Source organism: Apium graveolens, chromosome 3, assembly GCF_009905375.1.
Source record: "Apium graveolens cultivar Ventura chromosome 3, ASM990537v1, whole genome shotgun sequence".
In the NCBI taxonomy this organism is placed as follows: domain Eukaryota; kingdom Viridiplantae; phylum Streptophyta; class Magnoliopsida; order Apiales; family Apiaceae; genus Apium; species Apium graveolens.
In genome coordinates, this window is record NC_133649.1 from 296586231 (window position 1) to 296658319 (window position 72089).

At 36.8% G+C, this 72089-nt stretch overlaps 2 non-coding genes and 1 pseudogene across 2 annotated transcripts; all 3 read left to right on the forward strand.

Annotated features, from left to right (window-relative positions):
- Window positions 1-7686: 7686 nt before the first annotated feature.
- Window positions 7687-56922, forward strand: LOC141715245 (ruBisCO large subunit-binding protein subunit beta, chloroplastic-like; annotated as a pseudogene).
- On the forward strand, window positions 22731-22837 carry LOC141715535 (small nucleolar RNA R71). Its single transcript, XR_012572294.1, has one exon. It is a non-coding gene; the product is annotated as a small nucleolar RNA R71 (small nucleolar RNA).
- On the forward strand, window positions 42425-42529 carry LOC141715766 (small nucleolar RNA R71). The gene has a single exon (XR_012572516.1). It is a non-coding gene; the product is annotated as a small nucleolar RNA R71 (small nucleolar RNA).
- Window positions 56923-72089: the final 15167 nt, after the last annotated feature.

Here is a 72089-nt window from a genome sequence, read left to right on the forward strand (position 1 = left end):
AAAATTAATATCTGATGTAGATTTATGTCATTGCATGGCATAGCTGTCAACTGGTTTTTACGATACTTGAGTTCAAGTCTGATCATGTTGATGCCTTTGCATGAATAATGGGGTTTATGTATTGCATATAATAGAATTAAAAGGATAGTGTATTTGTCTAGGAGAAAGTGTTAGTTTGAAAGGCAAATGTATGGTGCAAAGTGCTAACCATCTATTCCTCAAAATTGTTGTCTTTTTTGTAGTATTATGTTCCAAGGAATTGATCTGGTACTATGTTTGAAATAACAACATTCCATCTAGGCATCTCTAACTTTATTTTCAAGTGCCTCACTAGTTACATCTCCTATGGGATCAAAACAAAAGGTTGCACTTAAAGACATCAACTGTTATATATAAGTTAACAAATCATCCCTTTTTTTAAGAATTTTTTTTTGTTTTGGATTTATGGTTCCTTATGCGATGGGTGGGTATGACTATGCAACATTGGAGGTGTAATTTATATTTGAAAGTACACACTCTTAAAAATAAATATGTAAAACCAATAACAGTATCTTAGATAAACAACAAAATGCCCTGCACTTCATTGATATGTATCTGCAACAGTCTATTAAAGTATGTTCTTAAATGATCGTTTTGTTACTGCACTGAAACACTCTACTCCACTGATATCATTCCTTTGAGTGCAGAATGATATGCTTTTAGAGTTAAAGTATTCGTAAGTTTCTCAATCTTCAACCTTCATAGATGATGCTGGAACCCAATCAAGCTTCGTAAAATGTACCTAATCTGATTTCTTCAATTCTGAACTAAAATGCAGGTTTGTCTTCTTTTGAAGTTGCTACGTAATTCACGTAGTAATATTCATATTTTTATTTATTACAAACTTGCAAACTATGAAATTAAAACTTAAAAAATGTCTTTTTTAGATTATTTAAAAACTTTGTTCAGAAGTAAATTTACAGAAGTACTCTCTAATTCTATGAAAATTAAAATTGAAGAGATTTTATCATCTACCTACTGAAATTTTACGTGTTCCTTTGTTTGTAAGTATTAAAAATCCATCTTTTTCTTTGTTTATACCTTAAAAATCACAGGTAACTAGAGATTTGGCGAGCTCTTTGGAGCAGCTACAAATATGGAGCCATCAATCCATGACTGTTTCTTAGTAAAAGCAACATTATTGTGTCGAAATCATGCTGTACCACATGCATCTTTTGGCTTGAGCAGTGCACAGCTGAAGTTGCGATGGTATGGCCTTCTCTCAATTTCCACATCAGACATTGATAAACCACTATCAAAGGCATACTGAAGTGACACGTGACCTGATACTGTATGCATTGTCTTGCTGGTTTCTTTTTCCTGAATCTGTATCTACTTGTTTCTGTAATGTGGTTGATTATAAGGTTGAAATGTTGATGCCTTCACATGGATTTGGGAGGGTTATATACTGCAAGTAATAGGGTACAGGTCTTTAAAGTTGCCTTGGAGAATGTATAAGTTGGTACAATCATTCCATGACAGTTTTTTAGGAAATGTAATATATCTATGATGAAAACATTCAGTGGGCCGTGCACCTTGTTGCTTGTGCAGAATGCACCTTTATTTAATAATGGTATGGTTCTCCCAAAGAGGCAAAGATGCATTGGTGAAAAATGTAAAGCTGCGGCATAGATTATATAGTGCATGTAATTGGACAAAGGACTGTGAAATAGTCCACGAAAAAGTGTTAGTTGGCAAGAGAGATTTTTGGTAATGTTTTAAAAATTGTTTCAAGTGGTACTAGGTTACAAAATAGTAACTTTTTTTAATGCATCTCTAACTATATTATCACGCTTGGAGTAGTGATTGTCCCCAGGAGATAAAGTTCTTAAATCTCATTTTTGGTAGACTCTAAATGTTGTTTTGGACTCATATTTATTTATGAGATGTGTTGGTTAGCATACACGACATTCAGTCATTGTTACTAAAATGAATTAAAATGATGCTCTTTTCGTTTACTTGTTATGATGTGAAAACCAATAACGTTATGCCCTAGAAGTGATGTTTTATACGTTGGCCTCATGTGGTAGTAGTCATGATATTTTTCCGACTTCTTTTAGAGTGCCTTTAGAATTGAATACTCCAACCCAACCAATTTTTGCTTAATTGTTGTTTGGAGTACTTAATTTAAAGTGATGTTGGGGATAAAATTGGAGCTTTGTTTCCGAAGTTGGGATGCCAAAAAGTTTAAGGATCTTAGCTTACTGAATTAATGTAATATCTCTAAATGTGTGGTATGTGACATCTACTTTATCATGTCCTTATACTTTGTTAATACTTTACTTACTAGCAGCATCATTGATTTGAAATGTAAAATGTTTCGTTGGTCAATATTAATAAAATTATGTTGAAACCACCAACCCCTGTTACGTTATATGTTCAGCACACGAAATTTCATGGAGTACGGTAACAAATATTACTATTATCTAGTTGGGTTTTTACAGAGTTAAAATAAATACTTTAAATTAGTGGCTATGTACATGATAAAGAATGAGGAAACTAGAAGAAAGTTGATGGTGGTATTATTAACAAACTTTCCTATGAAACAAAGAATAATGTAACGGAAAGGCTGGTGATATCTTACTTAAGAAAGAAATAGTAGTTGTAAACATGGTTAGATATTCTCTTTATTTTGATTAATGAATGACTTGACATTTAACTTGGGAAAAGAGGGTGGACTCGAATCTAGTTTACCAGAGAGTTTTAATTGCCTTGCCACATTCTGGGATCTGCATCCATAGTCTATCTTATGTGTTTTATCAAAGTTTCTAAATATCATTTTGAGTAGATAGCATATGTAAATGAAATAGCTATACCTATAATAGCTTTAAAATAAATTCATCAGAGAATGTTAGAAATATAGCATCCGAGTGCAGGAGATCAGACAACTCATTAGGAAAAGAGTGTAATTGTGAATAATATTCATACACAATGTGCAGTAGAACTCTATACATTAAGCTAAACAGCGGATATGGAAGTAGAAGAAAGTACTGTACATACTCCTTACATGATTGTTCCAAACAAAAGCATTAGCATTATTTGCTTTGAGAACAACTAAAAGCTGCTCTATATTTTCTCAAATTTCTAATTTGTGTTATCTATTTGATTGTTTCATATCTGTCCACTATACTCCTACCTGACTTGCTCTCGCAAGGGAATCATTTGTAAGGATTTTGGAAGAAGATATGGATACTGAGCAATTACTGTACAACTGTTTCTTTCGGACGACATTCCCATGTTGAAATCAAGCTGTATGTGAAGCTTTTGATTTGTGTAGTGCGCATCCACAATGGCGATGGTATGACCTTCTCTCAATATCTGTTTCAGACATTGATAAGCTACTATCATTGACATATTGATTTATCATCTGACCTGATGCGGCATCCTTTGTTTTTTTAATATTTAATTTCCTTCTGAAAACGTATTTCTGGGGTTGTGGAGTTTATTTGAGTGTTAGATTGGAAGTATATAGCTTGCAAAAATGTGCAGGCATTGAAGGGTTTTTATATTGTAAGAGAAATGGCTGAGTTGGACTGAAAGAATGAAATGTGAATTAATCTAGGAGGAGAATGCTCTGTGGCAGTTCGTTATCTATGTTTGCACCAAGGTACTTTATGTTGTTTGTGTTGTTGTTTTTAGCAGTTAATGTACCCAGGTTTTTAGCAGTTAATGTACCTCGGTTTTTAGCTGTCCTTGATTCTTCTGCCTAATTTGTTTTTTTTACCTTTTTTATTGTATGCTTACTTGCTTAGGGTGACTAGTATTCCAATGATTTTGATTTCCATAGTAGATTCCACTGCTCACATGTAGACATAAACCGTTGTCCTTCAGTAGAAACGTGTTTGTTTGGGATGCTGGAAGCGGGATGTTTCGTCTAATCTCTAATGTAGTAAAATTCCAATGTCTAACGAATTTCATTATATAGTTTCAGACATGATTGACTAAGTGTGATTTAATCTATGAGGAAAATTCTTGCTTTACTTAGTTATCGTGTGTTTGGATCAATGTATCTTGTGCCGTTGTACTTGTAGTTTATATTCCTAAGTTAATAACAAGCTTAGTTCTTCATTTCTGTGCATGTGGTCTGTTTTATTACCTTGGTTTTGATGCTTGTAGCTACTAATAATCCAATAATATAAAGAGTCGGTCTAGCACTCTTAGTGTTCAGAGAAGAAGACTCACTAGTCACATGTGGGCATAAACTGTTGTTCTACAAAATTAACTTGTTTGTTTGTAATGTTGATTGTGAAATATTTTGTCTACTGTTTTATATGTTCAATTTTAAACAGATTTTCCTCCTTTAGTGCAAGAAAAATGACATAAATTGATTTGTCTACTTCTTGTTTTTCTTTGTAGATATTATTTTTCAGCTTCTCTATATGAAAAGTATTCTTTAAAAGATTCATTTTTATGGTAAGTGTCTTAAAATTTTAAGACTTTTACAAGTTCTTTGAGTGTTTTTAATGAAAACAATTTCTCTACTTACAGGATTATATATACAATTTATGCACAAATCACATACTATTTACGAGATAGTGCACTTAATTGGACAAGGGACAGGGAGGTAATCCATGTTGAAGTGCTACTTGGCAAGAGAAATGTCTTTGAGCTGTATCCTTGTTTCAAAATTTAACTGCAGTTTTAAGGCATCTCTAATGGTATTATCATGCCTAAAGTAGTGAGCAGTGACTATTCCTATGGAATATAGTTCTTTGGTAGTGACAAATTATGTTCATTGAAGTTAACAAGAGTCTCTTTTGTGGTAGTAACTGTTTTAGATTTATATTTATTTATAAGATAGGTTTCTGTTTGATTTAAAAAAGTTTAAACAGTAGCACGCACATGCCTCCTCTTAGGCGTGAACCCTTGACTTCTTGTTACCAAGAGAGATGGAGTATCCTGTAGCTGTAGGCCATAGAGCTTGAGTTATGTTGGCTTGAGTATAGAACCTTGAATCTTTACTGTGATAATTATTAAATAGAAGTGAAAAAATGTTCTTACTTTAGTTTTTATTTAAGTCAAAAACATTAATGGTATGCACTAAAAATGATGTTATAATTAGTCCTCATGTTGTAGTAGCCATGAAGTACTGCATTTCCTTCTACTAAAGCACTTGTAGATATTGTATTCTTCTTGGCAACCACATTTTGCCTACTTATTGTTGGATAAATGATGAAAAACAAAGACACTAAAAGATTATACTAAGACGGTTGTATCTGTATCATGTTTAGATGTTGGATGCTCTATAATCTTATATATAGTAATAGTAAAACATAACGTAGGCAGTTGAAGACATAAACTGTTACATTTAAGTTAATAGAGATCTCAATTTTTAGAATTTTTATTGTTTTGGTATCATGGCTATATAAGATGGGTTGGTATGACTATACAACATTAAATCTTTAATTTATGTTTTTAAGTACACACTCTTAGTTACTAAATTTGTAAACCAATAACGGTCTGCTATACCACTACATTATTTTGTCCTGATAGTCTAGAAGTCACAAAATCATTTTGAATCTTCATACGTGACCTCCAGTATTTTGATTTCCTTCTTAAGTACAGCAGTAATCCTTTGTTGACTACTTATGTTTAGACGTACTGTCAACTGATAGGGTAGGATTTTGGATATCGATAAACATCATAATGACACGCACTTATTTCATTCTGTTACTTCTGTATCTGTAACAGTATGTTCAGAAATGACCATTTTACTACTGTAAATTTGGGAAAATGGAGTATATGAGTTCAGGAGATTAGACGAAATGATAAAATGAGGTATCATTGGGATTATAAATATAAATACAATTTTGCCCGAATTTGTAAATTAAGCCAACGGAGGAGACGGAAGTGAAAGAGATACTTTACTCACTCCCTACAGTCCTGCTCTATTAAGGAGCATCAGCAATATATGCTTTAAAAAACAGCTGCTAGCTACTTTTGACTTCCTAAACTGTATTGTTTCTGCTATTTATTTAACTGGTTTATTTCTTTTTACTATACACCTCCCTGACAAAGCGCAGATTTGGACTTTGTGCAGCACACAGCTGCAGTTGTGATGGTATGGCCTTCTCTCGATATCTGTATCAGACCCTGATTAGCTACCTTCTTTTAACATGACACTGTGTATTTTTAACATGTTATTATGTTATCCATGTAAATATGATTGAGCAGAATTCCTAAAATTATTATCTGATGTTTATCTATGTCATTGTGTGGCATAGCCGTCAGTTGGTTTTACAATACTTGAGTTTAAGTCTGAATATCTTGATGTCTTTGCATGAACAACGGGATTTATCTACTTCATGTAATAGAATTAAAGGATAGTGTAGTTGTTTAGGAGAAAGTGTTAGTTGGCAAAGGAAATGGATGGTGCAAAGTGATAAGTGATAACCGTTTCTTCCTAAACAGATATTTCCTTGTAACTCTAAAGACATTAGTTTGCTCTTAGTCTTTTGATTCTTATTTGATGCTCAAAGAAGAAAAATAAAGTTTAACCAAGTCAATTCAGCCAAGAGCAAAGAAAAATAAGTTTATTGTGCATGTTGTAGACTGACACACAACCACCTTGTTACCAAGTTATATAGGCACATTAACCTAAATACGTAAATGTAAGATCTGAACCTGGACTTGCAATGCTGAAGAAAAGGCATGTACTGTGTGTTGACATGAACTTACTATTGTCTTTTAGTTAAATGGTGTTTTTCAATTATCATTAAATGAACTCACTATAGTTTAGGATTTTGAAGCTAAGCATCAGTGCATCTTGAGGTTGACAAAAAACAGTGAATTTTTCATGCCGAGCTGTGTCCATAACAATGTGGCTAAGACCCAACATTAATTGCATTTGCATCAAATTGTACGTCAATGGATGATAATAAAAGTAGTTCTTTTATGCCATGATTAGTCCATACAGGAGTCCGAGTACTTTGTTAAGAAGTAAATTTACAGAAGTACTCTCTAATTCTATGGAAATTAAAATTGAAGAGATTTTATCATCTACCTAATGAAATTCTACATGTTCTTCTATCTGTAAGTAATAAAAATCCATAATCTCCTTTGTTTGTACCCGAAAAATCACAGGTAATTAGAGATTGTGGAGAGCTCTTTGGTGCAGCTACAGATATGGAGCAATCAATCCATGACTGTTTCTTAGAAAAGGCAACATTCCTGTGCTGAAAGCATGCTGTACCACGTGCATCTTTGGCTTGTGCAGCGCGCAGCTGCAGTTGCGATGGCATGGCCTTCTCTCAATTTTCATATGGGACATTGAAAATGTACTATCAAAGGCAAGCTGAAGTAACACGTGACCTGCTACTATATCCGTTGTCTTGCTGGTTTCTTTTTCCTGAATCTGTGTGTACTTGTTTCTGTGATCTGTTTAATTATAAGGTTGAATATGTTGATGCCTTCACATGGATTTGGGAGGGTTTATATACTGCATGTAATAGGATACAGGTCTTTAAAGTTGTCTAGGAGAATGTATTAGTTGGTGAGAGGAATGTTTGGTGCAAATTTGTAACTGTTTTTTCCTAGGATGTGTTGTCTTTTAGTAGTAGTACTATGTACCAAGAATTCCATTTAGTAATACTTTTAAGAAAGGCTTAGTGAGATTTTGAACCTCAAGGTTTGCACCAATATACCCATATGTCCAAGGTTAAAAAGGTACGTTTTCAGTACTTCAGGGGAAAAAAAGAACAACTTTGAAACACATGGCCAGATGGGTATATTGGTGCAAACCTTGAGGTGCAAAGGAGAAGATTAAAGGAAAAGGAAAAAAACTCCGAAGAGAGGAGAGAATAAGGGAGAAGGAAAAGGAAAAAGGGAAAAATAATTCTAAAACTGACCAGCATGTAGCCCCTAATGTTGCAATTGAAGAATTAACATCAAGTGTTGAGGAGGATCCTAATGTTACCGGAAATGTGGATCCAAGAAATAGTGAAACTGGTGATATAGTGTCATCCAGGCTTGCATCACCAGATATTGAAGACAAGCATGTGTTAGATGGATATCTTCTTTCAAGCATGCAGAATACCACTGATGACTGTCCTGATGATGGTTTGTTACTTTCAAAGAAGAGAGTGCTTGTTATAATGAAATTTCTTGTTGAAGATAGTGAATTGACAGATGTAGCTGCAGTTAATTGTGGAAACAAATAGGAAATAGGAAATATGATATTAGAAGCAATGAGTAAAGTGGGTCGAAAAGGTGTGGTGACCCTGGAAGAGGGGATAAGTGCTGATAACAGTTTATATAGTTGAAGGAATCCAGTTTGATCGAGGTTATATTTCACCGTACTTTGTGACTAATATTGAAAAGATGACTGTTGAATATGAGAACTGCAAGGTGAGTCATTCCTTGTTTGTGCTCTAATAAATTTTAAGTGATTGAATATATGTAAACGATTAGAGTGTTTAGGAAAAGTTATTTTGCAGCTACTAGTAGTTGACAAGAAAGTGGCAAATGCAAGGGATCTTGTAAATGTCTTAGAAGATGCCATTAGAGGTAGCTACCCCATTTTAAATTTTGTGGAAAGATATTGAGAAAGAAGCTCCAGCGAATCTTGTTGTGAACAAACTTAGAGGGGCCTTGAGATTGCTGCACTCAAAACTCCTGTATTTGGGGAAAGAAAGAGTCAGTATCTTGTTGACATTTCCAATCTTACCGGAGGTCTCTCTCTCTCTCTCTCTCTCTCTCTCTCCCTCTCCCCCCCACACACACATACACTTGTCCCATATCTTATGGATCCATCCTACCATTCGCATTCAGTATCTACCAAGCTTGGGTATCGCACACTTCTCATATGCTCATGTTTCTTTTTGTAACCTTTGTCATTTGTAGGGACTGTGATTAGAGAAGAAGTCGGACTTACTTTAGACAAAACTAACAAAGATGTACTGGTTCAAGCGGCCAAGGTTGTTCTGACAAAGGATGCAACCACAATTGTCGGGGATGGAAGTATGCAAGAAGCAGTTAGTAAGTGTGTATCTCAAATTAGAAACTACATTGAGGTTAGTAACCCCTCCTTTTGAATGTTTTAAGTTCACAGCTTCACTATAATCCTGATTACTTGTTCTCGATAATGCAGGCTGCAGAGCAATATTAATGAAAAGGAAAAGATTAATAAAAGAATTGCAAGGCTCTCCGGAGCTGTTCTGTCATTCAGGCATGTTTAATATAAATTTACTTCACTTAAGCTTATTAATGAGTGACACAGGAAATTTATTTATAGTTGTTTCAAATCACTTTATGTGTGGTTGGAGCACAAACTGAAACGGAGTTGAAGGATAGAAAGCTTAGAGTAGAAGATGCTCTTATCGCAACAAAGGTTTTCATATATCTCTGGATAAAAAAGGATATACTGTCAACATGGTTGCTTCAAAATAGGGAGGCTAACAGGGCATCTATCCCAACATTTCTCATGCAGGTGTTGAGGAAGGTATTGTTGTTGGTGGCAGTTGTACTCTTTTAAGGCTAACTGCAAAAGTTTATGCCATTAAGGACAGTCTTGAGAATGATGAGGAAAAGGTAGTTTTTTTCGTTTCGTCATCTGACAATACTCGGATGTAATAAATAATTTTTTCAGGATCACGTTATAATCGATGCCCTTTGCAGCTGTGTTAACTTCATGTAAAGAATTTGATAAAGTTTATGTTAGAGGAAGGCCCTTTCCAAGGATCTTATATTATTCAATATAAGATCCTGGAAAGGGCTTCCTCTAACAGTTTATTTCATTTTCCCCACCTTCAAAAGTGATGAGAACTTTATTGGGTACTTTACGGGCAACCGCTCGCGAAGAATTTGAGAAGTAACACTTAGATGTGACTTGCAGGTTGGGGCAGATATAGTGAAAAGAGCTTTAAGCTATCCTCTCAAGTTAATTGCCAAAAATGCCGGTGTTAATGGAAGTGTTGTCGGTGAAAAGGTAATTGAAACCATTTGGTTTTACTTTTGTTTTTTATTTAGTTGTTTTGTGATGTAGTACTTTTCATTTTAAACAAAGTTGTGCAATCTAGATACTTCCCTGGGAAAACCAGAAGTATGGATATAATGCAGCCACCGGAAAATATGAAGATTTGATGGGTGCTGGGATTACCGACCCAACCAAGGTAACCGAAGTGTTAAAATACTGAAAGCAAATCCAATATAAACTCATGCCAGCGAAGCATTTTGTAGATGGTATATTATTTTCTGAATATTTAACAGTTAAGTAATAAAAAATCAGGATATAAATAAAATAATGATGTGAAGAAGATTAAACTAATTTAAATAATTAAAAGAAAATTAAAAAAAATTGTACAGAATATAAAGAAAGACAATCAAACACATTATAAACTGATATCCACCTAGTGACATGCAGATGAAATAATACCTTTAAACATCTTTCATTCCAAGACTTTTTATGTATGTTAGTTCTGGTAATTTACATAGTTGCTTTTATCGTCAATTTTAATATTTTTTTTTGTGTACTTCCTCTTCAGTATTATAGTTCTGTTTTCTAATGCCTCTAATCCTGATTTCATGTTAGTTTTAAGTAAGTATTTCCTTTTCTATGTTGAAGTCGAATTTCTGAAATCCTTACGATTATTCCATTTGAAATTAACCTACTCAACGGGTTTTCTTAATATGGTATTCCACTCCAAGAATCCTTTCAAAAATCTTATTACCGAATAAAATAAGGTACATATAAGTAATTAGTAGGAAATTATAAGTAGCCTAGCACAAAAGAGTTTCTAAGCTTTGTTTTTAATAATATAAATAATAAACCCGCATAACTTTGAGCTTCCCTGTTCTAGAAAATTATAATTGGTTATTGGATCCATAAAATCCTAATTTTCAGATTGGTTTGAAGCAGTCAAATTAAATGTAATTAGGAAGTGAAGTTTCATGTGCGACTAATACATCATCTTTATAGAAGTCTTATTTTTAATAATCCATACTTTTTTAATGACATTAAACTAATTTATTACATTTCTATGAAAGCTGTTAGGGTAATAACATTAAAATACTAATTTAATGACATTAAACTAATTTATTACATTTCTGCGCGTTTGCAATATTCACCTTTGTAATAGACTTTTGGATCAGTAAATTGTATTGTATTTTAGTTTCGGGCCCGCACTTCCGGACTATTTATTCTAAACCGAAACTAAAATACAATACAATTTACTGATCCAAAAGTCTATTACAAAGGTGACTATTGCAAACGTGCAGCTAACGGAAGCGGTCCAAAAGTCAATCTAAGGTCCTCGAACTCCAATGCTATCCAACTCGAACTCTTAGACGAAACTTGAAATTGTAAGTAATGAGTGGCAAAGTCCAGCAAGAAAACAATCAATCAATTTAACTAGTAGGCCAAGTAACATGAACACATATAACAAAATACGATAACATATACGATATGATATACGAAATAAACACTTTCAAGCCCATGTTTTGATAATCAAATATAAACGCATAACATACAATTTTGAAAACACTAGAAAGATCGATCGAAAACTTACCTCAAATATTGGTCAGATCTGAAATTAGCCTTTTGACCCTCTAAATGACGTTTTCTTGGAAAACACAAAGCACGAAAGTTGCAGAGAACGAAAAGAGCTTTCCGAAAAGTTTAGGATCACTGAATTTTGACTTACGATGAATTTTTTATGAATTTTACAAGATTGCTGATTTATGCTGAGAAGAGCCCACCGAAATTTGACATTAAAAACGAGGAATACGAATATGGTGTATTTATAACGATACAAAACCCCATATCTTAACTTACAAGTTATCCATATTAGAATATGATCCAAATTTTAGGCCAATTGGTCTAATTCAATTTTAAATCCTAGTCCTTATCTAATTTTAATTCTTTTTTCTCAATATCCTATTATTATTATTTTAAAATTTATGGGATATTACATCTTCCAATAAGTTTCTGGGGTTACGCTCTAGAAACAACGGCTTTCACACTTAACCGTGCTCCTACTAAGAAGGTTCAAAAGACTCCATATGAGATATGGAAGGAGAAACGGTCAGGCATGAACTTTATGAAAGTTTGGGGATGTAAGGCGTTTGTGAAATATCAAGAATCTGACAAGCTTGGACCTAAATCCGAAGAGTGCATTTTTGTGGGATACCCTAATGAAACAAAGGCATATTATTTTTATTGTCCTTCTGAGCAGAAAGTGTTTATTGCTCGAGATGCTGTCTTCATGGAAAGAGATTTTGTTTCCAAAAGAAATAGTGGGAGAACTATAGATCTCGATGAAGATCGAGAACCACAAAATAGCATTGAACCTGAAGTGGAACAAACCTGAAGTGGAACAAGAGCATAATAATGATAATGCTCAACAAACACAGGTTGTTCGTAGATCTGGTAGAATTCACCATCAGCCAGAGAGATATGGATTTCTCTTGACTCAGTGTGGTGATTTGATGCTCATAGATGAAGATGAGCCTCTCACATACCAAGATGTTATGAACAGTTTAGACTCTAAGAGATGGCTTGAAGCCATGAAATCCGAGATAGATTCCATGTACGAAAACCAAGTATGGACTTTGGTTGATCTACCTGAAGGGGTAAAATCCATAGGGTGCAAATGGGTTTTTAAGAAGAAAAAAGGCATGGATGGAAATGTTCAAACCTATAAAGCTAGGCTGGTTGCAAAAGGTTTCAAACAAATTTATGGTATTGACTATGATGAAACTTTCTCAGTCAAGTCTATAAGGATTTTACTTGCCATTGCAGCATTCCATGATTATGAAATCTGGCAAATGGATGTCAAAACAGCCTTCCTTAATGGAAGCCTTGAAGAGGATGTGTACATGACACAACCTGAGGGTTTTGTCGATCCAAGGAATGCTGGCAAGGTATGTAAATTGCGTCGATCCATTTATGGATTGAGGCAATCCTCTAGGAGATGGAATATCCGTTTTGATGAAATAGTCACAGAGTATGGTTTTGTTCAAAACGAAGATGAACCGTGTGTTTACAAGAAGGTTAGTGGGAGACATGTGGCATTCATAGTACTATATGTTGATGATATACTACTATTGGGGAATGACATACCTTTTCTAAAGGCTGTTAAGACTTGGTTAGGGAGCAATTTCTCCATTAAAAGACTTATGAGAGGCATCCTACATTCTAGGAATGAGGATCTATAGAGAAAGATCTAGAAGGATGATCGGTCTAAGTCAGAGCACATACATTGATAAGGTTTTGCATCGTTTTGGAATGCAAAATGCAAAAAGGGGATATGTCCCCGTGTCTCAAGGGATAACGATCTCTAAGGACCAGTGTCCGAAATCATTGGATGAGAAGGACCACATGAATAAAGTTCCATATGCTTCAGCAATTGGATCTATCATGCATGCAATGGTATGTACTCGCCCAGATGTCTCGTATGCTTTGAGCATGACGAGCAGATACCGGTCTAATCCGGGTGAAGGTCACTGGACGACAGTCAAGAATATTCTTAAGTACCTGAAAAGAACTAAAGATTCATTCTTGGTGTATGAAGGAGAAGAGAAACTCGTTGTAAAAGGTTACACCGATGCAAGTTTCCAAACATACAGAGATGATACTGTATCGCAGTCTGGTTTTGTGTTTTGTCTAAACGGAGGTGCTGTAAGCTGGAAGAGTTCAAAGCAAGAAACAGTAGCTGATTCTACAATGGAGGCTGAGTACATTGCAGCTTGTGAAGCAGCTAAGGAGGCCGTTTGGATTCGAAAGTTCATTTCTAATTTGGGAGTGGTTCCATCTATCGCAGATTCCATTGATCTATACTGCGATAATAATGGAGCCATTGCACAGGCTAAAGAACCTAGATCACACTCCCGGGCCAAACATATACTCAGGAGATTTCACCTTATTCGAGAGATTAATGAAAGGGGTGATATACACATATGTAAAGTGCACACAAATGATAACATTGCAGACCCACTGACCAAAGGCTTGTCGCAGCAGAAGCACGATGGTCACACTAGTTCCATGGGTATTAGATATATGAGTGATTGACTCTAGTGCAAGTGGGAGATTGTTAGTGTAGGTGCCCTAGAGGCAATACATTATTCTTTTAAATCTTTATGTCAGTTGATCATTCCATAAATGTATTTATTATGACCTTAATTACTGCGATATTTTGTTTGCATAATAAATGTCCTTAGAATCATGATACACATTGTATAGTTTAAGTACATGACTTGAACTTGAGATTATATAATATATCATATTCTTAAAGGTCCCCAGTCGAGTATTATTATATAGGACAATAATTATACATAGATAGACTAGTATGTTGTTTGACGAGATAACCACATCTCATTGGTTATAAGTATGGGGATACTAAAGTCAATACATAGGTACATGTGAGAGAACATGGTACTGGACAGACCCACAATAAGATTCTTCATGTTTAATAAAGTCATAAGAAAGACTCACAGTGATAATGGTGTAACGATCCTTTGACTTGAAATCATTATATTTCTATACGAGGATTAATATACTTTGACTACATTAAAAGTTACTTTTGATCGGGTGATGATAAAAGTGGACATCGGGTATATCATAAGTCATATGAGAAATATGAATGATAGATAAAGGATTTAACCCTCCTATAATTAGGAGAAATATTATTGACCTCTTGATTGAGTGAGATTATAAAAAGCATGGCCATGCTCAAATAATGATTTGTCTTGATAGTCTACTCATGGATCAAGTAAACCCAGATTAAATTTTGAAGAGGATGACTAAATACATGCCTCGATTTTAATATATAATATGTATGGTTAAAGGGATTATATTACACGAAAAAAACATTAATCACGAAAGGTTTTATCTAATCACGATTTAATTATTATTTAATTGGGTAACAATGATGTAAAACTAGATACCGCTCCTTGTTTATAATTTTATTAGAGAATAAAATTATTTCCAATTAAATAATAGCCTATAGGTTCACACAAATAGAGCACTTAATGAAATAGTTAATTTAAATTGTGGATTTAAATTAATTGATGATTATTTGAATTTTATTATAATTAAGTAAGACTTAATTGAGATAATATAAATTCGAATTAAAGGGAATGTTTTTGCCCATAATAATTAAGTATGACTTAGTTATTAATTAAATAATAGAAATTCGTCTTTATTATTTAATCCTATACCTACTAGGGTTGGGCTTTGCTGTTATGGGCCTTTTAATCAGTCATTATATATAGATAATGATAGGTTAAGAGAGAGGTAATGTTTTGGAAAAAAAAACCTAACAACAAAGAGAGTCAGAGGCAATTCAGATCGTCAATAAGGAGGCTAGTACATCCATTCCGTAGTCAAGTTCGTGAGACGTTCTTGGAGGTGCTCTTGTGGATACCATAGAGGTGTTTCTCCGAGAGGTAGACACAAAGCGTGATAGCTAGGATCTCCGTTGAGTTCGTGAAAGTCAAGCTCTTGAAAGTTATGATTCGTTATCTTCATAATCTGCCCACAATTATACATGGATCCTGTTTTTGGGTTTCGAAATTTTTATTTTATTTACGTTTATCCGCTGCGTTTTATGCATTGGAACCCATCAATGGCATCAGAGCTACGTGTATAAGGGGCTGATTTGGTTACGTGTTTACTGTATTTTTACAAGTATGCATGTGTGATGAGTCTGCCATGATAACAGTTATGTTATATGAGTCTGCCATGATAACAGTTATGTTATATGAGTGATATGATGATTCCGTTAATAATCTATATGATGATACTATTATGGCAATATTGGACAAACTCCATGTTCTTATAAAAAATTGGGATATTTCGAGCGACGAAAAGGATTGCATGGAAAGGAAAAGGATTGGCCCCGAAAATGTTTATGAAAACTGAGAAGGGAGATATCACAAAATAAATGAACTCTATGCTTTGTAGCTCTGATTATACACTGACCTCGTCAACTTTTTTGGCTCAACTTGCTAAGCAAGCGAGCTAGGGCCATTGAATTGGTTAAGTTAAAAATGTCCAGGGTTGAGCTGTTGGGAAACTTGTACATTTCATGCTCTCAACAATCTTGTTTGACACTACAATAAAATCACATCTAACAACAGAAATTTTGTTAGCACGTTAAAGAAATTCGCTGGTTTTAAACCGTTTATTAACGAAATGATAACCGAACTGATTGGAGTTAATGTCGTTAGAAAATTAGTGCCAATCGAAATTAGTAATTTGATAGTAAAATAACAACCGCTTGATAACAGAATTCTTGACTTTTAACCAACTAACTTGCTAACAGAATATAGAATATTTCGTTGCTATCTTTAGTAACGGTATACAAGTGATGTTGATAAATTTAGTAACTTAAAGAAATATTTGTAATTAAATTTAGCGACTCTTTGCTAACATATTATTTATTGTTAAATTGATAACAATTTGCTATAAATTATTTGTTAAAATTAGTATCACTGGCTAACCCTTTTAACAACCAATTATCCGTTGATAATTATTAATCTTTGTAATAACACTTTATTGTTACCAACTGAATCCAAATAAATTTATTATTCTATTTTTACTTTTGTAAACCTCTAAATATTTAACAAAAGATAGCTCCATTATTTTTATCGATAATAAATTATCATCTTATAACACAAGATGAGCAAAACGATAGCACAAAAGCATAATTTCCTACAAAATTTTAACACCTGGCTTAATTTCACAACTAAGCCAACTAACAAATACACCATAACAAGATGTCAAATATCAAATCCAAATCCAGAATCAGCAAACCTAGCCAGTAGCATACAAAATCATACGTAACATAAATAGTCTAGAATATATAAGCGGCGGGATCTGAATTATGTTGTATCTTCTTTTAAAAAAATTAGTAACAAAGTTCAGAGCGCAAATAAAAAATTCAAACAGACCTCAATATTTTTATCTGAGATTCCAAGGGAAGAAAATGCTAAGGCAGATGCGCTATCAAAGTTTGCTTCATCTGAGATTGAAGAAAGTTCAAGAAGTGTGTACTTCCGTGTTTTGAAGACACGAAGCATAGATGTTAAGCTTGTGGCTCCCATAGGTCTGGGGACGTCATGGATTGATCCTATCAAGGCTCAAATTCAAACCGGTTGGTTACCAAGTGATGCAACTGAGGCACGGAAGCTAACTGTTCGAGCACTAAAGTACTATTTGATAGATGGGATTCTTTACAAAAGATCTTTCATGGTTCCCTACTTGAGGTGTCTCAGGCCCGATGAGGCACGCTTGGCTCTTGAAGAAGTGCATGAAGGCATTTGTGGACAACACTTGGGGGGCAGGGCTTTGGTTCATAAGATAACTCGTTTAGGTTTTTTTTGGCCATAAATGATGGCTGATGCCAAAGAATATGTGAAGAAATGTGACCGCTGTCAGAAGCATGCACCTGTTGTTAGACAACCCCCCGAGATGCTAACCTCTATCAACTCGCCCATTCCTTTTGCTATGTGGGGAATGGATATTTTGGGGCCTTTTTCCATGGCCACAGCACAAAGGAAGTTTCTGACTTAAAATATTCACTGTCCTCAGTGAAGGTAATAGTAAGGAATCGGGCATACCTAATCAGAATCAGAATCCTCACCCTAAGCGGGTGGAGTGTCGGGTGTGTCCGGAGGTGGATACACGGAATCCTCACCAAAAAATGGCCACTGGATATCAACTCCGGTGGCTCTAAAAGCTGTCCCAAGTGCCTGGGTGAGATCACGTGCGCCTGCTGTGGATGTCATCCATCACATCCATCCTCCGTGCCAGATGCCTGTACTGCGTCGAACTCATGCCAGCTCACATATCAGCTCCTTCCTCAACCTCATGCGCCTGCTTGTTAGGGCGAAAACACGCGCTAAAATTCACGCAAGTATACGCGTTCGCAAGTAGTATAAGATATAAATCAGATTCGTTCCCACAGAGACTGGTTTAGGTTAAGTTCAATTTATGCACATATGCAACAATGTATGGCTATCGTTTAATGCTAAAACAAATAACAATTTGGGTTTTGATTAAACTAAGAGATTATACTAAATAGCATTAACTAAGAGAATTAAGGTTAAATTACTTATATGAGACAAACATGGGATTCTAACTTCATTACTACTTTATTCAAAGTCTTTATTCTTAACATTAGCATGTGATGGTGATGACAACTAATCAGATAACATGAAACTAGTAAACGCCAACTTTCGTTGTACGAATACCCTACTACCAGACATCCACAAAAGAGATAGAAGCTGGATATACACCAATTATGCGCTATATGTCTATAGAATTTGACAACATAAAGGTTTAATGCGCAAGTTATCTATCTTGATTACATAGGGAAAGTAAGATGGGTAAAATTACCTACGAATCATGCATAACAATAACACATGAACCTATGCTAGCATGACAAGTTATAAATCTCTATATTCACTTTCGCTTCAATAGAAATTAACACGCTATCTTATATGTTAGCTACGCACATAAGACAAATAAGCACAACCAATACTAGGATATCAATCAATCACCACACACCAAGATATTGAAACAAATTAACTATAGAAATCCATAAGTAAATCCATTAGAACCCCACGATAACGATTAGTTCATAACCGAACTCATTGTCACCATGGGTTCCAATGAAAGCATGATAATAAACAATATAAGAGTACTAGGGTTTAAGAACAAATCGAAAGTGAGCATCCAAGTATCAACTATATTGAAGAAAACAAAAGTCTTCTTCTCTGTAGCCTTCTCGTGCTCTCTAGGTCTTCTTATTGCTCTCCCAGGCCTCCTTATTGTTAAAAACGTCTTTTTATGGGTATATATAGGGTCCGGGATGACCAGGATTCTCAAAATCTTCAATTTCGACTAAAATCAGGATTCTGAGGCAGAAATCGGGCGCGGCCGTGCGGCCTTCGGGCGCGGCCAAGCTGACATTCTGGAATTTTTCTGACAAATCTTCTTTTGGCCATATCTTGAGTTCTGCTCGTCAGAATTAGGAGATTCAACTGCCCACGCGAAGTTAACAAGATTACCTACAACTTGAGAATGGCATAGGCTTCCAATTATGATTTTTTTTGCAGGATAATTCTTCGAAAAGCTTCTTTCTTCCTTAAACTGATGCCTGAAATGCAATAACACAAAAACACATCAAAAATACGAACAACTTGAGTCCAAAACACCAATTTAAGCTTGTAATGAGGCGTTCCAAGTAGATATAAAATCCACTTATCACACCCCCAAACTTGAATCGATGCTTGTCCTCAAGCATAAACAGACTCAAAACTACAAAACAAACCTAATGCATGAATGCAACTACGTGAATGCAACTAAATAATAATGCAATCGATCTCCTCAGAATAACCATAACCAAATAAATAAACCGATGCCTCTAAGAATGCAATGACTTTTAAAAGAGTTCGAATAAACCCCACAAACCAACTCACAAACCAGAAACGTGCGTGTGTGGATGCTTAACAGATATACTCTCGAAACTAGATCAATAACCATAACTTATCTTTCATCAAAATAATCACAAGTTTATAAATAGAAAAGATGTTAAACGCCTCACAACTCCTCCTTTCTACTACAGTTATACAAGGATTCATGCTATTATTGAACACATAACAAAGATGCTTACTTGACCGTGCAATGAATGAGGTCCCAAAAGACTTATATAATAATACCCATGTAGCGAGTGTTAGGTTATCAGATCCTAGACTATAAAAAGCCTTAGGTCACTAGGCACAAAGTCCCCTAAGAACTTAATAACTCGAGTATTAAAGAGCTCACTCTTGATCAATTATGCATAAACTCATACTTTTTTTCTTATCTTTTTCTTATCTTTTTCTTTTTTCTCTTTTTTTTCATTTTTTTCAACAATTTCTGAATGAGTGCGTTTCGCTCCATCTCATTCAACCCTAGACTACTCATAAAAATATGAGCCGACTACTAGCCATTTGACGCCTAGCCTTACAACATCTAGCAATGAAATCCAAGTTTTTCTCCAGATAAAAATCAGTATTTTTACGTCATTATGAGAATACCACAAATTCTAGATATAAACAGGTGATTAATTCTTAACAATTAAGCAAATATGATCATGATCTAACTCAAAAGCAAACTGATAAGACTTGTGATTTTTTTTCCTGGGCATGCAAATCAATTCATTAGGACTTAAACATCCCTCTATTCGTCATCACTACACTCAAATCAACATCAACTAATCAATCAGAAATAGCTCAACTTAAGGGATCATGTTATATGCATGCAAATGCAACTACATGGGCTCACATAATAACACAAACAAATATGTCCTATATAAACAATCATGCCAAAAATATGAATGAACTACAACTAAACATGCAACATGAATCTATATGGACACACACAAACTATTCCTTATATTATCACCCCTAAACTTAAAATTTTCAATGTCCTCGTTGAAGGTAATAATAAGGATATCAGGCATACCTAGTTAGCAGAAGGATCACCCTCTTCGGGTGGAGGATCAGGTGGCCAATCAACCTCGACACCAGTGTCTCGAGAAACAGTACCGAGAGCATGTGTCAAATCTGCAGCAAAATGACGGTGAATGTCGTGCATGGCCTTCATACGCCTAGTCACTCGCCTGTACTGCTCATCACCAACACCAGTCCTATCAACTACCTGCTGCACATGAGAAGAACCCTTTGTAGGCACTGAAGGATTCGTTCGGCTACCCTCTACATCATCAAAAATATATCCCAAGCCCTTATCATGTGGTGCACCTAAGAATGCATAACTCAAGTGATCTGGTAGTGGGTGAAGCTCAAGAGTGGAAGCTTCTTCAGTAGATGGCTCGAGACATTCCTGAGAAATTTTTAGCTCTGCTAACCCAAGAGAATCGAATGGCATATCCAACTTTCTTTTCCACGGAGGTGCATTCAAAACCTCTAGCTGCTCTGCTCCTTCTTCATCTTCAATAACTGATTCCCCTATTAAGGATCTCTCTAAGGTATCTGACTTTGGAAATTGCTCAAGCTCCGTAATCACGACAGAGTCGACCCACTCTACTTTAAAGCACTCCTCTTTAGATGTGGGTAACTTTATTGCCTTGAACACATTAAAAGTGACCTTTTGATCGTGAACTTTCATCGTAAGCTCTCCTTTTTAAACATCGATCATAGTTCGGCCGGTAGCTAAGAATGGTCTTCCCAAGATGATGGGAATCTTCTTATCCTCCTCAAAGTCTAGAATGATAAAATCAGCAGGGAAGATGAGTTTGTCCACCTTGACTAAGACATCCTCCACTACACCTCGTGGATATGTAATAAAACGATCGACCAACTGTAAGGACATATATGTCGGCTTCGGATCAGGTAGACCAAGATTCTTGAAGATAGACAAGGGCATCAGATTGATGCTAGCTCCCAAATCACATAAACACTTGTCAAACGACAAGTTTCCGATGGTTCAAGAAATAGTGAAGCTTCCAGGATCTTTAAGCTTCGGAGGTAGCTTATATTGCAGCACAACACTGCATTCCTCCGTTAGAGCAACGGTCTCTAAGTCATCGAGCTTCACTTTCAGAGAGAGAATACCTTTCATAAACCTCGCATATCTAGGCATCTGTTCAAGAGTTTCAGCAAAAGGTATGTTAATATGAAGTTTCTTGAACACCTCCGAAAACTTAGCAAATTGCTTATCCAACTTCTTTTTCTGCAGCCTCTTAGGAAAAGGAGGTGGAGGATAGACTTATTTCTCCCCTATATTACCCTCAGGAGGAGTGTGTTCCACAGTTTTCTTCCTTGATTCCACTTCTGCTTCCTTCTACACTTCTTCTTCAGCCACAACTGCATTTTCTGAAACTTGAGATTTTTCAGGCTCTTCATTTTGCTGAATTTGGGGGCTTGCGACCTTTCCAGACCTCAGGGTGATGGCGTTCACCTGTTCTTCAACTTCCCTCTTGCCTGGATTGCTCTTGCCTGGATTGGCTTCTGTATCACTAGGAAGCGTTCCTGGCGGTCGATTTAATAAGGCGTTAGCAATTTGCCCTATTTAGTTCATCAGAGTCTTGATAGAAATAGCATGGCTTTGGCATATAAGATCCTAGTTTTTACACATAAGCCTCAACTCCTCCAATTCAGATTTTTTGTTCGAAAATTGACCTGCATCATGAGTTTGTTGTTGAAGTTGGAGTTGTCTTGGTACAAATTATTGCTGAAACCCAGGAGGATTGAATTGATTGGATCCAAACTGCTGATAAGGCTGCTGTACCATATTTTGATTGTTGCTCCAGCTGAAGTTAGCATGATTCCGGTTGTCAGGATGATAAGTGTCTGGAACTGGTTGCTGCGATCTCTGAAAGTTGCTCACAAACTGAGCTGATTCACTAGATATAGCGCATTGCTCCATCTCATGCGAACCTGCACACAACTCACAAACTCTGGTTATCCGATTAACACCATAGTTAGCCAGAGAATCGATCTTCATAGACAACGCCTTTAGTTGAGCAGTGATAGCCATAGCTGTATCCACTTCAAGAACTCCTGCTACCTTGCCCTGTGGCAATCTCTGGATTGGATACTGATATTCATTGGCAGCCATTAGTTCAATTAGCTCATAAGCTTCCTCATAGCTCTTTGCCCATAATGCTCCACCCGATGCTGCATCGAGCATGGGACTTGACTGTGCTCCCAAACCATTATAAAGGCAATTGATCAGCATCCAGTCAGGCATTCCATGATGATGACACTTTTTAAGCATCTCCTTGTAGTGCTCCCAAGCTTCACATAGAGATTCTCCCGATTTCTGCATAAATTGAGTAAGAGCATTCCTCATTGCAGCTGCCTTCGCCATAGGGAAGAATTTAGTAAGAAATTTCTGAGCAAGATCCTCCCAAGTAGTAATTGAACCAGCTGGTAGAGAGTGTAACCAACTCTTAGCCTTGTCCCTCAGAGAGAATGGGAAGAGTCTCAGCTTCACAGCATCCTCAGAAATACCATTGAACTTAAAGGTGTTGCAAATCTCAATGAAATCCCTAATGTGCATATTGGGATCTTCTGTTGGAGAACCCCCAAACTGGATTAAATTCTGCACCATTGAATTATGCCAGGCTTAATCTCAAAGGTATTAGCTGTTATAGCTGGCCTGACAATGCTAGATTGAATGTCACTGATCTTGGGTTGAGAAAAATCCATCAAGGCTTTCGTTCGTGCTGCTGAATCTCCCATTGTAATGAGTACCTGAGACATAACAAGTAAACCGTGAAAGTAAAAGAGTCTGAGTCAGTGAACTTTAACGACCACTGATGACAAGTACATAAACTAAACAATTAACAATACCGAGTCCCCGGCAGCGGCGCCAAAAACTTGTTAGGGCGAAAACACGCGCTAAAATTCACGCAAGTATACGCGTTCTCAAGTAGTATAAGATATAAATCAGATTCGTTCCCACAGAGACTGGTTTAGGTTAAGTTCAATTTATGCACCTATGCAACAATGTATAACTATCGTTCAATACTAAGACAAATAACAATTTGGGTTTTGATTAAACTAAGAGATTATACTAAATAGCATTAACTAAGAGAATTAAGGTTAAATTACTTATATGAGATAAATATGTGATTCTAACTTCATTACTACTTCATTCAAAGTCTTTGTTCTTAACCTTAACATGTGATGGTGATAACAACTAATCAGATGACACGAAACTAGTAAATGCCAATTTTCGTTGTACGAATACCCTACTACCAGACATCCACAAAAGAGATAGAAGCTGAATAGACACCAATTATGTTGAGACCCTATATGTCTATATAATTTGACAACATAAATGTTTAATGCGCAAGTTATCTATCTTGATTATATAGGGAAAGTAAGATGGGTAAAATTACCTACGAATCATGTATAACAATAACACATAAACCTATGCTAGCATGGCAAGTTCTAAATCTCTATATTCACTTTCGCTTCAATAGAGATTAACATGCTATCTTATATGTTAGCTACGCACATAAGACGAATAAGCACAACCAATACTAGGATATCAATCAATCACCACACACCAAGATATTGAAACAAATTAACTATAGAAATCCATAAGTAAATCCGTTAGAACCCCACGATAATGATTAGTTCATAACCGAACTCATCGTCACCATGGGTTCCAATGAAAGCATGATAATAAACAATATAAGAGTACTAGGGTTCAAGAACAAATCAAAAACGAGCATCCAAGTATCAACTATATTGAAGAAAACAAAAGTCTTCTTCTTTGTAGCCTTCTCGTGCTCTCTAGGTCTTCTTATTGCTCTCCCAGGCCTCCTTGTTGTTAAAAATGTCTTTTTATGGGTATATATAGGCTCCGGGATGACCAGGATTCTCAAAATCTTCAATTTCGACTAAAATCAGGATTCTGAGGCAGAAACCGGGCGCGACCGTGCGGCCTTCGGGCGCGGCCGCGCTGACATTCTGGAATTTTTCTGACAAATCTTCTTTTGGCCATATCTTGAGTTATGCTCGTCAGAATTAGGCGATTGAACTGCCCACGCGAAGCTAACGAGATTCTATAAAACTTGAGAATAGCCTAGGCTTCCAATTATGATCTTTTTTTAGGATAATTCTTTAAAAAACTTCTTTTTTCCTTTAGCTGATGCCTGAAATGCAATAACACAAAAACACATAAAAAATACCAACAACTTGAGTCCAAAACACCAACTTAAGCTTGTAATGAAGCGTTCCAAGTGGATATAAAATTCACTTATCACTGCTGCGATGACCCTGCCTCATCTCCTAGCTGAGATCTCTATGCAGTCCTGCTCGCCTGAGTGGCTCCAACAGTTGGCCTCCCACCAGGTAGGTAGTCAAAAGTATAACCAAGCCCCTTCAGATCGGGCTTGCCTCCATCCCTTTCTTGCATTGTAGCCAAAGTAGTGCTGTCAATATGAGCACTCGGGATCTGCAACTGCTCGTGTGCGGGCCAATGAACACCAACTGCCACGCACAGCTTCGTCACCATGGACGCATATGGAATATACCCCGTAGTACTCCCCCTCAAGAACTTCAGAATCCCCTGATAAATCACCATCCCCAAATCTTTATAATCGCCCTGAAGAATGCCCCATAACAACCGTGCATGCTCCACAGTAATCTCATGCACATGCGAAGATGGCATGATGTTAGCACATATAAAAGTGTTCCATGCATGGGCAAACCTGTTCATTCTGGAAGTCGAGATCGTAAAATACTCGGTCATGTCCATCTTGATCTTCCATTGAGTATCGGGCTGGCATAGAGTAGCAAAAATAAGATCCAGATCAAAGTCCTCTGGAGTCTTATCGTTCCAGGTGTCCTGCCCCACCTTCCTTGCGGGCTGCTCAATCACAGTCCTGATAGCCTCTGCACTATACTCCACCGTCCTCCCTCGAACCACCGTGAAGCCATTCTTCTCGGCCTTGGCGTTCGCATAGAACTCGTGAACAACACTCATGGGCACAACATCGGGTGCCTCGCAAATAGGAACCCAGCTCATCTCAAGAATCATCTCCAACAGCTGACTATCCTTCCCTGATGGCAGAAAATCTCGCTCCTTGATGATTGGCTTCGAAAGAAACCTAGTATATTCCGCTTCAGGCTCGGGAGTAAAGAACCTTGGCCTTACACCACCCACACTTGATGAATCGGTGGTGCTGCTATCGACTTGTGTTCTTTGTCTCTTGGGTGCCATTGGAAGTGAGAAGAGAGAATAAGATTTGTGTTTGAGAGAGGATTTATGTTTGATAATTTGTGAATTGATGAAGGAGTTGTGTACGAGGTGTATGTATATATAGGTGGTGAAAAGAGAATTATATATGGAATAGAAGTGAGATTTGATTATGGGAATAATGGGAGTAATGGGTTTGATTTGGAGAGGGAATTATGGGATGTGGTGGAGTAAAATTCGGCTGGGAATTGATTTTGGAACAAAATTCCAATTTTTTCCCCTTTAACTGCCTTTTATTTTTTTCTGAGTCGGGACCCAGCGCGGGCGCGCGCTACTTCTGCCAAATCGGCGCGGCCGCGCGCTGTAACAGCGCGGGCGCGCCATGTTTCTGTAAAATCAGCACGGCCGCGCGCTAGGACAGCGCGGGCGTGCCAAGCTTCTGAAGTGGGCCCTGAATTTTTTTTCCTTTTCTGATTTTTTTTGTGATTTTCTCCTTTCTTCTTGCTTCCTCTACTTTCTAATGTACAACAAACTTGGGTTGCCTCCCAAGAAGCGTTTCTTTTACGTCGTTAGCTCTACGTAGAATCTCGAGATCAAACGGACAATAGAACGGCACTAACCACCTCGCGGTTTGCCGTTTCACCATAGTAATGCTTCAACCTCTGCCCATTTACTTTGAATGCCTAGCCCGGATCATTCTCAAAAATTTCCACCGCTCCATGTGGAAATACAGTTTTGACAATAAACAACCCTGACCATCTTGATTTCAACTTTCTAGGAAAAAGACGGAGACGAGAGTTGAACAGTAGAACTTGTTGCCCCGACACAAATGATTTGAGCACTAAACCCCGATCGTGCCACCTCTTGACTTTCTCCTTATACATTTTGTTGTTCTCATAAGCTTGAAGTCAAAACTCGTTGAGTTCATTCAATTGAAGCATCCTCTTCTTTCCAGCCGCATCCAAGTCCAGATTCAACTTCTTAAAAGCCCAATATGCCTTATGCCCGAGCTCCACATGCAAATGACACCCCTTACCATAAACCAACTGAAACGACGACATTCCCAATGGAGTCTTATATGCTGTTCAATAAGCCCAAATAACTTCATCAAGCTTCAAAGACCAATCTTTCCGTGATGGACACACAACCTTCTCTAAAATGTGTTTGATCTCTCTGTTAGACATCTCAGCTTGACCATTTGTATGAGAATGATAAGCCGTAGTAATGCGATGATTCACATTATACCTTTTTATCATAGCAGGGAACTTGCGATTGCAAAAATGCGACCCCTCATCACTGATTATGACTCTTGGAGTTCCAAACCTTGTGAATATCTGCTTGTGAAGAAAATTAAGCACCACTTTCGTATCGTTCGTTGGAAACGCCTTAACTTCAACCCATTTCGACACGTAATCAACTGCCAACAAAATATACTGATTGTTACAAGATGAGACAAATGTCCCCATGAAGTCAATTCCCCAAACATCGAAGACCTCAACCTCGAGAAGCACATTAAGAGGCATCTCATCCCTCTTAAACATCAATGTGTGGGTTGACATCGATCACATTTCAAAATGAACTGGTGAGCATCTTTAAACAATGTCGGCCAAAAGAAACCTGTTTGAAGAACACAAGCGGCTATCTTTTCTCCACCATAATGTCCTCCATAAGCCGTTGAGTGGCAATATCATAAGATCCCCCCGTTTCGCTGTAAGGAATATATTTTCTGATGATTTGGTCAGCTCCTTGATGAAAAAGAAACGGCTCATCCCACATATACCACTTCACTTCATGTAGAAACTTCTTCCTTTGAGCATAAGATAAGTCGGGAGGCATGATATTACTCACAAGATAGTTCACAATGTCTCCGAACCACGGTTCTTCTTCTTGCACTCCAAACAGCTGCTCGTCGGGAAAAGATTCATTTATCAATGTCTTATCTAATGAAGTAGCATTAGGATTCTCTAAACGCGAGAGATGATCAACGACTTGATTTTCAGTCCCCTTCCTGTCCTTGATCTCTAGTTCAAATTCTTAAAGCAAAACAACCCATCTAATCAATCTAGGCTTCGAGTCCTTCTTTGCGACTAGATATCGAATTACAGTGTGATCAGTGAAAACTGTCACCTTAGTCCCAAGTAGATAAGATCGAAATTTCTCAAAACCATAGACAATAGCCAAAAGTTCTTTCTCTGTAGTAGTATAATTCAGTTGAGCACCATTTAGGGTCTTACTAGCGTAGTAGACCACATAAAATATGTTGTTCTTCCTCTGCCCAAGAACTGCTCCAACTGCATAGTCACTTGCATCGCACATCATCTCAAAAGGTTCTTTCCAATCAGGTGCAGTTATGACCGGTGCCGTGATTAAACTCTTCTTCAATGTCTCAAAAGCTGTGAAAGGCATATGTCATAGCCTATTTGTTTATTCGAGGATTTAACTCAACTCAAATAAGAATGTAACAAGTAAATAGTGGTTCTATCGTCAAAGAGATCTCTCAAAGTAACATCTGTCAAAGAATTAAGAAACATTGTTCATCTACAGACTTGAGGAATTACTTCAGTGGAAGAAGTTCAAGAAATTGATCAAGCCTCAGTTATATAAATCAAGCTTGTGGTTTTAATCAAGTGTCAGAGATCTTGTCAGGGTATCAGATAATTATAGGTTTTTAATTTGAAGAAAATAATGTTATCAAAGTCAAGACATGAAGAAACGTCACGGAAGTTAGTCATTCATGAACCAGACAGTACATCGAGTGTCAACATTGAAGTGGTGGAATTGATTCATAATTTTCAGTGATTTTCAGAAGATTGTCAGAAGAGTGGTTGTTGTTCAAGAATAGTATTAATTCTCTATTAATTAATTAAGTCATATAATTTAATTAAGAAAATAAATTATATCTGCAAAGATTAATTTATTGATTAATTGAATTAATTGGTTAATTAATTCTGAATTAATATTATGTATTTTCAGAATTGATTTTGAATTAATATTCAATATTAATTCAGCAAGACAAACATTTGAACTGGTATGACAATTCAATTATCTTGCCGAAAGTCTCTCCAGCTCAAAGGATTGTCTTGTCGAAAGTCTCTCCACCTCAAATGATTGTCTTGCCGAAAGTCTCTCCAGCTCAAAGGATTGTCTTGCCGATAGTCTTGCCAGTACAGTTCAATTGGATTGATTGATTACTTAAGTAAACAGAAGCAGATCATTCAAGACATCATATTGAATATTCAACCAACTCAAGAACACAGAAAGAAAAGAAGCAGAGAACTTATTATCTTCAACGGCAATATTTCAGGACATTAATTTCTAGTATTTATTGTTAAATCTAAACCACTAGAAATCTCTCTTGTTCTTGTGTAACTATCTAGCGGATCTAAATCCCTAGAACTTAATCTCAAATTGCTTTTAGCATTTGATCTTATTATTTCAAAAAATAGAAAAAGTTCATGTCGAATTTATTCTAGATTTGGAATAATTTATTTGAGATTAATCCCTTGTAAACGATATCGTTGTTGTAACACCTTTCAAGTTTAATAATAGTTTTATTTAACTTGAATTTTATTTCACTTTTTTATTCCGCATTATATTCGATTAAACGATATAGTTTGTATTCAACCCCCCTTCTACAAACATATTGGGACCTAACAATTGGTATCAGAGCCTTCTGATTAACGAACAAATCAAGATCCTAGACTTTTGTGATTCTTCCACTCCTTGAATTTTTATTTATTCAAAATTTCATAATGACTTCACAAAAAGTTGGAACCGTTAAAATCCCACTGTTTGATAAAGAAAATTATATTATGTGGAAGAAGAAGATGCTCTTGTTCTTACAAGTTGCAAATCCCAAATATCTGGATGTGTTAAAGAAGGGTCCAAAAAATCCGATGGTTATTGAACCAGAGGTTATAGAAAATGATGTTGTAATTACCAAAGCTAGAACCTATGTAAAAGATCCTGAGGATTTTTCTCCTGCTGAAAAAGAAGAAGCCTCCTTGGATGCCAGCCTTCAATTAATTTTGTTGATTCCCTTGATTCCTTGATGAACAGACATGTGATGAACTGTAAAAATTCCAAACACATCTGGGAAACTATTGAGGTGATTAATGAAGGCACAAAGGAAGTTCGGGAGAACAAGTTAGAGATCCTAACCTCTGAGTATGAACATTTTAAATCCAATCCAGGAGAAGAAATTACTGAAGTATTTGAGAGGTACTATGCATTGATCAACAACCTGAACATAAATGGAAAATATTATTCAATCAGGGAGGTCAACAAAAAGTTCCTTTTAACACTGCCAACTCATCTTGAACATAGAATCACTGCCATAAGAGAAGCGAGAGATCTGAATGAGATTTCTTTAGAACGGCTCTATGGTGTGTTAAAAACCTATGAGTTGGAGCAGATTCAGCAGAAGGAAGTCTACGGGAAAGGTAGAGTGGTCAGCACGTCTACAGCTCTAGTAGCTGAAGAAGAAGAACAACAACAACAATCTTAACAGTCAGAGAGAATGGTACAGTCTTCCAAGGCTGAGGAAAATGTGATAGTAGCAGAATTTGATCCTCCTACTACAAATCAATCAGGAGATGAGTTTTACTCCTTGGAAGAACTGGAGCAATTGGAAGATGAGTCAATGGCACTGATTGTCAAGAGATTCTCCAATGTCAGATTCAAGAGGAATCCCAAGTTCAAGTACAAGTCCAACTACAACAAATTCCAGAAAGGTGGATCTTCATCCCCTAACACCAGCAGTGGTGGATACAAAATAGGGATGGTTGATCGGAGCACCATTCGATGCTTTAACTGTAATGAGTTGGGATACTTTGCCACAGAATGCCGGAAGCCAAAGCAAGTAAGGAAGAACTCTTATGATTCTAATAAGAAGAATAAATCTGAAAGGGCTTACCTGGCAAAGGGAAGAAGTTGGGATGATACTGACAGTGAAGATGAAGAAGTTGGAAATCTTGCTCTTATGGCTATTGATGAAAACACTTCATCGTCAAGAAAAGAGGTAAAATTTACTGATGCTGAATTAGTTTATCATCTAGGAGGCTCCTTAGATTGTGCTCGTCGTGATAATGAAATGTTAACTCAACAAATCAAAGACCTTGACAAAAAGGTCAATGAATTAAGACTTGTGCACATTAATCAAGACAAATTAAAAGAACAAGTATCTTTTCTAGAGAAAAGAGTTGACTGTTATAGACAACTCAAAACTATTCCCAAAGACAAGATCACCGGTCTTGAGACTAAGGTAGCTGCTTACTTTAATTCTTGCTATAAGGCTAAAGAGTTCTACAATAAGCAAGCTATTAATCAAACATCTGGAGTAGGTTATGATTACAATGTTGCTATTGGAGAATTAGGCATAAACTCTCCTCCTCATGTTTGTGCTAAAGGTAGGAAAGTACCACATGTGCTTAAGGGTGTTGATAAACCCCTCTATAAAGAATCATTTGTTGAACCATTTGATGAGACCTCCTTTATTATTCAAGAAGAAATACGTGCTGAAGATCTTGCTAATGAGAAGGTTGTTTCCAAGCCAAGTGTGTCGAAAGTTCTAGTCAAAATTGTGAAAGCAACTAAGACTAACTCAGACACACCTGAGTTGGATAACAAAAATGCCATGCCTACCATGCATAATTTGCCTGTTGTTAATTCCTCTCATAAAGTATGTGGTGTTCCTAATTGCATGTCTTGTGCCTTTAATTTGATGTATGCTTATTTTAATGGTAAGCATGTTTCTAGTGATAAGACTACTCCTCGTCAGCATGTGAATAATAGGAAGCATAATAGGTCTAAGACTACTAGTCCTCCTAAATCTAGAAAGGAGACATTTGTGCCTAAGCCTAAACAGAAATTTGTCAAGGCTGTTTACAAGGTCAAATGTTCAGTCGTTGAGAAAGTTGAGAACATAAAAGTTAAGAATGTTGTTTTGCCTGATAAAGGCCAATTCTACAAGTATGCCGGACCCAACCAAGTTTGGGTTCCGAAGAAGGTCTAATCCATTTGTATTGCAGGGCATTAAACAGGTGGAACCTGTAGTGTGGATTCTTGACAGCGGATCGTCAAGACATATGACCGGAGATAGAGCCCTGCTATCAAATGTGGTTGAGAAAGCTGGCCCAGTGGTTACCTTTGGAGATAACAACAAAGGTTTAACTGAGGGATATGGCTGTTTGCAAGCTGAAAATGTTATCATTGAAAATGTGTAGATTGTGCAAGGACTTGAACACAATCTATTTAGTATCAGTCAGTTCTGTGACAAGGGCTACTATGTTTTATTCGACAAGCTAAAGTGTCAGATCCTGCACAAGAAAAGTGAAAAACCCTCCCTGATGGGAATCCGGAAAGGAAATCTGTTCGTAGCTGACATGAACTCTGGAAGCAGTCCTGAAGTCAATTATTTCTATGCAAAGGCATCGTCAAATGAGAGTTGGCTATGGCACAAGAGACTTTCCCATCTCAATTTCAAAGCAATGAATTCTCTGTTAAGAGAGAATTGGTCAAAGGTCTGCCTCAACTGGAATTCTCCCCAGAAGGACTGTGTGAGGCATGCCAGAAAGGAAAATCAAAGAAAGCAAGTCACAAAGGCACTAACACATCCACCATAACTGGTATTCTTCAATTATTACACATGGATTTGTTTGGACCAGTGAATGTTCTTTCGATGTCAAATAAGTGTTACTGTCTTGTGATAGTTGATGACCATTCCAAGTATACGTGGGTTTTATTCCTTCACTCTAAGGATGAAACACCACAAGTTGTGATTGATCATATCAAGTTGATCGAGTGAGATTCTACTGTCCCTGTTAGAGCAATAAGGTCAGATAATGGAACAGAATTCAAGAATTCACTTCTCAATGGATCCTGTACAGACAAAGGGATAACCAGACAATTTTCAGCTCCTAGAACCCCTCAGCAAAATGGAGTGGTAGAAAGGAAGAATCGTACATTGATTGAAGCTGCAAGAACTATGTTAAGTGAATCAGGTCTTCCAATGTACTTTTGGGCTGAAGCTGTCAATACTGCATGTTATACTCAGAATCGAACTCTAATCAACAAGGACCTCATAAAGACTCCTTATGAGATTATGAATGAACAGAAACCCTCTATCAAATACTTTCATGTATTTGGTGCTAGATGCTTCGTGCTCAAGGATGGAGATGATCGTCGTGGCAAGTTCGAGGCAAAGGCATATGAGGGTATTTTTGTTGGTTATGGAAGACGATCATACAGGGTGTATATCATTGATTAACACAAAGTAACTGAAAGTATCAATGTCACATTTGATGACACTAAACACCCTAGTATCCAAACTGAAGATCCTTATGAGAAACTGAAGTTTGATGATATATCAGATTCAGAATCAGAATATGATCAAGAACCTGAGGTTGCTGCTGGTGAAGAACCTGTTAATCATGATGATACTCAAGGTAATGGTGATGGAAACATTGGCAACAATGGAGATACCACTGCTACTGACGAAGAATCATCAAGTCAACCTGGCAACAACTCAGGGGGAGATGCTGAAGGATCAACTAGTAGGACACAACATCCCAATATATTTCAAGGCGAATCATCAAGATCAAATCTTCCAAGACAAACTGTCTGGAATAAAGCTCATCCTTTTGAGTTGATTATTGGTGATCCAGATGTTGGAGTCAGAACTAGACGTGCTACTTAAAATGAATGTCTGTTCTCGGGATTTCTTTCTGAGATGGAACCTAAGAAGATTGAAGAAGCACTGACTGATCCAGATTGGGTGTTTGCTATGCAAGATGAACTCAATCAATTTGAACATCAACAAGTCTGGAAACTGGTACCTAGACCTACACACAAGAAAGCTGTTGGTACTCGGTGGGTATTCAGGAATAAACTAGATGAAGATGGTGTGGTTACAAGAAACAAAGAAAGAATGCTAGATAAAGGATATTCTCAAGCTGAAGGCATTGATTATGATGAAACCTATGCTCCAGTGGCTAGACTTGAGGCCATCAGGATATTTCTGGCATTCGCAACATTCTCGAACTTTAAAGTTTATCAAATGGATGTCAAGAGTGCCTTTCTGAATGGAAGGTTGGATGAAGAGGTATATGTAGAGCACCCTCCTGGTTTTGAAGATCCAGATCATTTGGATTGTCTACTTTCTTTTCAAAGCTATCTATGGTCTCAAACAGTCTCCGAGAAAATGGTATGACACTCTTTCTGAATTTGACATTGAAAATGGCTTTACTAGAGGTATCATAGACAAAACTCGCTTTTCTAAAAAACATAAGAATGATACTTTATTAGTCCAAGTCTATGTGGATGATATAATATTTGGGTCTACTAATGATAGTCTCTGTAAGAGATTTGTTAAGTTAATGCACATCAAATTTGAAATGAGCATGATGGGAGAGCTGAAGTTCTTTCTCGGATTACAAGTAAATCAAAGTTTAGATGGAATATTTATTTGTCAATCCATGTATCTCACGGAACTCCTCAAAAAGTACAATCTAGAGGATTCTGCATCAGTAAGGACTCCGTCATCTACAACTGTCAATCTTGGACCATATGAAAACTCCATTAAGGTAGATGTCACAAGCTACAGAGGTATGATTGGCTCATTATCTATCTTACTGCAAGTAGACCAGATATTATGTATGTTAGATGCTTATGTGCAAGGTTCCAAGCGGATCCTAAAGATATTCATCTCGTTGCTCTTAAACGAATCTTGAGATATCTTAAGGGAACACCAAATCTAGGTATTTGGTACCTTAAAGAATTTGGTTTTAACCTTGTTGGATATACAGATTCAGATTACGCAGGAAGTGTTGTTGATAGGAAAAGCACCTCAGGGAGTTGTCAATTCCTAGGTAGCCGGCTAGTCTCATGGTACAACAAGAAACAACAAACAGTTTCCAACTCAACGGCCGAGGCTGAATATATTGCTGCTGGAAGCTGCTGTGCTCAGATCTTGTGGATTAGGAACCAGCTACGGGACTATGGCTCTGTATTGAACAAAATCCCTATTCTATGTGACAATACAAGTTCAATAGCCATCACCAACAAACATGTACTGCACACAAGGACCAAGCACATTGACATCATGTATCATTTTATTAGAGAGCACGTCATGAATAGTACTGTTGAACTATTTTTTGTTCCAACAGAAGAACAAATAGCAGATATTTTCACTAAACCACTTGATGAATCCATATTTACCAGATTAATTGGTAAATTGGGTATGTTAAATAGTTTTAGTGATTAAACTAGTTAATATCTGAGATCTGTTCTTGAATGAATTTACAAATGAATTTTTTATGAATGAAAAATTCATTTGCAAATTTATTTTATCATGTTTACCATATTTCCTACTTATTTCTATGTAATTTTTTTTATCTTATCTTCTTTATTTATTTACCTTTTTATTTTAATATCTCAGAATATTTTATTTCCTCTAAAAATATTTTTCTATGAATTTTATTTGCTAAAATTAAAAAAAATCTATTTTTGGACTGAAAATATAATTATCTTTGAAATATTTTAATTATGTAAATATTTTCTGCATTTTTGCCATATTTTTATTACTCTTTATTTGTCTATTCTGTAATTATTAATATTATTTAGGTTTTCTGTATTTGCTAATATTTTCTGTATTCTCTTTTCTATTTTTTAAATTTTTATATATATAACTGCAATGACAATTGGCAAGACTATTGCAATTGTCTTGCTGAAAGTCATTCCAGTATGAGTTGTGTTTATTTTATTTTTCAGAATAGTTTTATAACTGCTTTTATTTTGTATTGGTATGACAATCGGTATGACTATCAGATTGTCATACCAGTTCTTTTTATTTACTTTTATTTTGTATTGGTATGACAATCGGTATGACTATCAGATTGTCATACCAGTTCCTTTATTTTCTATTAGAATTCCAGTGTTTTGCCTAATATAACTATCAGTATGACAATCGGTATGACAATCCTGGATTTTCATACCAGTTATACTACTTGGTCAATTTTTTTTGTTTTGTCTTGTTAGTTTACATATCACTCTTCTGCTTATTCAAATCAAGTCAATCGCCTGTTTTCTCTCTCTCTCTCTCTCTCTCTCTCTCTCTCTCTCTCTCTCTCTCTCTCTCTCTCTCTCTCTCTCTCTCTCTCTCTCTCTCTCTCTCTCTCTTCGATTATCCAACAGTCACCATTGTTCTTGCTCGAGTTTTTACTCAGCCTAACTTAACCTCACCACTGTTATATATACATATACGTGTGTATACATACAGGAAGGAGTGCTGCCAATTTTTTTTGTGTTTATTTCAGTTCGTTTTTTTGAAATCAGTTCTTGTTTTTTTTTCTTTCTTTTTTTCTCTCTCTTCAAAAACGAATCTGTTTGTTTTCGTGTCTTGTGTTTTTGTATTTCAATTTGGTTTTGTGTCTTGTGAGTTTGCAAATCTGATTGCCTATCTGATTTTGTGAGTTAAAAACATTAACAAGATACATTACTTTCTAAAATTTTCGGATATAATTGAATTAATTTGAATTATTAATTTTTTTTTAATTTTAATTCGAATTTTCTTAATTTAATTCTGTGTTTTATTATATATTTTTATGGCTCTCAATTTCCAAATTGTCTCGCATAATCATGTTGGTTATTTTAATCTAGAAAAGTGTGATGTGGAAAAATTTAAGCCGTGGATTAGATTTTTAAATGACCATTCGATTGTTAGCTCTGCTATTAAATCAAATATTCTATTAAATGTCGATCTGCTTAGACTGATTTGCACAACCTCTACTGTGGCCGCTGATTCTAAATCTTTTTCATTCAGCGTGGCAAACACACAGTATGTAGTTGATGAACCAGTCATCAATCGAGCGTTAAATTTTCCAATGGACAATTTCTGTAGTTTACCCTCTGACAATGAGATTTCAAACTTTTTCCATGCCATTCACTATCAGGGGGTGATTAATTTAACCAAGCTGTCTAAATCCAATTTGGTTTCTGAATGGGATATTTTCTTCGATACACTTTCCAAAGTGTTTGCCAACTGCACTAAATCCAAATTTTACAACATCACTTCCACTCTGCAGTATATTGGTCTTGCGGATGTTTTCAATCAAAGGATCAATTTTGGCAAACTACTTTTACCCATTCTTCTGAGACGTCTCACTGCAGCTTTGCGTGATCATTCTACGAATCGTAGGGTTTCGTGCTACTACGCTCATTTTCTTATGCTTATAGCAGAACATCTTCTCACACCTGTGCATAAGGCTCTTTTTGCTAACTCATCAGTAGCTGAACCCCCTCCGGTAAGCAAAAAGATCTACACACGCCAAGACACTACCTTCAAATTAATGCAAGTTCCAGTACTTGTATCTGCTTTCATGGCCACTTTCATTCCTTTACCAATTTTCAATCTTCCCGGTCATGAACATCAAGCTCAACCTCCAGTGGTTCAAGCCACCCAGGCACAAACATCTGATGCTCTTCCACTGCAGGTAATAATTCCTCACTCTCAAACTATTCCTACTTCTGTTGAAAGACCCCCAGTGGTTGATAGGGCTGACCATGAAGTTGTAGAATCGCAGCTTCAATCCCAGGTCATAGAGCCAAACACAGAGTCATAACCTGTCTCAAACTCTCCCCCAATGTCGAAAATATTACCGAGAAGGTTAGTAGAAAGTAGTGTGTTTTTGGATGTGAATGAACCCTCAGCTCTGCCTCCTCCCAAGAAAAGAAGAACATTTACTGAGGCATCTGAAAGTCCATCCTTGTCCTCCAAACAGGACATGGACTTTGAAATGGCCAATGAACAGTTACTAGAGACATTCTCTCAACAGGATGAATCTATTGAAATTCGCCATAGGGCCATGACATCTTGTACTGAGTCAAGCACACTTCCATTACTCACAATGGAAGCATACATACCAATAGATGATACTCAGGACACAGAGAGAGGAGTGCACATTGAGTCGGTTACAGTGCCTGCCATAATTACGGCAGAAGAGCAGTCACATGCTTCAGAGGGAAAATCTGACTCTCAGCAACCTCTAATAGAGTCATTTTCTCCCCTCCCAGATCCAACACCTCTAGCTCCCTCACGGGATTCTCCACTCGCCGATTTATCTGGAGAAAGTGAAGGGCAACTCGGTCAGTCTATCCCTGAAGCAATTCAGACATCTATTTCACATGAAAAGATAGATTTGACTGAGGATCGGGACTCGCGAATTCCCATTGCACCACCACTGGCCTCTCTTGAAGAGGCTAGGGTGATTTCAATTACAGGTACAGAAGACCAGCAACAGGATGGCTTCTTACGAGCAATTATATTGAGAGAAACACAAGCACGTGAGATGAGTGAACCAAACACGAGAGATATTCAGGTGAGCGCACACACAGACACAAACATTGAAAATCCGTTAGCTCAAATTGCTACTCTGAAAGAACAACTTGCTAAAAGTCTGGCTAAGGCTCAAACATTCAAAGCACAAGTGGTTGAACGACCTTCTTCTTCCACCTCTGTCAACAATCAGCTGGCATTCATCAGGAATGATATCTCAGATTTGAAGACCACTGTGATACCAAAGCTTAACTCCATTCAGGAATCTCCAACTTTATCAGCCGAAGACATTTCAAACCTCTACTCTATCCATACAAGAATGAACTCTCTTGAAGATCTGATTGAAATGAACCACTCACTGGACTCCTCCAGATTTTTAAAGATAAAAAAGGGCATGGAACATCTCAATGAAGGGATGAAGCACTTGTATTTTATGATTAAAAATTCTCACTGCCCTAATGAAGAGCAAAGGACTTTCTTTGAAGGGCCGTCTGGTGGAGGCTCGGGCTCTGGAGGTAATGGAGGTCATGGGGGGTCTAAAGGAAAATCTGTAGAGGATTCCTCAACTAAGGGGGAGAAACAGGGGAGAAGTGCAACAGGAAAAGAAAAAGATTCTTCTGCTGGAGAGACAATGAAGGCTGATGATGTCTACTATAGTGGAGAACAAGATGACTTCGATATTCTTGATGTTCCCACTAAACGTCTTGGAAGATAAAGCTGGTTTCTTTGAAGCTGAGGAGGAAAGTAATTTTGAAGAATGGGAAGAGGAAGCTCAAGTGGATCCTATTTTTGAGAAAAAGTTCCAGCAGCAGCAGTCAGAGTTGAAAAGAAAAGAAGGTGAACTTAAAAAGATATCTCAGATCATTGATATGAGGAAAGAAATCCAAAGAACAGAAACTCTTGAAAAGCAACGTCTTCATGACATTAAAGCTGAAGCAAGAAGAAGAGATGTCACTCTGAAGATTGGTGAAAAATGGGATGAAGCAAGAAGAGTTATTGATATACCTCAACTGAATAAAAACAATGATAGGGAGTTTCTACATCTTCTTGACAGGATGGAAATTTCTAATCCAAACAATGACGTGTACATGAATGCTATCAAGACTGAAATCTCAAGGATCTCAGCTGCTTTTGACAGATCACTAAATGAAATGAGCATATTTATATATTGTCAGAGTGAAGGATCTTTCAAGGTATCACTTCATCTGTTTGAGAATCGTTCTTTATCAGAGATTTGGGTTCTTCTCAACAAAGTCAAAAGAAGCTCAGAATTGAATGAAGTCCTTCGTGAAAGGCTAAAAGAGTTTGCTAATAGGGCTAGTCCTCAAGTGGTCAACTTACCCTTTCAAGTAAGATTCTTTAAGTCTGATTGTCTTCAAATCTGCCATTTCGATTCACAATCTTTTAAAGACTACTCTGCTAAGCATCTTGTCTGGATGGAACATCACTTAAGAACTGCTGGATACTCATCTGAGTTGAAATCTAAAGTTGCTGATATGATTCAAGGTTACTGTGAAAAGAAAATTAAAAGGTACAATCAGTTGAAGAATAAGCTAAAGTCAGTTGGAGTTCAACCAGTTAGACCAGACAGTTTCACTTCAGAAAGGGATCGTGTCTTTGACAAGTAGTTGATGCAAAAATTGGAAGAAGGTGAATTCGGAAGGGAAGACAACTGAATTCGAATACCTCAAAACTTAATGTAATATGCTTAAAGCTTTATGAATCAAGCTAGACAAATGTATTCATATGTTCAGTCTAGAGGAACATCTATCTTGTATTCACATGTAAATTTCTTTTGGAATCTGGAAAATGTTAAATATAATCCATAACTTTTATGCTATTTACTTTGCATTACTGTTTATATCTTTTTCTTATTTGTTAGTTGAGTTATCCTCTAAGTATTTGTTGTTATTGTCTAACAAACAAATAGGGGGAGATTGAAAGGCATATATCATAGCCTATTTGTTTATTCGAGGATTTAACTCAACTCAAATAAAAATGTAACAAGTAAATAGTGGTTCTATCGACAAAGAGATCTCTCAAAGTAACATATGTCAAAGGATTAAGAAACATTGTTCATCTACAGACTTGAGGAATTACTTCAATGGAAGAAGTTCAAGAAATTGATCAAGCCTCAGTGATATAAATCAAGCTTATGATTTTAATCAAGTGTCAGAGATCTTGTTAGGGTATCAGATAATTACAGGGATTTAATCTGAAGAAAATCATGTTATCAAAGTCAAGACATGAAGAAACGTCACGGAAGTTAGTCATTCATGAACCAGACAGTACATCGAGTGTCAACATTGAAGTGGTGGAATTAATTTATAATTTTCAGTGATTTTCAGAAGATTGTCAGAAGAGTGGTTGCTATTCAAGAATATTATTAATTCTCTATTAATTAATTAAGTCATATAATTTAATTAAGAAAATAAATTATATCTGCAAAGATTAATTTATTGATTAATTGAATTAATTGGTTAATTAATTCTGAATTAATATTATGTATTTTCAGAATTGATTTTGAATTAATATTCAATATTAATTCAGCAAGACAAACATTTGAACTGGTATGATAATTCAATTGTCATACCAAAAGTCTCTCCAGCTCAAAGGATTGTCTTGCCGAAAGTCTCTCCAACTCAAAGGATTGTCTTGCCGAAAGTCTCTCCAGCTCAAAGGATTATCTTGCCGAAAGTCTCTCCAGCTCAAAGTATTGTCTTGCCGATAGTCTTGCCAGTACAATTCAATTGGATTGATTGATTCTTAAGTAAATAGAAGTAGATCATTCAAGACATCACATTGAATATTCAACCAACTCAAGAACACAGAAAGAAAAGAAGTAGAGAACTTATTATCTTCAACTACAATATTTCAGGACATTAATTTCTAGTATTTATTGTTAAATCTAAACCACTAGAAATCCTTCTAAAAAATTTCATAGCATTGAACACATTAAAAGTTACATCCTAATCCAGAACTCGCATTGTGAGCTCACCCTTCTGCACATCTATCAAAGTTCGGCCAGTCGCCAAGAAAGGTCTCCCCAAGATTATGGGAATCTTCTTATCCTCATCGAAATCAAGAATGACGAAATCAGCAGGGAAGATGAGTTTATCAACCTTGACCAAGACATCCTCCACAATACCTCGCGGATATGTAATAGAACGGTCGGCCAACTGCAAGGTCATATAAGTCAGTTTTGGATCAGGCAAGTCCAACTGCTTGAAGATTGACAAAGGCATCAGATTGATAGTAGCTCCCAAGTCACATAAATATCTGTCAAAAGACACTTTTCCAATAGTACACGGAATAGTGAAGCTTCCTGGATCCTTAAGCTTCGGAGGCAACTTTTGTTGCAGCACAACACCGCATTCTTCCGTGAGAGCGACTGTCTCTAAATCATCTAGCTTCACCTTCCAAGAGAGAATACCTTTCATAAACTTTGCATAACTAGGCATCTACTCAAGAGCTTCAGCGAAAGGTATGTTGATATGAAGTTTCTTGAACACCCCCAGAAACTTCTCAAATTGCTTGTCCAGCTTTTTCTTCTGCAGCCGCTTGGAAAAAGGCGGTGGAGGATATATCTGCTTCTCCCCTGTATTACCCTTAGAAGGAGTGTGCTCAACAGTAGTCTTTCTTGGTTCCATTTCTACTTCCAGCTGCTCTACTTCTTTCTCAGCCTCAGCTTCTTCAGTCAACACTTAAGTTTGTTCGGGATTCACAACCTTTCCAGACCTCAAAGTGATTGCCTTTACCTGCTCCTTAGCTTCCCTCTTTCCTGGCACTTCAGTGTCACTAGTTAGTGTACCAGGCTGATGATTTAGGAAGGCATTGGCAATTTGCCCAATTTGATTTTCCAAGGTCTTGATATAAACGGCTTGACTCTTGCACATAAGCTTCAACTCCTCTAATTCAGATTTTTCATTGGCTTGTTGCAGCTGGAGTTGTTGTCTTGGTGCATATTGCGGTTGCTGAAAACCAGAGGGGTTGTACTGCTTAGCTGTATATTGCTGATAAGACTGTTGAACCGCATTCTGAGTGTTGCTCTAGCTGAATTTAGGATGATTGCGGTTGTTGGGATGATAGGTGGCTGGCACAGGTTGCTGCGATCGCTGGAAGTTGCTCACAAACTGATTGACAAAGCCTTCATCGTCAAAGCCTTAAGTTGGGCAGCGATAGCAGTTGCTACGTCCAACTCCAGAATTTCTGCGATTTTTCCCTGAGTCAGCCTCTGGGAAGGATTCTGATACTTATTAGCAGCCATCAGTTCAATAAGTTCATAAGCTTCATCATAGCTTTCAGTCCACATGGCTCCTCCTGATGCTGCATCAAGCATGGGTCTAGAAGTAGCACCCAATCCATTATAGAAACAATTGATAATCATCCAATTAGGCATTCCATGGTGTGGGAACTTCCTTAGCATCTCCTTATATCGATCCCAAGAATTACACAGAGATTCTCCAGTTTGCTGAGCAAACTGAGTAAGAGCATTCCTGATTGAAGCAGTCTTCGCCATAGGAAAGAATTTAGTGAGAAATTTTTGCGCAAGATCCTCCTAAGTGGTGATAGACCCTGCTGGTAGAAAGTGTAACAAGCACTTAGCTTTGTCCCTTAGAGAGAATGGGAAGAGGCGTAACTTAGCATCTTCAATCACATTATTAAACTTGAAGGTGTCACAGATCTCGATAAAATCCCTGATATGCATGTTGGGGTCTTCAATAGGAGAACCCCCAAACTGAACTGAGTTCTGTATCATCTGAATCGTGCTTGACTTGATCTCAAAAGTGTTAGTCCTGATGGCTGGTCTGATGATGCTTGACTGAATGTCATTAATCTTAGGCCGAGAATAGTCCATCAAAGCCTTCAGATTTTCCGCTTGATCAATCATCTCTACTAAAGATGGTTCTTCAACTTTCTCTTCTTCTTCTACCTTCCTTTCTTCCTAAAAAACTTCCTTACGAACTACCACAAGTTCTTCCTCGGCTTTATCCAGTGTTCTCTTATGAGTACGCGAACGCGTATGCATACACCCTCGCTAGAGTACCTGAAATAAAACAAGGAATAAATAAGTAACAATGTCGGAGTCAATGTACTTTAATGACCACTGATGGAAAGCACATAAACTATAAATTAACACTACAGTCCCTGGCAGCGGCGCCAAAATCTTGTTAGTCGCTAAACACGCGTTAATATTACACGCAAGGATACGAGTTCGCAAGTAGTATAGAATCTTTTCTAGTTCGTTCCCACAGAGACTGTATTGGTTAACTATTTAATTCACGCACTTAAGCAACAATGTATGGTTATTATTCAATGCTAAGACGATAACAAATTGAGGTTGTTTATAACTAAGAATTAAACTAACAATTATAACTAAGAGAATAAGATTGATTAAATTAATATATATGACAAACATGGGATTCTAACTTCATTAAATACTTCATTCAATAGCCTTATTGTTCTCAACCTTAACATGCAATGGTGATGACACTAATCAGACAACACGAAACTGATAAACGCCAACTTTCGTGACAATTATGTTCTTTGACACTGTGTCTCTGGGATCTTTGGATAAAGCAATAGACCTTGCAAGCAGCTTCTTTTCATCTGGCCTAGGGGTTTCATAAGATAGGTCTAGTGGATTTTTGTCTGAACTCTTTGAATAATTCCTCTTTTGTTAAAAAATCACACTAGCCTTTGGAGACTTGATTGATGAGGGTTGACCCCTTTCCATGTTCCCTAGGCTCATTTCATTTGCTGAAATTTGTGTTAATTTGGAGCAGTGAGAAAAGACCTTGTCTTGCTTCTCAATTTGACCAAATTTCTCCTTGATGATTTCACCAAGCTTCTTCCATTGTGCATCTAGCTCTTGCTCAACTGCTGCTACATCAAGTTGTTTGAATTTTTCATTTGACTCCTACTTGGCAGCTGCTAACTTGATTAGATCAATACTGTCCAAGGCTGGTGGCTTTGTGAAGGAAATTGCTGGAACAATCACCTTGTTGATTTGTATGTGGCTCCCCTTGGCTAACTAGAACAATTGAGTCTTTCTCCCCCTTTTTGTTAGCATCAAGTTGAGTGGAGGATGAAGTTTGTGCAGCCACCAGTTTCTGAAGTAGTTGCGTTTGTTGAGCTTGATGTAGATGGATTTCAGTGATTAAAGTTTCCAGGTTTTGGAGCCTTGTTTCTAAGGAGTTCACTTTTCTTTCTAGATGAGAATTTTTCCTGAGTTGTCTTGTGATATCTAGCATAGTTGTGTTAGGAAACTTAATATCTAGTCTTTCAACAATGTGCTTTTTGACTTGATCAATGTCTGTTTTCATTGCAGTGATGTCCATAATGTGTTGGAGAGATTGAATTTGGTGTAGTTGAAGAGAGTTGAGGTGTGCTTGAAGAAGTCTCTTGGTATTGGCATTGGTTGTGACTTGAAGAGCTGTCTAAGTTTGTTGAATGATTTGAAAGAGAGTGGATTTGAAGTGATACTCATCATATTCTTTGGAAAACACCCAAGATGGAGTGTTTGACCTTGAGCTAGGTCCTGCTTCTCCCCCTATGTCCATAAATTCTCCTTCATCATCATCTTCATCCCCAAAAATATCTTCAGAACCACCAGATGGATAATCAACATCATCACCATCTTTGGGTGGCATGACTGTGATGACATCCTTGGCCCTTTGCATAGAAGCAGTAGTGTGCACCAAATTTAGCATTCTTTTAGCAGCCACATTGTCCTGTTCAGCCAAAACTTGATATGCTGAAACAGGGTGAGTAAATGCCTCAGCTTCATAAGAAATAGAGTCTAAGACAACTTGATATTCTTGCTGAATTAGCTATTTCTTTTCAGCCTCATTGACATCCATTAATTCACTTACAATGGGCTCTTCCCATTCTTCGGTACCTGTTTTTCTTTCATTTTCTCTCTTTTTGCATCAAGGGCTCCCTTTGTCTTCCCACCCTCACACCCTCACCTTCACCTACTAAGGTGGGACTCCACTCACTCACTTTTGCCAAGTTTGAAGAAATAGCTTGCAGATTGACACTCTTTTCCTCTCCTTTTGCCTGAGAGCAACTCAACCTCTCACTCTTTTCACTTCCTTCCCTAAATCCTAAAAGTGATTGTACAACCACTACATCATCTACACTTGTAACATTTGTTGAAATTTGAAGTTGTGCGGTGATATTCAACGGATGAGAAACATCCATCAAAGTAGTAGTTGGAAGAGTCAACGGATGACTGCTGTTAAGCACATCCGTCGAGATACAATCACTAGTCGACGGATGAACAATATCCGTCGAGATAGTAGAAATGATTGAGTTTATAGTAGATACTACTGTAGAACCGTGGTGATTGATTTGAGATTATGCACAGTATTCTCAGTAGAATCAGAAAGAAATGGCAAATGAGCCAACAAATCATCTAACAGATGATGCTCACTTGCTGTAGATTTTGGCTTCTCCATTAGAGTTAAAGATGGAGAATCAGGAATTGATGAATGGATCATGTCCACATCTAGAGAATTGGTGGGTGAGTTTTGTGTGTGAGGTTTTTCTATTATTAAATATGTTGGCTGTGACTCCACATTTACAGGAGCCACATCAAGCTGAACTTGAGAAGGTGCAATAACCGAGTCTGTGACTACAGTTTGCACAGTGTGTGCACCCTGTGTCTCCCCAAGTGTCCTGGATTTCTTCTTTCTGGCATAAGCTTGGGGTGAGCTTGTGTCCCTAACTCTTTTGACCTATGCTCTTGGCTGAGAGCTTTGTTCAATAGTCACATCCTTTTGGGAGGATGCAACTAGCAATGAGCTAATATCCTTATTAAGCACTACAGTTTGTTGAGAAACTGTAGTGTGGCTAGGCTGAGATGCACTCACCTCTCCATCTTTATTCTTAGGGCTTCTTTGATGTTCACCATGTCCCTCACCAATATCCCTTCCCTTCACACTCCCCTCTTGGTTTTTAGTGGATTTTTCAACTAGTTTCTTTTGAGAGACACTAGAGGGGGATTTAGAAACTTTTGGTTTTGTGGCTTGGGTAGGTATCTGTTTGGTGATTGTCTCAGATGCCATTGCCCCAATTATTTGCAAAGAAGCAGGTGGTTGAGAAATAGTAGGGACAGAAGCATTTACCTCACTTACCTGAGGCTGTTCCATGATTGGCATGTACACAAGAGAAATTTCCTTGTGATGATTTGCCCTGTTCAAGTCAGCAATAACTCTCCTCTCTTGGACCCAACAAGCTAACTTGTTTGTTGGGTTCTCAATGGTGAGATTCTTAGAAACAAAATTAGCTAGCATCATGAAAAATCTAGCATAATAGATATTCACATACCTCTTTTTAATATCCCCTAATTTACTCCCAATCTCATAAATGACAGAAGTGCTAAAATTGAAGTACTTATCACTAAGAAGCATGTAAATCATGTGAACAAGTGAGTAAGATACAGCATCAAAATTACTTATTTTTTCCAGAAAACACTTTGATAAATGAATCACACAAAAAACTCCATTCTTTTCTAAGACCTAGTCTCCTAACATCACCTAATTTAGTGGCATTAAGAGCATAACCCATAAAAACTAGCATGTTACTCACATTAGTGTCTGTGTATGGAGTAAGTGTGTTATTTTCAGGCAGTTTAAAACACTTTTTAATTGCATTACAGTTACCACAATGTTCATTACCTTTGAGAGTAAAGGTAATAGTCTTGTCCTTTGAATTAAACACAGCTATAGTCCAAATTTCCTCAACAACCTCACAGTAAATGGTTGGGGACTCAAGCATGGCATAGCTCAATTTGCAGTTTAGTATGAAGTCCTTCATCTTGTGATAGTCTTTAGATGCCAGAATTTGCTTATTCACCAAAGCTACAAAGTTGTTATTTTCATAAACAAACCCAGTTGAGGACATAATTTTGACTACGGGTGCCATTGATGTGATTGAGATTAGTTGTAGAAAGAGATTTTTTACTTTTGGGAAGAAGAAGTTAGAGAAATTGCTTTGAGAAAGATAAAAACAAAGAATAGAAATTTAATTAGCTTTTATACTTTCTAAGATATATACTATCAAAAAGTAAAAAGTAAAATAAAGTGACCAATAAAATTAAACCAAATTAGCCGTTTACAAATAACAAAAACTGTCACAATTCTAAGATTATCCGTTGAAATATACATACAGACTGTAAGTAAATTCAACGGATAATGCTCAAGATTAACGACTTAGATTGGGTGCTATTCGACGGATGATGATTAAATTACCTAGAGTAATAATTGATATTTTAATGGATGATAAAATTCAATGGATGTTCATTTTCAACGGATAATGAACATCCGTCGAGATACAGATTCTGACTTAGTCAAAATTTTATCTTAGAAGGAAATATCAACTTTTACTCTGGCTGCATTTCAATTTGCTTAGATATCAAAAATAGATTAAGAGTAATTAAGCATACCTAGCTCACTTACCAACCTAGTGAAGGTGGATTCATCAAGTGGCTTGGTAAAGATGTCTGCAAGTTGTTTCTTACTTAGAATAAAATGAAGTTCCGCAGTACCATTCATAACATGCTCTCTAATGAAATGATACTAATGTCAATGTGCTTGGTCCTTAAATGTTGTACTGGATTTTCAGTTATTGCAATTGCACTTGTGTTGTCACAGAAAATAAGAATCTTATTCACTTGTAGGCCATAGTCCAACTATTGATTTTTCATCCATAAAATCTGTGTACAGCAACTATCTGCAGTAATATATTCAGCCTCAACTGTAGAAGTAGAGACTGAATTTTGCTTCTTACTGAACCAGGATACTAGCTTGTTTCCTAGAAATTGACAGGTTCCTGTAGTACTTTTTCTGTCAATTTTACAACATGCATAATCTGCATCTGAATAACCAGTTAGATCAAAACCATAATCTCTAGGATACTAAATGCCAAGTTTTGGTGTTCCTTTGAGATATCTGAAAATTCTCTTAATAGCTACTAAATGAGATTCTCTAGGATCAGCTTGAAATCAAACACAAAGACATGTAGCAAAAATTATATCTGGCCTACTGGCTGTAAAATACAGAAGTGAGCCAACCATGCCTCTATAACTTGAAATATCCATAAACTTTTCAGTAGTGTTTAATTCAAGTTTAGTTGCAGTGGCCATGAGAGTTTTTGCAGATGTGCAATCCATTAAGTCAAACTTTTTCAAAAAATCATAAATATATTTGGTTTGACTAATGAATATTCCATCACTAACTTGCTTAACTTGTAAACCAAGAAAGTAAGTTAGTTCTCCCATCATGCTCATTTCATATTTACTTTGCATCAATTTGGCAAACTTTTTGCAAACTTTTTCATCTGTAGAGCCAAAATATAATATCATCTACATAAATCTGAACAAGTATGATAGAGCCATTAAAATTTCTAAAGAATAGAATTTTATCAATAGTACCTCTAGTGAAGTGATTTTCTAAGAGAAACTTTGACAAAGTATCATACCAGGCTCTAGATGCTTATTTCAATCCATAAAGTGCTTTCAAAAGATAGTAGACATATTCTGGAAAATTTGGATCTTCAAAACCAGGAGGCTGACTGACATAGACTTCCTCTTCCAAATCCCCATTTAGAAAGGCACTTTTGACATCCATTTGATAGACCTTGAAATTAGCATGGGCTGCATAGGCTAGGAAAATTCTGATGGCTTCAAGTCTTGCAACATGAGCAAAGGTTTCATCAAAATCAATCCCTTCTTGTTGACAATAGCCCTTAACAACCGATCTAGCTTTGTTCCTGATTATTATGCCATTTTCATCCATCTTGTTTCTGAATATCCACTTGGTTTCAATGGAGTTCTTTCCTTTAGGCTTGGGTACCAGCTTCCAAACTTTGTTCCTTTCAAATTGATTTAGCTCTTCCTGCATTGCTAAAACCCAATCAGGATCCAACAGAGCTTCTTCCACCTTTTTGGCTTCTTCTTGAGACATAAAGTAGCTATCTAGACATTCCTCTTGAGTTGCTTTCCTTGTTTGCACTCTGGAGGATGCATCACCAATAATCAGTTCAAATGGTGATCTTTAGTCCATCTTCTCTGTTGGGGTAGATTAGCTCTAGATGAAGATGCCTCATTGTTGTCTTGATGTGTGATAGAGTTTGATTGTCGGAAACTCCCCCTGAGTTTATGGATCTTTGACTGGAAATTGGAGTTCTTTCTAATTGTGATCTAACTTGACTTTCAAATCCTATTGATGGATCAACGGATGTTGCTCTTTGCCTCTCGATGTATGATGCAGATTGTCTTTCAACGAATGATGCACTTGGCCTTTCGACGGATGTTGAATTGTGTGCTTCATTAGTTGTAGATTTTTCTGCATTGTCCTTAGACATTGGTTCTTGATCACTTTTATTATCACTAATCATCTCAACATTATAAAATTTGAGGCTTTCATGGAAATCTCCATCTTGTAGTCCTTCAATCTTTTTGTCATCAAACACAACATGTATAGATTCCATAACAATGTTGGTTATGAGATTGTAGACTCTGTATGCTTTTCCAACTGCATATCCAAAAAATTTCCTTCATCAACTTTGGCATCAAACTTTCCATGTTGGTTAGTTTGATTCCTTAAGATAAAACATTTACAACCAAAGACATGAAGAAAGTTTAATGTTGGCTTCCTGTTCTTGAACAATTGGTAGAGTGTCATGCATTTTGCTTGATTAACCAAAGAAATATTCTGAGTGTAGCATGCAGTATTCATAGCCTCTGCCCAGAAATATGTTGGTAATTTTGATTCTTCTAGCATTGTTCTTGCAGCTTCAATAAGAGATCTGTTTTTCCTTTCCACCACTCAATTTTGTTGTGGGGTCTTTGCTGCTGAAAACTAATGCATGATCCCACTCTCTTCACAAAATAATCTCATCACAGAATTCTTGAACTCAGTTCCATTGTCACTACCGATTCTTCTTACTTTGAAATCAGGTCGATAGTTGACTCGTCTTATGTAATTGATGATGATTTTACTAGCTTCATCTTTAGACTTTAGAAAATATATCCAAGAGAACTTTGAGAAATCATTCACAATTACTAGACAATATCTTTTTCTTGAGATAGACAATACATTGATTGGTCCAAATAAATCCATGTTTAGTATTGTAGAGGTTCTTCAATTGTTGAATCAAGCTTCTTTCTGAATGATGCCTTGATTTGTTTTCCTTTCTGACAGGCATCACACAAACCATCCTTGGAAAATTCCACATGTGGAATTCCTTTTACCAAATATTTCCTGACTAGCTCATTCATAGTCTTGAAGTTAAGGTGGGACAGCTTCTTGTGCCACAGCCAACTTTCATCTTGACTTGCCTTGCTGAATAGACACGTGACAGATTCTGCATTAGATGAGTTGAAATTAGCTAAGTACACATTTCATTTTCTTACTCCAGTAAGAACCACTTTGTTTCTTTTCTTGTTGGTAACAACACAGGCTTCAGTATTAAATGTCACTGAGTTGCCCTTATCACAAAGCTAGCTGATACTCAACAAATTGTGTTCGAGTCCATCCACTAGAGCAACTTCCTCAATGATGACATTGTCTTTTGAAATCAAGCCATATCCCATAGTATAACCCTTGTTGTCATCTCCAAAAGTGATACTTGGGCCAGATCTTTCCTTGAACTCAGTGAGCAGGGTAGAATCTCTAGTCATGTGCCTTGAGCACCCACTATCCAAATACCAAAGATTTGTTCTATTTCCATGCACACAGCAAAATCAAATCAAGTTGATTTTGGTACCCAAGTTTCCTTGGGCCCTGTTTTGTTAGACTTTTTCTTAGGTTTCTTAGGTTTGTCCTCATTTGACTTTGGCATTTGAAGTTCATCCTTAGTCAATTGAGTAGAACTCTTAAAACCATTCATCATTGCAGAATTATTAGGGATGGCAACGGGTCGGGTTCGGATCGGGTTTTGTAAAATCCAAATCCAAATCCAAATATTTTTGGGTTATCCAAATCCAAATCCGTTGGGTTTCGGATCAGATCGGGTATTTTTCGGGTATCCAAAATTACGATTAATGTAGTCAAATTTAATATTATTTATACAAACAAATACTATTAATAATATTTACATTATAGCTAATATTAAAATGTATTAACTAATGAGTAGTTAAACACATTATATTGAATGAGTTGACATGGTGAGTAATATTTAAGATATGTTGAGAACATAATATTTAGTATTTTATCACAATTTTTTTTTATATATATATACGAACTACATCATACATAATAAAAGCTAATTTTGAAATAAAAATTTATAATTACCTAAATAATTGTTGACAGTCTTGATAATAATCTATTATTACTCAAATAATACAAGAAAAATATGTAAATTATATGTATTACATCTAAATTATTACATATAATCTATAATAAATGTGTCGGGTTTTAATCGGGTTTCGGGTTTGGATCGGGTTTGGATTAGATTTCGGATTTCGGATCGGGTATCGGTTCGGTATTGTTGAAATCCAAATCCAAATCCAAATCCAAAACTTCGGGTTCAGTATATCCAAAAGTTCGGGTTTCGGATCGGATATCCGTCGGATCGGATTTATTTGCCATCCCTAAGAATTATCATGCACAGGTTGATTAACACGGAAAGGCATATTTTGAGAAAACATGGTATTCCAGTATGGCATGCTAAATGGCATTTGTGGCATACTAAATGCAGCATAGTAAGGATTTTGTGCAAATGGCATATTAGCAAACTGTGCATTTAAATTATGTGCAGGCATAACATTCACAGGCACTGTAGGCATACTGGGAAATGAAGGAGGTGTAGACATGGAGGCAGGCATGGAAAGTTTACAATTAACAGATAAATGATTAACACTACCACACTTAACACAAATTTTTCTTGGTGTAAATTTATCAGGTGTGTAGTTGTTATGTTTGTTAATCCCTACTTTCCCATTTCTATTACTTTTCCTTTTAGATTATGCTCTCACTTCAATTTTCTCCAGTCTGTCATTTAATTGCTTAATAGACAGATGCCCTATATTAACTCTCTTATTTTGTTTCACTTGACTTGTTTTTCCTGGAACAAAGTTCTTAGAAACTGATCCATACTTTTCATTTAGCTTAACTAATTTAGCTTTGCTAACTGGTTTACTTACACTCAACGGATGTGATTCATTGTCTTTCGACGGATAATCCTTTTGATTATTCGACGAATAGTTTTCATCATCCATCGAATCCACATCCGTTGAAAGTCCTTCAACCAAATTGGAATCAAGCTTCTCCTTGTTCTTTTTCCAGGCTGCATCACATAAAGATTCTATACCTTGAACTTTAGTAATTTGAGCATGGACATCTCTAGATGATTTCCATGCCTTAATTACTTCCTGTTATCGTTCAAGCTGCTTTTTTAAAATGTCCTCTTTCTTAAGGGATCCAGTCAATTCATCTTTGGAAATCTTGCATTATATTTTTAGTTTTTCTAACTCAACAAATTGAGTTTCTAGCACAGTATTTCTTTCACTCAAAAACAAATTGTTCTCTTTAAGATTAGTGTTTTCTTTAGTGAGAGACTTGAGTGTAACACGCAGATGGTATAATTCAGTAGACATGTCATTATGACATCATTACACTCGGCTTTAGATAACTGTGATAGATTATTGATGATTACCTGATTACTTGATGAACTGACCTCTGTTTCATTTGATTTGGCCATAAGTGCTAGATTGACATAGTTTGTATCTTTATCATCTTCTAATGCATTTACAAACCATCCATTTTCTTGTGTGCTGAAAGCCCTTTCCTTTTGTTTGAGTAACTCAAAGCATTTCTGTTTGTAATCAACATCCTCAAACTTCTTTACCGGAATCAGACTTTCTACATTCACTAGCAAAATGACCAGCCAAGCCACACTTGAAACATTTGAATTTAGACTTATCAACCAAGTTTTTGTTGGGCTTGGCTGCTCCAAAATTCTTCTTGAATTTGAGCTTGGCAAACCTCCTGGACAGAAAAGCAAGATGCTCATCTATGTCATCCATGTCATCTTGACTAAGCTGGTCTTCATGTTCAGCTACTAGCCCTTTTCCTTTGCCTTCCCAAACTCTAGAGTTTGCTGCAGATTCAACAGCTTCAATCTTTGCCTCCTTCTCCTTTTCTTGCTCAGTAACTAATGCAATAGACCCTCCCTTCTTTATTCCTTTCTCCATTTTCTCATCTTGCTCTATTTCAAGCTCATAGGTCTTTAGAATTCAATACAGTCTATCTAAGGTGAATTCCTTGTAGTCTTGTGAGTTTCTTAGAGAGACTGTCATGAGTTTCCAATCCTTTGGTAAAGATCTAAGAAATTTGAGGTTTGAGTCCTTTGTTTGATAGACTCTTTCAAGCAGCTTTAGAGCATTTACTAACTTTTGAAATCTACTAAATATGTCAGTGATTGACTCACTTTCTTCACTATAAAAATGCTCATATTGCTGAATTAACAGTTGCATTTTATTTTCCCTTACCTGCTCAGTTCCATCACATATAACTTGAATAGTTTCCCAAACATCTTGAATAGTTTCCCAAACATCCTTGGCAGTTTTGCAGTTTATGATATTGTCAAACGTGTCACCATTAACACCATTAAATAAAATGTTCATGGTCTTTTTATCCTTTCGAACTTGTTCAATGTCTCGATCAGACCATTCTGCTCTAGGCTTTGGGACAAATGCTTCATTTCCTGTAGCATCTATCATAGGGACATGTGGACCTTTCTCAATACAGTCCACATATGCTTCATCTTGAGATAGGAGATGCAGATGCATCTTCACCTTCAAATGGTGATAGTTGTCGTTGTCCAAAAATGGAATCTTGACTCCAATATCCTTTTTACTCATCTTGTTTGTTGTTATGATCTTTAAACTCTTTGTTCTTCAAGAGCTTGCTCTGATACCAATTGTTACTCCCAAACAATATAAACAAGAATTACAGGGGGGGGTTGAATGGAATTCTGGCTTCTTTTTGGTTTTAAGAAATGTTCTTCTACAAATAGATAACTGTGTTTGATCTTGTAATGGTGCGGAATGAAAGTAGATTAGAAATCAAAACACAAAGCATTTATATACAAGTACTTAAAAACTTTCTGGTGGATTTAACTTTTCCACCAGAGATATATATTATGTAGAGAACTCTGTGTTACAAAATTGTACACAGCTACTTAAAAATTGAACAACAACTTTAGAGAAATTCTTTATAGATTTAGCCTTATCTATTTCTCTGAATATTGCTCTCCTACATAGTTGCTATTCAACTTGCTACACTTATTTTATATATCACCAAGTTACAAGATAAAAAGACAATTTAATAAGACAAAACATTACAAGTCTAATTTCATGTTCCCTCACTTTACAATATAGCATCTTTGAATATCTTCTGCTTTGCATGGAAATGGAAATGCTTCTTTGTTATCTAAACCCTACAAATAGGCTGCCACATTCCATTTGCATCCATCCAACGCATGTGGCTGTCAAGTCACTATCAACTGCTCTTTTGAATTTAAACATCCGTTGAGGCTTCAATGAATCATCTGTTGAAACTTTGGCTGATCATCCGTTGAAGTTTTAGTTGATCATCCGTTGAACGCTTTATGAAACATCCGTTGAGACTATTTTCTTGGCAGTTAACTCCATTTCATCTATGCAAGATTATAAGACATTTGATATTTACAATTATCCAACCTAACTTTCATATCAATCTAGTAGTTAACATGTCCTATACATTCCACAACATTTGTTACATTAAGCCATTTGGATATGCAGAAATGTGCTACTAAACTTATTATTACATAAGCTATTCTTTCAACAGATGTTGAAATGATCATCCGTTAAAAGCTACAAATACAATTAATTAAAATCTACTAAGTGCTTTGTTCAAGTTATCATCAAGTATACAACATATTCCTAACACCTCCCCGTTTGTGCCTTTGTATATTATTTTGTAAGTTTAAAAAATCATGTGAAGGGCATGTTTTGAGATTTCATATTAAATTAAAAAAAATATTTTGATATAATTTTTTTTGGTGGGTAGTGATGTAAACCTATTTTTAGTGTATATTTTTTAATCAAAAATTTGTATATATATATGACTTTTGTAGCTTCAAAAAGGGTGACATGCTAGTCGAGTGTGCATTTTTAACGTGACGGCATGTTTTTGAATGCTCATATTTAATTCTCAAAATATTATTCTGGTTTAATTCCTTTTTTGTTGAGTAGTGATGTATACCTATTTGTAGTATGTATTTTTTTATTTTAATTTAAAATTTTTTTTGTATGGTTTTAGTTGCTTGGAAAAGTGTATCATGGGGGAATATATTTTTTCTTGACGAGGGCTCATAATCAAGAATTTTAGAAGTGTAGTGATACATAATTTATAAAAGTGTTCTTTGTTTTTGTAGAGTACATTTGGTGTGTTGCGAGCACCAAAAATAAAAGCATTTAGTAGGTATCTCCGGTTTTCCGCCTTCCTCTTCCGTTCTCTTCCGCTATCTCTTCTTTCTCACTTTCTTTCTTATCTGCACTTTCTTTATTTCTTATTTCTTTCTTTCTCGTTTCTTCCTTATATTAGTTTTTATTATATTAGTTTTTATTATTCATATATAATATTACTTTCAACTAATATTATATATATCATAAAACTTTAAAATCCCATAAATAAAACTAATTATTTCATAAATTTAATTCATAAATTTGTATTTATATTATTACTATTTTCCTTAGTACTAATATATTATATTACCAAAATAATATATTTTAATTTTAATTTACCAGAACTTAAAATAAATTTCAGATATTCATAAATTTCATAGTATATTATATTATTTCACAAATTTAATTCAAAAATTGCTTTTGTATTTCATTAAACTATAAAATTCCATAAATAAAAATAATTATTTCTACAATTTTTATGGATTGAATTTTAATAATGCTGCATTTTTTGTTAAAAATTTTGAGAACCTTATCTTCTGACGAGAAAGTAAATTTCTCTTTAAAGGTAATCTTATCTTAAATCTCAACTAGATAGTATGAATAATTTATTCTTATCTGAAATGGGTAATATCAGATTTCTCTTTGCAAGAATTATTGACACAATCAATAATTCACAATAATACTCGTCTTCTATTTATACATGAATCGAAAGGGAGACTAGATCAGATCGGCGGGAACGGAGAGCTTCCCCCCCCCCTTTCCGACGACTGGTGCGTCAGAAAAGAAAAAAAAAAGAGAAAAATATGGCTTTTCCCGGATGAAATGAAAATTGGAACCTTTTTTTTTTAATTAAAGAAACCTAGGATTTCAAATGGAGGAATTCCAAAGATATTTAAAGCTGTCCAAGGTTCAATATTGAAATAATTTCAGAATCAAGCAAATAGTGTTTCCGTACAATCTGGTTTGATTTTGTAGTCCAAATAATCCCGTACGAATTCGCCAATTATGAGTTGGGCGGTCAGAGTCCCTTTTTGACTCTGCGCCGTTGATTCGAACGAACTTCATAGGCCAACTTTACTTGTTTCAGGAAGGTGGAGAGGGAGTTAGATGATGAGAAGGAGAAGGTTCGCATGCTAGAGTTGGAGGCTCAGAGGGGTCAAGCTGGAGGTCCTGAATGCTGAGTATGATACTAACTTCCCTGTGACATTTGCCACTTGCTGGGAGCAGATCGTGGGAGAGATTGGGAAGAAGGGGCCAGGGGTAACTCTCGAGGCGTACCCAGTGCCTCACGTTCCTGGGCAAGGGTCTCCTTTCGAGGATCTTTCTCCTTCTCCCATTCCTGCTACCTCTGCGGAGGCCATAGCTTCTCCTTCCCAGGATGCTACTCCTACAGAAGATGAGCATGTTCTCCCTCCCCCTACTTGGGGGGAACGGTGATGATTTGTTTAAGGATTTAGACTAGTTTCCTTTTCTTATTAGCCCATCGTGGCCTTCTTTGTATTAACTTATCATATTCTGACTTTGTTACCCTTCGGGGTTTTATTTATGTTATTTCCTTTGCTTCATATGATTTTTGATTAATTAGCAATCTGAACCACACAATTCTAAAAGTCATGCATCGAATAAGACTGAAAATGATCTGAACCACACAGTTCTAAGAGTAATGCATTGAATAATGGAAACAAGACTGAAAAAACAATGGATATGACGGACTTGCAAATGCTGCTCATGGCATTCCTATCATAGAAGAATGATTGAATTTCTCTTTATTTTGTTATATATTACTCTGTTCATCAAAGCACAAATTTTGCTAAGTAAACAAAGCATTATCATAACTTGGCTCTTCAAAGTTTGAAAAAATTTCAACTTAAGAATATATAGTCTGGTTTTCCAAAACCTTATATAAAATGGGTTCAACCCTTAATAGTCATGGACTAGAATATAAATACTACTAAAACTGAGATATAAAACTCTAAGCAAGCAAGGCTTCATGGTTCTTTTGAACCTTGTTACCACCTTAATAAGTATGAAACTATATGTAGTAAATCTTCAGCTTTTGAGCATGCCAAGTCCGATGTACTTCTTCTCCTTCCATGGTCTCCAACTTGTAAGATCCTCTTTCTTGAACGCTCTTAACCTTGTATGGCCCTTACCAATTTGGGGCGAGCTTTCCTTTCTTTCCTACTTCAGAAGCTTCCACCTTCCTTAGGACCAATTCTCCTTGCTTGAAGAATCTCTCTTTCACCCTCAGGTTGTAATAAAAGAGGCTTTTTTCTGATATTCCATAATCTTTGTGTGTGCCGCATCTCGTACTTCATCTATTAAATTCAGGGCTAATCTTTGTCCCTCCTCATTTTCCTCAACGTTGAAAGCTTGGATCCTTGGGAACGAATGTGATATTTCCACTAGCACGACTGCTTCTGTTCCATATGCTAACATGAAAGGCGTTGCTCCCATTATGACTCTACTTGTAGTTCTGTAAGCCCAAAGTATTGGTAGTATTTCATCCACCCAATTATTTCTGGACTTTTTAATCCTTTTCTTTAGCCCATCTAGAATGTTCCGACAAGCAACCTCTGCTTGCCCATTAGCTTGAGGGTGAGCAACATAAGTGAATCTCAAGTCAATTTCGTTCTCTTCACAATACTTCTTGAACTCTTAATTATTAAATTGTGTTTCATTGTTAGTCAAAAAAATTCGGGGAACCCCGTACCTGCACATAATATTCACCCATAGGAATCGAGCGACTTTCTTAGTCGTAATCTTTTCCATGGGCTTGGCTTCAACCCACTTGGTAAAATAATCAATTGTCACAATCAAGAACTTCCTTTAAGCGGTGGCCATGGGAAAGGTCCGAGAATATCCATTCCCCACATAGCAAATGGAATTGGGGAATTTATGGAAGTGAGCATTTCGGGAGGTTGCCTTACCACAGGGGAATGTTTCAGGCAACGATTACATCTCTTCACATATCCCTTGGCGTCAACCATCATCTCTGGCCAATAAAAGCCTAATCGGGTAATTTTGTGGGCTAAGGCCCTGCCCTCAAGTGTTGGACACATATACCCTCATGTACTTACTCCAAAGCAAGTTGAGCCTCATCTGCCTTGAGACATCTTAAATAAGGAACTATAAAAGATCTTTTATAAAGAATCCCATCAATTAGAGAGTATCTTAAAGCTCGTACAGAAATTTTTCTTGCTTCCACTGCATCACTAGAAAGCCATCCGGTTTGCAGATGAGCCTTAATAGGATCTATCCATGACCCTTCAAGTCCTATGGGGGCAATTAACTTGACGTCTATGCTCCGTGTTTTCAAAACGCGAAAGTACACTCTTCCAGAGCTTTCTTCTATTTCTGATGAGGCAAATTTGGATAACATATCGGCCTTAGCATTTTCTTCCCTTGGAACATGTTTAATATGGCATTCATCAAACTGGGTCATCACGGCCCTCACTAGGCGTACATATTTTGCCATGATTTCATCTCTTGCCTCAAACTCCCCCTTGATCTGGGATACCACCAACTTTGAATCCCCACAAACTTTCAAGTTTTTTACTCTCAACGTCCCTGCTAGGCCAAGACTAGCTATCAGAGCTTCATACTTGGCTTCATTATTGGTGGTTGGAAAATCTAACTTCATAGCATATACAATCAAGAATCCACCGGGGCTTTGTAAAACTAACCCAGCTCCACTCGAATTTGTTTTTTATGCTCCATCAAAATAGAGAACCCAGAATTCCTTGTCCTTGGTCTGTTCTCCTCCATTCTCCTCTTTTTCCTTCATGCCTAGAGGTTTTGTATCTCCCTGCCCCCCGACTTCTTGGTTAGGGATGGTACATTCAATCACGAAGTCAGCCAAGGACTGGGCTTTTATCGCCTTTCATGGCTTATACTTTATGTCAAATTCTCCCAACTCAATGGTCCATTTAATCAACCTCCCACTGGCTTTAGGACTATGGATAATGTTTCTCAAAGGCTAATTCGTTAGCATCTCAATTTTATGAGCATGGAAGTAAGGACGCAACTTCCTTGAGGCCATCACCAGGGCTAAAACAAACTTTTCAATAATCGAATAATTCAACTCAGCTCCATGCAAAATCTTACTGACATAGTATATGGGTTCTGACTCTAAGTTCCTCCTTAACCAACATGGCGCTCAATGCACTTTATGAAACGGCCAAATATAAGTATAAAGTCTCGTTCAGGTCTGGTTTGGCCAACACTAGGGCTTGGACCATGTATTTCTTCAACCCTTCGAACGCTTCTTGACTTTCCTCAGTCCATATGAAATCTTTTATTTTCTTCAGGGATTTGAAGAATGGCAGGCACTTGTCTCCAGATTTGGAGATAAATCATCCTAAGGTAGCAACCCTTCCGGTGATCTTTTGAACATCTTTGATAGTCCTTGGAGGTTCCATGTCCAAGATGGCCTTTATCTTATCAGTATTTGCCTCGATTCCCCTCTTGGAGACCATCAATCCCAAGAACTTTCCTGATCCCACTCCGAAAGTACACTTAGCAGGATTTAACATCATTTTGTGGTATCTCAGGATTTCAAAGACTTCCCTTAAATGGGTTATGTGGTCAGTCTTCACAAGACTCTTGACTAACATGTCATCTATATATACGTCCATTATTTTTCCAATAAGATCTTTAAAAATTTTATTCACCAACCTTTGATAGGTAGCTCCTGCATTCTTGAGACCAAATTCCATAACAAGATAACAAAAAATAACAAAGTCAGTGATGAATGATACCTTTGGGATTTCATCCTTATGCATCTTGATCCATCTATAAAACTCAGCATCTCTTGACCAACGGTTGCATCTATCAATATATCTATCCTTGGATGCGGGAAACAATCCTTTGGGCATGCATCATTCAGATCAGTGATATCCACGCACATTCTCCATTTTCCATTACCCTTCTTTACCATTGCAGGGTTTTCTAACCATTCAGGAAATTGTATCTCTTAAATGAAACCAGCCTCTAAGAGCTTCTCTATCTCTTGCTTGATTGCCACCTGCCTTTCAGGGGAAAAAATCCTTTTCTTTTGCTTCACGGTCTTTCGATTCGGATCTACATTCAATTTGTGAGTGATCAGTTCCGGGTCTATGCCAGGCATATCAGCTGCTGACCATGCAAATTCATCACTATTTTCTTGTAAAAACCTCACCAACTTCCCTCTAAGGGGCTCTTCTAGTGATGCTCCAATAAAAGTTACTTTCTCAGGATCCTCGGGAGCCAAAGGGATCGGAATCAAGTCTTCTACTGGCTTCCCTTTTTTTCGTCATTCTCGCGAATATCCACATCTTTAATAGGCAAAACCTTCCCCCCAACTCCATCATCCCTAAGGGAGGCTACATAACAACTCCTTGCCATCTTTTGATCTCCTCTATCTTCTCCAATCCCATTCCGGGTGGGAAAATTCATCACTGAATGGTAAGAAGAGGGGACTACCTTAAAAGCATGTATTCCCATTCATCCCATAATTGCATTGTAAGTTGATCCAACCTTTACCACTACAAAGTCCAACATCTGTGTTTTTTGTCTTAGTTCCTGACCTATAGTCAGAGGCAACTTACTTATCCATTCCACGGGGCACTCAACTCCATCAAAACCACATATTTGTATATCAGTTGAGGTTAATTGAGAATCATTGTAACCCATCCTTATAAAGGTATCATGGAGTAAGATATCCACCGAGGCTCCATTATCCACAAGAACTCTCTTTACCGGGATATTCCCTATTATCGTTGATATGACCAGAGGATCATCATGAGAAAATTTGACACCCTCTAAATCAAAATCATCGAATGTCATTATTACTCCTGTCCTAGCCATCTTCGGGGCTTCTCCAACGATATGCATAACTTCTTTAGTATATGCTTTCCTCGAATTTTTAGATGAACCAGCAACAGTCGGTCCTCCAAAGATTGATTTATCACTGGTCCTCGGGGTCGTGGTCCTCCAAAGATTGCGTTTATCACCGGTCTCCCGGGTTGGGGATTTCGCCCCTGATCATCCTGATCCCTTTTGTGATCATCGAAGTTCCTTCTTCCACTATTATTCCTATCTCCTCCATCTTCAGTATACTTGCTCAGCCTTCCTTTTTGAATGAGGAATTCAATTTCATCCTTCAGTTGCCTACACTCATCGGTGTCATGACCAATATCCTTGTGAAATCTACAATATTTGCTTTTATCTAGCTTAGTAGGATCAACCTTCAGGGGCTTAGGCCAATGAACATCCCTATCTCTTTCGATTTCCATTAGGATATGAATTCTAGGAGTATTTAGTTTAGCATATTCGGTGAATTTTTGTCCAGGTCCTCCCTTCTTTGGGGTTATATCAGTATTTTGCTCAGTTGTAGGATACTTGTCCTTGGCATTATATTCTAGATCAGTCTTTCTCTTCTTGCCACCATCGGGCTCGTTATTTACCACCGTCTTTCTCATGCTTTCCTCCACTTTGATATACTTCCCGACCCTAACTTAGAGCTGTAACATGCTTTCAGGGGGGCACTTGGCTAATGACATCTTGAAGAATTCGTCCCTAGTTCCTTGCTGCAGTGCTATCATAGCTACCTTGTCGTCAAGGTCTGGGACCTTCAAAGCTTCTTTGCTGAAATGGTTCAGATAGTCTCTCAAGGACTCCCTTGCTCCCTGCACAATGCTCATGAGGGATGCTGAACTCTTCTCATGCACTCTTCAGCTGATGAATTGCTTAATGAAAGCCCGACTTAAGTCTCTAAAGGACCCAATTGAATTTGAAGGACAACGGATGTAACACCTTTGAGCCATTCCCGACAGGGTTTGAGAAAGGCCCGACACTTAATAGCATCGTTCACGGGCTGCAGTAACAGTGCATTAGAGAATGTTCTGACATGGTTAGTGGGATCTCCAGTACCATCATAGGCTTTGATAATGGGCATCTTAAACTTTCTTGAGATGTGGGCATTCATTATTTCTTCAGTGAATGGTGGAGTTGGATCATCAGGATCTCCTAGGGGCATAAGATCACTTGGGTCAGCCCTTGGGACATCAGCCCTTCTTAGTATTGGACCATCCAGATCGATGATTGGAGGAGGATCTCTCCATCTTAGAGGAAGTGGGGGTCTTGGAGTCAGATGCGCCTCCAAGTCGCATTTCATCCTTTGGATCTCAGCTTCATGAGCCCAGATCCTTTCCTGTACTTCTTGGGGATTCACCCCTTAAGTGCTCCTAGAGTATTGGTTAGCATCAGACATTTGTTCTTTACCAGCACACCTTCTTCTTGGAGCAATATCATCATCCGATGATTTAGAGTCTCTTTCTGTGTAAGGTCCAGAAAATTTCTGATCCTCCGGAATAGGAGCCAAACCACGTATGTATTGGGGCATCCACCCTTGTGCTTCACTCCGATTAGCATGTCCACTTCCTCCAGCCTCGGGGTATAGGGGCATCCCATAAGGAGGGTTAGTGGTCATAATAGTTGAATATTCATACCCAACGGGTTGAGGATTCACATGTGCATGTATCTGCTGAAATTAGGAATTCGTCCCTTGAGGAGGCGGGGGATCCATCCCTTATGGCTGAGGCTCAGTTTCCCTATCAGGGTTCCTCCTTGGGTGGAGGAGTAGGTTGAGTGTGGGGGTATCTCCACCATCGACGAAATCGTTTGGGTCATCCCAGCTGGTGTTCCTTCTGGGGCGCTGTTCCCTCTCCCTGTTCTCACCATGGTTGTTGTTATGCTTTTCCACAGATGGCGCCAAATATTATGGATAAAAACTAGATTATATTTATTATGATATGTGTTGCTAGGGTTCGAGAGCTCAAGGCCTTTAATGGCTGCTCTTGTGTTTCGTAGCTTAAATCCGCCTTCACAAGATGCTTACGTATCTCTGTGAGTTTAGAGAATCAAGCCAAAAAATGTAGTTCTGATTGATGGGGTAAGACCCTTTATATAGATGTTGAATGTCCATGAATTGGACTAGGGTTAGGAGACTTGTTGAACAAGTCTTAGACTTTGGATATATTTTGAAGTCCTAGAATGAATGAGTTAGACTCCTTGTTGGTTTAGGTGCCTTCAAGGCTATCTTCCATAAAGTTATATCACTGATTGGACTCATTTAATGAGCTTTTAATCCTCCCTATTTATTAATTACAAAATTAATAAATAATCAAGGCTTCGGGCCTCGTTAATTGAGCTTCATTATTGGACCGTATTAGGTCTAATTAATTCAATATTAGTTATATTTCTAGGATAATTTTAGGCCCATATCATATATATATATACATTTTCTTTACTTCTGCTACTTAATTGTTAATGTTTTATGTAAAGCAGGGAAATGGAAGGGCATGTTAGTGTCAATTTTTTTTGGGGTGGAGCAGTTATTCAAGAAGGTACTAATATCAACTACTCTATCGATCCCAAAAAAGTGATGTTTATTAGGTTTGGTACCACTTTTGATGAGCTTAAACGTCTTGTCTATAATTTAATGAATATTAGTTTATATTAATGGAATTTGAAATTGAGTTTGAAGTATCCTTACCATGGTCAATACAACCTAGTTGAAGGTTTTTATCAAATGGATATATTATGTGATGATGATGTTACACGCATAGTAAATGTCCCTGCCATCTTACTGAACGTTCAATGAGATGTTTCTTTGTTCATCGAAATAGTGGAAATTGTTGTTGATGACCCGTACTCATTTCAACTTAATTTAGGGTCACAACCGACACAAATAACATACAATAGTAATGTTAACCCAGGGTGGTTAGATCTACTTTTTCAAGATGGAGAGTACATAGGCGAACCTAGTGAAAAACGTGGAAGATGTGGAGTGGGCAGTAGTCAACATGATGGAGGGTATGGTGGGAGGACTAGTCAATATGGTGGAGGGTATGAAGGGGAGACTAGTAAATATGGTGGAGGGTATGGTGGGGGGACTAGTCCATATGGTGGAGGGTATGGAAGGGAGACTATTCAATATGGTGGAGGGTATGGAAGGGGGAGTAGTCAATATCGTTGAGGGTATGAAGGGGGGACTAGTCAACATGTTGGAGGGTATGGAGGGGGGACTAGTCAACATGGTGGAGGGTATAGAGGGGGACTAGTCAGCATGGTGGAGGGTTTGGAGGGGAGAGTACTCAATATGGTGGAGGGTATAAAGAGGGGAGTAGTTATGAAAATGATGGAGGTAATGGTGGAGGTACTGTAGATATGGCATTTTCACAACCAAATAATATGGTGGGAAGAGGTTTAGGTAAGCGGTTAGCACTCTGGAAGATGAAGTTTTATCCAATTCATCTAGTGAGGAGAATTTTCACCTTCATGATGATGATGAAGAAGAATCTTCAGGCATCGATGGAAGTAAAGGGCATTTAGAGAGGAACGAAGAAATTTCCAGCATATTTCCAGTAGTTGGGGAAGAGCATCATGTTCCAATTGTTCCATGGTTTCGCACAGAGAAATATATTCCCCCAATAATAGATAACCAAATGATATGTATGCTGATGAAGACCTCGATCAGGGGGAACTGAGTGAAGGAATGTTTTACCGTGACAAAGCCACCCTCTTGTTGGCAGTGAGGTGTACTCATATTTCCACTGATCGTATATATAAAATGTCAAAGAGTAACAAAGGAAAACTCATTGTATAGTGTCGGGAGGAGGGCTGTAACTAGAGGATGAGAGTTGCTTTCATGCATGATCTAGGTACTAAAGAATAAATGTGAATAAAGAGGAACACAAATGCATGGTTGATCAGCCATTGCAAGATCACAAGAAGTTATCTGCAAGGATGATTTCGCGGATTGTGAAACCACTTGTAAGCAATTTCACATACATAACTATTCAACTTCGCTACATATTTGGTACGGAAATATTTTGACATTTACTGTGATATGTGAAACAAGTAATAGATACACCATAAATCCCCAGTAAAACCATTATCCCACTTATCAACAACGAGCACAACCATATAGTGGTGTACAAGAAAGCGTGGAGAGGCAAGCAAATAGCCATTGAGAAAGTCTATCGCAGTTGGGCTATAATATACCAAGCTCTGCCCATGTTTTTTGCAGCCATCATGAAGACAAAACCTGAAACCATTGCTGAGATCTATGTCGTGCCTCATGCTGAGAAATGGTATAATAACCATGATTTTTGTAATTATATGTATATACACTTTTCCCATTTTCATTATTTGGTTAGATAAAAAAATATTTTATTATATAGATTTGTTATTAAATATAAAGATGCGTATTTTTATATTAAAAATAAACATTTCTAGTTATCCAAAATATTTAAGTAAGGTTAAAAAAAACTGTTTTAATTTATATGTGCATAATTTTAATTTAATATATATTTATTTTATTACTAGAATTTAAAATTGGTGTAGTTATGTTGTATATATTTATTAGTACGTGTATGTGTATTTGAAAAACTCAGACAAACACTACATGTTAACAAAGAGATAATGTTTGTTTAAATTTGTGATCACGTACCCACTAACCCATTGAATCGGAGTATTAGTTGAACCAACTTGTGTATAAATAGGCTATTAGCATATCATTTATCTATGTATAACATCTTCTCTTTTCAGGTACGTTCTATTTCCCATATTTTTACTTATGTGTTTTATATGTTTACTGCATACTTCTATATATATAATTAAATTACCTTTTTGTGAACTTATGTATGACTACTCTAATTCACTTGTTATTAGTTTATTTTATCATTTAGTTTCATGGTTATGTGTATAACACTATAGTTTACTTAATTTAATCATTTAGTTTGATGTTGATTATTAAATGTTTTAGTTAACAATCACCATTTCTTTAGTAAATATTTAATGCATGAATTTATGTTTATAATTATGTGTTTTGTGCATGCATAATAATTCATGTGTTATATGTTAAATATATGTTTGATTTAGATATGCATTTAGATTAGTGCACCAATTAAATATATGCTCATTTATTATGTTAGATATATTTGATAATGTCATGGCTAATATGTTTTATGTTTAGCTTTCAGAATCTTACGTGAACAGGATAAATCAGTACTTAACTGTTGATCAGTACTTATACTGGAAGTAAGGACTTAAGGATATCAGTACTTATATTATCAGGAGATAATCTCAGAAGATAGATATCAGAACTTAAGTGCTGAAGGACAATCAGATAAGGACAGTAGCTGATTAAAGGAAAGAAGATCGAGATAAACATAAGAAGAGATATGCATGAAGAAGGAATTCCGTGAAGAATGGAATACTTGGAAGAAAAGATATCTGATTGATATATTTTAGGAAGCAGAATTATATTCCATATCAATTAGCGATTATCTTGTAACTGTGTAGTATATAAACACAGACATAGGGTTTACACTACAAGTGTTATTATTATTAGAAAAGATTATTCATTGTAACCCTTGCAGCTCTCGTGATATTTGTTCATCACTGAGAGGTAACAGTTCCATACTGTAACAGAGTTTATTATTTCAATAAAATTTGTTTTCTGTTATTTAAGTTCTTAAAGTTCGATTTGAGTGTACTATACACTGTATTCACCCCCTCTACAGTGTGTGTGTGACCTAACAGTTGGTATCAGAGCCTATCTGTTAACATACATACAGTTAAAGATCCAAACACAATCATGTCGGACACAGAAACTCCAACTAAGCCTACCACAACTGAGGAACCAGCAAAGACACAAATTCAGAGTCGGTATGAGACCATCAGAGTCCCCATACTGAGACCATCTGAATATCCCATATGGAAGGTAAGGATGACCATGTTCATGGAAGCAACAGATCCAGAATACCTTGATAGAATCAAGGAAGGTCCTCACAAACCAACCAAACTCGCTGTTGCAGTTGCAGGTGAAGCAGCAAAGACCGTACCAAAGGAGAAGAGTGATTACACTGCTGAGGACATAGCATCAATTGCTAAGGATGCTAAGGTACGACACTTACTGCATAGTGCCATTGATAATGTAATGTCAAACAGGGTAATCAACTGCAAGACTGCTAAGGAGATATGGGATGCTCTGGAAACAAGGTATCAGGGAACTGACATAATTAAGAAGAACATGAAGACAATACTCACTCAAGAGTATGAACACTTTGACTCAAAGACTAATGAGTTATTGAATGATTTATATGATAGATTTGTCAAACTTTTGAATGATTTGTCATTGGTTGATAAAGAGTATGATCTTGAAGATTCAAACCTTAAGTTCCTGTTAGCTCTTCCTGAATGCTGGGATTTGAAGGCAACGACAATAAGAGACAACTACAATCTTGATGAAATAACTCTTGACGAAATCTATGGAATGCTCAAGACTCATGAGCTGGAGATGGAACAAAGAAGCAAGAGGAAAGGAGGAAAGTCAAGGACAGTTGCTCTTAAGGCTGAAGAAGAATTCCCCAAAGCAGCTTCCTCAAAAAAGACAAGGGTAAAGCTCTTTTCATAAAGTCTGATACTGAGTCATCAAGTTCTGAGAGTGATGATGACTCAGATTCTGAAAGTTTGCCTGAGACTGATGCTGATGAGGAGATGATGAAGCTGTGTGCTCTTATGGTGAAAGGAATCACAAAGATTGCATACAAGAAGTTCAGGAAGGGAAAGAAGTTTTCCAGGAAAAGCATAAATTCTGATAAGAAGAATTTCAGAAGATCTGAAGGCAGAGGAGGAAAGTCTGACAGAGGAGATTACACCAATGTTAAATGCTATAACTGTGGTGAGAAAGGCCACATATCTCCTGACTGCAAGAAGGTAAAGGGTGACAAAGGCAAGGCTCTTGTCACAAAGCAGAAAAGCTGGACAAACACCTCAGACTCTGAAAGTGAGGAGAACTATGCATTGATGGCAAATGCTGATAAAAAAAGTGCTGAGAGCAGTTCTGAAGCTGCTGAAACAAAGGTACCTCAGACTACTTATGCTTTTCATACTGATGATATTAATGAGTTGAGAAGATATTTAAAACCATGTTTGTTAGCTATAGAGATCAAACTTTAACATGTGAAAGATTAACTTCTGAAAATCTTGCATTTAAGAAAAGGAATGATTTCTTAGAAAAAGAGTTAGTCACGTTCCATCAAACTCAGAAGGATAGAGATGATGCTTTTTATGTTAGGAATGAAGTGCTAAAATTAAATGAATCTCTAAAAACTGAGTTAGAAAAGGAAAGAGAGATTATCAGGACTTGGACTAACTCTGGAAAAACAACTCAAAATTTGCTAAGTAGTGGAAATTGGAAAGAGGGCTTAGGTTATGGAGAAGATAAGAATGATAAAGGAACTGAAGAAATTAAGCCTGTTGTTAAGCAAAAGCCAAAGTTTAAACCTGTTAAGTTTGTAACTGTAAAGTCTGAAAATGAGAAATCAGAAGTTAAAGAGGAATTAACTTCTGACAAACTAAAACAGGAAAAGACAGCTGAAGTGAACATAGGCTTAATGACAAAGAAGCAGCTTAAGCATAAGCTGAAAGATGTCAAGAATGCAAACAAGGTAAAATCACCTAGGAAAAATAGGAATGGAAAGGAAGGTGTGAATAAAAGCAATGATTATAAACCTGTTCCTGATGCTCCTAGGAAAACATGTCATAACTGTGGAAGTTCTAACCATCTGGCTTCTTTTTGCAGGAAGAATAAGAATATTAACTCCTTACCTTCAAAATCAGGAGTTAAGAGTCAGTCTGTTAGATACAAACCACAAAATCCTTGTTTTCATTGTGGTAGTTTATGGCATTCCATTTATACTTGTAAGGAATATCATAGTTTGTACTATGATTATTATCAAATAAAACCTTCTTTGAAGAAAGTTTCCATTGTTCCTTCTAGTGTAAATTCTGATTCAAAGTCTGATAGTGTAAGTTCTGATAAGAAAAATGTTAACATAAACTCTGATGCTAAATCCGCTGTAAATGTTAACAAAATTAATAAGGCCAAAGGATCCAAGCAAGTCTGGGTCCTTAAAACTAATAATTAGTGGTCTTTGTGATTGCAGGGCAACAGAAAAAATATTCTAGTTCTGGACAGTGGATGTTAAGGACATATGACTGGAAATAAGGCCCTGCTATCAGACTTTGTGGAGAAAGCTGGCCCAAGTGTTTCTTATGGAGATGGCAACATTGGAAACACATTGGGATATGGCAATATCAATCTTGGAAATGTCATAATTAAACAAGTAGCTCTGGTCTCAGGACTTAAACACAACCTACTGAGTATAAGTCAAATATGTGACAGAGGTTATCATGTTGATTTCTTTGAAGAACACTGTGAAATTGTGAGTAAATCTAAAGGCAAAGTTGTTCTGAAAGGATACAGACGTGGTAACATTTATGAAGCTAAGCTTTCAACAAGTATTGATGGTTCTGCAATTTGTCTGTTAAGTAGAGCATCAATTGAAGAGAGCTGGAATTGGCATAAGAAACTCTCTCATTTAAATTTCAACAATATAAATGAACTGGTCAAGAAAAATATTGTGAGAGGATTGCCAAACACAGTATTTGCTCCTGATGGTCTTTGTGATTCATGTCAGAAAGCCAAACAAAGAAAATCTTCATTCAAGAGCAAGACTGAATCATCAATTCTTGAGCCTTATCATCTTATACATGTTGATCTATTTGGTCCAGTAAATGTCATGTCTATTGCAAAGAAGAAGTATGCGTTGGTCATAGTGGATGAGTTCACCAGATACACATGGGTGTATTTCTTGCACACAAAAAGTGAAACTGCATCTATCTTGATTGATCATGTCAAACAGCTGGATAAAATGGTCAAAGATTCTGTGAAAATTTTAAGGAGTGATAATGGCACTGAGTTCAAGAATTTGATAATGGAAGAGTTCTGCAAAAGCCATGGAATAAAGCAGGAATTTTCTGCTCCTGGAACTCCACAGCAAAATGGAGTTGTTGAAAGGAAGAATAGAACTCTCATTGAAGCTGCACGTACAATGCTTGAAGAAGCAAAGCTTCCAACCTATTTCTGGGCTGAAGCTGTGCACACTGCTTGTTTTACTCAAAATGCAACACTCATTAACAAGCATGGAAAAACACCATATGAGATGGTGAAGAAAAAGAAGCCAAATCTGAAATATTTTCATGTATTTGGAAGCAAGTGTTTTGTTCTCAAGACTCATCCTGAACAGCTATCAAAGTTTGATCTAAAAGCTGATGAAGGAATCTTTGTTGGATATCCACTTTCCACAAAAGCCTTCAGAGTCTATAATTTGAGAACAAAAGTGGTCATGGAATCTATCAATGTCTCTTTTGATGACAAGAAGATCACTGGTCTTAAAGATTTCATTGACCATGATCAGCTGAGATTTGAAAATGAAGACTCATATTCTGATACTGAAAATCCTGACAGTCTAAGTCCTGATATTGCAAACTCTGATGGATTAAACTCTGATGTTATTGAAACTGTGGTGACTACATTAAAGGAAGATGCACCTATGCAGGGGGAGCATACTCAAGATCCTACCACATCTCAAGAAACATCAGAACATGCATCTGGCTCTTCAAGTTCTGATTCGTCAAGTTCTGATAAGCCAAGTACTGATAGTGCTGAAAATCTAAATACTAAAGAATCCAACTCAGAGAGCATAGTTTCAGGGGGAGCATCAGAAAATGAAAATGAAGATAGCATGGATCATGGGGGAGCATCCAGTTCTAGAGAAAACCTTCCATCTGCAAGGAAGTGGACAAAATCACATACACCTGATTTGATAATTGGAAATCCTGATGCAGGTGTCAGAACTAGAACAGGTACTTCAAATGAGTGTCTTTACAATTCTTTTCTCCCTCAGACTGAGCCACAGAAAGTGGAAGAAGCTCTTCAAGATGCTGATTGGGTGCAAGCAATGCAGGAAGAGTTGAATGAATTTGAAAGAAACAAAGTCTGGACCCTAGTGCCAAGACCAAAGAATAGATCTGTTGTTGGTACAAAGTGGGTATTCAGAAACAAAACTGACAGTGATGACATAATTACAAGGAATAAGGCAAGGCTGGTTGCAAAAGGATATTCTCAACAGGAGGGAATTGATTATGATGAAACATTTACACCAGTTGCTAGGTTAGAAGCCATAAGGATATTTTTGGCTTATGCTGCTCACAAAAAGTTTACTGTCTTTCAAATGGATGTGAAAAGTGCTTTTCTCAATGGAGAATTGGAGGAAGAGGTATATGTTGAACAACCTCCAGGTTTTGTAGATACCAAACATCCAGATTATGTCTACAGGCTTGATAAAGCAGTTTATGGACTTAAGCAAGCTCCTAGAGTATGGTATGAGATGTTAGCTCAGTTTCTTCTGGAAAGTGGATTCAACAGAGGGACAATAGACAAAACACTGTTCTACCTCAACCATGGAAAGGACTTACTTCTGGTCCAGATTTATGTTGATGATATCATTTTTGGATCTACAAATGACAAACTTTGCAAGAAGTTTGCCAAACTAATGCAGTCAAGATATCAGATGAGTATGATGGGGGAACTTAGCTGTTTTCTGGGCCTTCAAGTCAAGCAGAATGAGGAAGGCACTTTTATTTGTCAAACCAAGTACACCAGAAACTTGCTAAAGAAATTTGGAATGCAAGATTGTTCAAGTGCATCC